The sequence below is a fragment of the Schistocerca americana genome, chromosome 1 (assembly GCF_021461395.2).
Source record: "Schistocerca americana isolate TAMUIC-IGC-003095 chromosome 1, iqSchAmer2.1, whole genome shotgun sequence".
Taxonomy (NCBI): Eukaryota; Metazoa; Arthropoda; class Insecta; order Orthoptera; family Acrididae; genus Schistocerca; species Schistocerca americana.
This window is the reverse complement of record NC_060119.1, coordinates 1143696071-1143768159: the sequence shown is the minus strand read 5'-3', so window position 1 is coordinate 1143768159 and position 72089 is coordinate 1143696071. Positions and strand designations below refer to the sequence as shown.

The following is a 72089-nucleotide window of genomic DNA, read 5'->3' as shown; positions in this document are numbered from 1 at the left end:
GAAAAAGTACCTTGATCACAGGGTCTGCAACATACTTACATGTGACAGCAAGTAAATCCGCGGGCGCGTAACTTCAATAACTGACCATAGCCGTCCTAGATTTTAAGAGCTCACCCTTGTTCGTACAAGAATTTTAAGAGTCCATCCACTACTCAGATGACTACGGCATAAAACAAGTCATATCGATGTGCAAGAGAGGGAATTAACGTGGCAAAAGGTGCACTGTATCCACATTAACCCAGCTGTCCTTGGAAGAGTCTGCTTTCGTGCACCAATTAATTGACATAGATAAGTGATTGAAATGTTCATCGGTAGATGAATGAAATGTTCATGGTGATAATCGAATCTCTCGCTCAGACTGGCAGTGTTTGAACTGTGTTATCGTTCAATGTGGCAAAGCTCGTAGCTTGATATAAGTAAAATTCTGAAATTATGCCGCATGCTGACCGAAGAAATGGTGCAATGTTTGTCACTGCAAAATGTCCATGCGGTCGTACTGTATCAGAAGTGTCCCGCGATTAACCAGTTGTAGACTGAGGTAACAGAACCGTGAAAATTTACTTCCAAAAACCTTTTCTTAAAGAATTTTCTTTATTTACTGGAGATTCATCAAGAACATTAACACATTAAATCACACTAGTTGAGCGTGGAAGTAGTTGCCAGGAAGTAACTGATGGAAAATAAAATTACTTTTAACAAATGTGAATTTTATTCCTAAAAGCTTTTTCAAAAACAGATTTAAAATTATAAGCGGAAACGCACCCTCGAAATATCAAGTTACAATATTATGTAGAGGCAGAAAGAACAATATTAACAGTAGAAGCGTTCGGACTGAGAAGCTTGCCTGCTCCCTTTCAACACGGCCGTAGTCATGACCGCTCAAAACAACCTCTGAAAGAGTACACTGGTGCAAATCTGCAACACACCAGATTACTTTAAACTAAAAAATTTTTAACAACTCACACAAACACGTAAACTATGCACCCCGCAAGAGGGATGGAAATAGTACAACACTCAAATTATTTGCCACCGAAAGTTCAATTTTTTAAGGACTCTTACGGTGGAAGGGTGGCAGCGTTATAACCTAAAATTACTATTTAAATAAAACCCATAAAATGCAGACTTACATAGAGTGTACAACATGCTCTACATTACACATATACCACCCGGGAAGGTGACAGGCAAGATAAAAACCTATTTCAAGAATTCGGCCTTTAAGCAATAAATTCGTTAACACCAAATCCAACAAACATGACAGAGCCAGCTATTAACGTATGGCAGATTGACAGACGGGGGGGGGGGGGGGGGGGGGTTACTAAACAACCTGAACCGCAGACTACTCTAAACTTCCCCAGTTCCACAAGGGAAAAACGAACCACCAAATTCACCAATTACCACCTTCCCGCGAGTGGACAAACGGAGAAGAATGGTGACCTCACCAAGAAAAGAAGTAGAATTTAACAAATAAATAAAACAACATATCTCCAGTCACTCAACTTCTAATAAACTGCGATGTCTGCCGAAGACCTGGCGCAGCACCCCCAACGCTCTCCCGAACAGTCCGCTGCCAGTCGCTTCAACGGGCGCAGGAAGGCCCGCCGATCTCCCGTCTCACGGCGTCGCAGCTCGCCCCGGCCAGCCCAATGTCATGGTTTCGCTCCTGTTGCTCTCGTGTGAACCACGAAGCCACTACCCTTTCTATAAGGCGGTGCCCACTGGAGTCACGTGGCGACCTCACATGCGCCGACGCTCAAGGCGGACAAGTCACCTCGTGTCTCAGTGCGTGACCGACCAACCGACCGATCCAACCGCCAGTGACCGTTGCCCGAGCAACTGGAGCAGACTGGCGGCCTACGCGCAGACTCAGATGCAGGAACTCAGCCCCAACCGGGCGACCACTTGCTGAGTTCTGTTACTGGTGGAGTGACAAGACTCTCATTTTTTTACTTTAAAGTTTGATCCAAACGACAAACATACTAGCACTCCGACGACAGACAGACACTAACTGCTGCACAAATGCAAACGAGAGACAGACCAGCAACTGGTGACGCGAGACTTACCTAGCCACATTCCGAATGACCAACTGACAAGACTCGCCGAGACTGACAGACTGAACTGCCGAGCTGATAGCGCCCCTTAAGTGCACGTGAACAGGCAACCTGTTCGCTTTCCCACCAGAGGGAGACACCAAAGCTGCGATTACCACAGCGGCGCCACCGCCAGATACGGAGGGCGACTGCTTCAGACAACGCGCTGCCGCGCGCTCTTAGAAACAGATATGCACTTATGCAGATGATGACAATATCGCGTACGCAATGAGTAAAACGGCAGTGCTTTGTCGCAGCTATCGTTTGTACCCAAGTGATATACCTGTAAAGGTTGCCGGCTTGTTTATGGCCGCTGGACTGGAATTAATGGAAACTTCCTGGCAGATTAAAACTGTGTGCCCGACCGAGACTCGAACTCGGGACCTTTGCCTTTCGCGGGCAAGTGCTCTACCAATGAGCTACCGAAGCACGACTCACGCCCGGTACTCACAGCTTTACTTCTGCCAGTACCTCGTCTCCTACCTTCCAAACTTTACAGAAGCTCTCCTGCGAACCTTGCAGAACTAGCACTCCTGAAAGAAAGGATATTGCTGAGACATGGTTTAGCCACAGCCTGGGGGATGTTTCCAGAATGAGATTTTCACTCTGCAGCGGAGTGTGCGCTGATATGAAACTTCCTGGCAGATTAAAACTGCGTGCCCGACCGAGACTCGAACTCGGGACCTTTGCCTAGGAGTGCTAGTTCTGCAAGGTTCGCAGGAGAGCTTCTGTAAAGTTTGGAAGGTAGGAGACGAGGTACTGGCAGAAGTAAAGCTGTGAGTACCGGGCGTGAGTCGTGCTTCGGTAGCTCAGTTGGTAGAGCACTTGCCCGCGAAAGGCAAAGGTCCCGAGTTCGAGTCTCGGTCGGGCACACAGTTTTAATCTGCCAGGAAGTTTCATATCAGCGCACACTCCGCTGCAGAGTGAAAATCTCATTCTGGAATTAATGGAATCTGAATGCGGATTGGTAGTTGTAACTAGACTCATGGAACATTCAATATTCCGAGATCCACGGTGCCAAGAGCGTACCGAGAATACCAAATTTCTGGCATTATCCCTCAGGACGGACAAAGCAATGGCCGACGGTCTTCACTTAATGGCTGAGAGCAGCGGCGGTGGCCTAGAGTAATCACTGCTAGCAAAGAGGCAACACTGCCTAAAATAACGCCACAAATCAATGTGGGACGTATCTGTTAACGACAATGCGGCGAAACCTGGCGTTAATGGTCTATGACAGCCGACAACCAAGTCGAATTCCTTTGTCAACAGCACGACATCGCCTGTGGCCTGGTCAGATGAGTCCCGGTTTCAGTTGGTAAGAGCTGATGGTAGGTTTCGAGTGTGCAGACCCCACGAACCCAAGGGCCCAAGTTGTCAACAAGGAAATGTACAAGCTGGTGGTGGCTCCATAATGGTGTGGCCTGTGATTACATGGAATGGACCCGACCCTATAGTCCAAGCGGATCCACCATTAATTGGAGTAGTCGGCTACTTGTTCCCAAACAACGATGGAATGGATATGGGTGACATTGCACCTTGTCACCAGGAGCGGACAATTCGAGATAAGGATTTGGCCATGCAGATCAGCAGACTTGAATCCCATCGAACATTTATGGGGAGAGGTCAGGCCGTACACAAAGTCCAGCACCAGCAACACTGTAGAAATTATGGGTTAATACAGAAGCAGCATAGCTCAATGTTTCCACAGGAGACTTCCAGCGACTTGTTGAAACCCCGCCACGTCGAGCTGCTGCGCTATGCTATGGAAAACCACTCCGACACTAGATTAGGACGTATCCCATGACTTCGATTTTGTGTGTCAACGTGCTTCATCCTCATTATACGTGAAACGGCCAAAACTTTTTTTCAAAACACTAAATGCTTGTGGAGAGGAAGCAGATAGAGTGTACATGCTTGAATTTGTCGACAGTAGTAGTGAGAGCCAGTAAACATTTATTTGGTCACGTCTGTGTATCTTTAACGTAACTCAATCTTTTGTTCTGTAGAAAATTAGTATACTGTGAGTTTTATAAAGTACACTACTGGCCATTAATATTGCTACACCAAGAAGAAATGCAGGTGATAAACGGGTATTCATTGAACAAATATATTATACTAGAACTGACACGGATGCGACCATCAAGATGCTGTAAACAGAACCTGGATTCATCAGAAAAAATGACGTTTTGCCATTTGGGCACCCAGGTTCGTCGTTGATGGCGCTCCTGTCTGTGATGCAGCGTCAAGGGTAACCGCAGCAGTGGTCTCCGAGCTGATAGTCCATGCTCTTGCAAACGTCTTCGAATTGTTCGTGCAGATGGTTTTTGTCTTGCAAACGTCCCCATCTGTTGACTCAGGAATCGAGACGTGGCTGCACGATCTGTTATAGCCATGCAGATAAGATGTCTGTCATCTCGACTGCTAGTGATACGAGGCCGTTGGGATCCAGCACGGCGTTCCGTATTACCCTCCTGAACCCACCGATTCCATATTTTGCCAACAGTCATTAGATCTCGACCAACGCGAGCAGCAATGTCGCGATACGATAATCCGCAATCGCGATAGGATAAAATACGACCTTTATCGAAGTCGGAAACGTGATGGTACGCAATTCTTCTCCTTACACGAGGCATCAGAACAACGTTTCACCAGACAACGCCGGTCAACTGCTATTGGTGTACGAGAAATCGGCTGGAGGTTTTCCTCATGTCAGCACGTTGTAGATGTCGCCACCGGCTCCAACCTTGTGTGAGCGCTCTGAAAAGCTAATCATTTGCATATCACAGCATCTTCTTCCTGTCGGTTAAATTTCGCGTCTGTAGCACGTCATCTTCGTGGTGTAGCAATTTTAATGGTCAGTAGTGAAAATTACTATTATTCCAATCTCGAACAGGACGCGGAAAAAACGAACGCCTTTGTCTTTCCGTAGGAACTCTGATCCCCTTATTTCATTACGATGATCGTTTCTTCCTAGGTAGATCGCCGTCAACAAAATGTTTTCACATACGGAGGAAAAAACTAGTGACTTAAATTTTGAGAAGATCCCGCCGCAACGAAAACCGCAGTTGTTTAATGGTGTCCACTCCAAATCCTGTACCGTGTCCGTGACACTCCCTTCCCTATTTCGCGATAATACAAAATGTGCCGGTCTTCTTTGAACTTTCTCGATGGACTCCGTTAATCCCATGTGGTAAGGATCCCAGACCGCGCAGTAGAGGACGGACAAGCGGAGTGTAGGCAGTGTCTTTAGTATTTCTGCTCAGTTTTGTAAGTCTTTGCCAAAAAGTGAAATCTTTGATTCTTCTTTCCCACAATACTTTCCACGTGTTCTTTCCAATTTAAGTCCTTAGTAATTGTTATGGCTAGGTTTTAATAGAATTTACGGCCTTTAGATTTGACTGATTTATGATGTAACCGAAGCCTAATGGATTCCTTTTAGCCCTCAGGTGGATGCCCTCACATTTTCATGATTTATAGTCAATTACCAATTTTCGCACAGTACAGATATCTTTTCTAAATCGTTTTAATTTTTTTTTATCTGTGATGGCTTTACTACAAGATAAACAACAGCATCATACGCAAACAACCTAAGACGGCTGCTCAGATTGTCTCCCATATAATTTATATCGATGAGGAACAGCACTACCCTGGGGATCGTCAAAAATGACATTTGTTTTACTCGATGACTTTCCATCAATTGCTACGAAGTGTGAACTGTCTGAGAGGAAATCACGAATCCAGTCACATAACTGAGACGATATTCCATAAGCACGCAATTTCACTACACACCGTATGTGTGGTACATTGTCAAAAACCCTGAGGAAATCTAGAATAAATTTGACAAGAGTGACATTTTCTAAAAGCGAGTTGACTGTATGTCAATACACCGATCACTTCGAAGTAGTTAGTAATGTACGAACACACTATATGTTCCAGAATCCTGCTGCATGTCGACGTTAATGATGTTTCTTGAATATTGGTGTTAGCTATGCAACTTTCCTGTCTTTGGGTACGGGTTTTAGTCGAGTGAGCCGTTGTATATGGCTGTTAACTATGAAGCTATAGCATCACCATACTCTGAAAGGAATCTTACTGGTATACAGTCTGGACTGGAAGACTTCGTTTTATGAAGTTGCTTCACTACTCCGTGGAAATCTATTTCTAAGTTACTCATGTTGGCAGCTGTTCTTGATTCTTCTTTGTATCAACGTGATCGGAATGCACTATTTCCTGCGGTTCCTGCAGTTCCCCATCATGTAAAGCTACTTTATGCCATTCGTCAGGAGCTTCGCGTGTTCCTTAAAACGAAGCAGAGATTTTACTTCTTCCATTTCATTAACACATACCCAACGAATCGTGTTACAATCATTCTGCTCACGAGCAGATAACTACTCAACTGCTGCCGCGAGGACTTCAGTTTGACTTGTTACCTTACATGCTACAACATGGCGTTGGCTTATGACCTTGAATGATTCGATACTTTCTGGCGGACATCGTGTAACATTTCATTATATTCTTTTCTGACTTCTTCCAGAGCTTTCTTCACAACGTCTGGACTTAATACAACATTATCCTCACTGGCTCCCTCATTACTTTTGATCACTGAAACTCGGTTCTCTAGATTTTCGACTACCTTCACATTGTGTTTCTTCATTTTGTCTCGGTACTGGTTTATCGCGTTTAATGCCAATTTAAAGCTTCCTGCCGAAGGTTTTCAATTATCCCCATACTGTCGGATATAAACGCTTCTAACCTCTGTTTGATGCTGTCTGTCGGATCTTCTATATTATTGGAATTTTCTTCTGTTTTTCAAAGTATGTTCTAGTTTTTTTCCAAATGTCATTTATTTGTCGAATTGTCTCCTCCTTTTTACGAAGCATCTTCTTCTTGGAAGGAGGGCTTGCAACTTATTCAGATCAAAGACAGTTGGTGGAAATCGTGCCCTGTCTGACCTATTCTCTTCCATTGTTGGTTCTTGGAAATGGGTTACAACCTGTCGCCATCCCACGGGCGGTAAGCAGTACTCTGGACCCTTGTTTCTTGCGTCTGTCTTCTGTGCGTCAGTTCGATGACTTACGCTGCCACTCTCATCACCTGCTCGTTCCAAACCTATCGGACTGGTTTCCGCCAGGGCCACGACCACGGCGCTTTCAGCTGGGCTCAAGTCCGGCCCGGTAGCTGAGTGGTCAGCGCGACAGACTGTCAATCCTAAGGGCCCGGGTTCGATTCCCGGCTGGGTCGGAAATTTTCTCCGCTCAGGGACTGGGTGTTGTGTTGTCCTAATCATCATCATTTCATCCCAATCGACACGCAGGTCGCCGAAGTGGCGTCAAATCGAAAGACCTGCACCAGGCGAACGGTCTACCCGACGGGAGGCCGTAGCCACACGACATTTCCATTTAGCTGGGCTCATCGGCTTCTTCAGAGACTGAGCCCACAAAACCTTTCATTCGCGATAGCGTGGCAGTATTTATAGTTAAACTTCATTGTTTGTCACCAAAACCCAATATGGCTCTCTTGAAATCAGCAAACGCTATCGACACCTAATTCAACCTCAGATTTACCTAAGCGACTTAAGTGCTGTTGTAATACAAAAAACATCTCAAACAAGGCAGTATACTCATCAACGGTGCGTCACAATGCTGAACAATTCAGAGACCTGGTAAAACAGAATTGCCTGATGCGTATTGAAAAGAGAAAATCACATATTACATAAATAAAGTTAAATCTATGTTATACCACCTCTCTGTTATGACTGTGGAAAACCGAGATGCCATGAAGTCCCACCCTCAGGCAGGGTCGCCATAAATGTAATCTATTTGTTGATTTATTACGACTTATGGTAGTACAAATTATTGGAGTTGTCTGGGGGTAATAAATGACAAAACTTGTGAGAGTCAATCTAAATGAAATTCCCCAACAGCCATGTAACGTAAGCTGTTATTTTATTTTATTTTGAAGACTGCCAGTTTCTGTATTTCACTATGCCATCTTCAGACCCCATATGCATCTCTCCAAATAAACGAAAATGTCATATAGCGCCATAAATCACTGGATGTCGTGAATTCGATCGTTCGGCTACTGCTCCATTCGAAGACTTGATAGCACCCGAGTCTTCGAAACAAGCAATAGCGAAACAATTCAATTCTTGACATTCCGGGACTTACGGCACTATGTGACATTTTTCGTTTATTTGGAGAGATGCATATGGGACCTGAAAATGGCAAAGTGAAATGCTGAAACTGGTAGCTTCCAAACCAAAATAAAATAACATCTTAAGTTAGAGGGCTGTTGGAGAAATTCATTGACACTGACAATTACTTAACTAGCGGACGTCCCCCTGTCCATGATGGACCAACAGAGAAACTTGTGAATAGTTAACAGCTGATCGTTTCTAGGCTATATTAGTACGTCAGCGTCTTCTCCAATCAAGCATCCCAAACTTTTCTGTAATAATTTCTAGTCGTTCTTCAGTCATAAGTGCAATAGCTTTACCAGGGTCTATTCACATAAGAGAGGGATCTTATTCAAGCCCTATACAAAGTAACCCTAAATCAGGGCAGCCTTAGGATGACGATTACTCGATCATTACATTTAATTGATATCTTTTTAATTTGTACCGCCGATTACAGCTACACGAGACGGGGAAACTAGTAAATTTTAAAGAAACATTGCAAACTACAACATTTCTTAATATTCTTTTGCCCAATCGACATGGAATTTGACTATCAAATAATGGCAATTTACTTCATCTAATTGTCCCGTATACATTCACAACTGCGTGGAAACTAAGTGGGAGGAAGATCAGAGAGGGATACGCTGTGTATTGAGGAAATGGATACTGTATTGGAGGCGATGTCAATCGTAAAACAAACACGAGTCATGCTCCATGAAAGGAACTCTGGTAAACAAAAGTAAACACTGAGAGTTTAACAAAGACAGCAATAGAGCATGTAGGACACAAACTGAGAGAGGCAAGTTAGAGCTCCGCTAATTAAAGTTTCGGTAGGCAGTAACAGGATGGACCACTGCGGAACAAAGTCTTTCTGAAAGAACATATCGGAAACTCACTTGAACTAAAATAACTATTCTAATTTGCCTCATTATTAACTATTCTTCAAAACAGGAAATAAAAATTAAATATAGATCAACTATTCCAGGACCCACAATACCTCGCTAGCCTTTCTTACAATTACATGTTTCTTACTATTTCGGCGTGCATGCTGGAACAGTTCCGTGCGGCAGCAACCTCTGCGGTCTTCCATCTCTTCCATCTGAGAAAACTCTGACTTCTGCAACGCCCAAAGTTGGTCTGAGGACCTCAGCACTGAACTTACTCCCAGTTGTTCGCAGCTGTTATCTGACGATGCCCAGCACCGAGATTATTCTTCGTAATCTGTATAATTTTCTAACACAATCTCACTGAACTTTATGCAATTACACGAATATCTCACTGCACTTGCAGCAACCTCAAAGCTGTCTCCACTGTACTCTTCGCTCCCCACAAGCTAACACAGCTATCCTCCTCGCCTTCCCAAAGCTATCAGACTTCTCTCCAGCTACCAATACGCCCATTACCCTCGTTTATAAGCAGTCGTCACTGACGAATCCTCTGTCACGTTTTTCTGCTCGATGGTACAGATCAGACTCCGAGCGCAGCATACAGAAAGAAATCATGTTTGGTGCCTTTCTATCGACAGAAAGCTACCACAACCTCGTAGAAGCTCCTCCCGGGACAATGAACACCCTGTTCGGAAAATATTAGAGGGACATCCGTTTCTACAACTACGCACGCCGACCGAGGCACGTAGCTCTCGCAGGAAAATGCCGACGGGCGCTCCTACCGATTTTCTCAGCTTGTCCATCACGCTATTGTGCCACGAAAACCAACGGAACCTCGCTGTGCTCCCTCACCAAGGCACAACATAAAACCCTCCTAAAACTCAGCTAAACTCACATCTTCATGCACTACAGTGAGCCGGAGTAGAGTTGAAATTTGATGATTAGGAAGGGGACACAAAAATTAAAACAAAACGCAGGTTACGCCGACACTGGGCATCGATTTTACTGCACCAAATTTGAAACAGGCATAACGTAATGTGATACCAAGTTAGATTAATCGAACGTACAGTCAGTGAAATAGGTACGGAAACAACTTACGTCTTGCACCTGCATTCCCCAAAAAGCTCTAAATTTGTATTCATACCTTTTCTAGCTACAGCGTGTATGGCTGTATTCGAAATCTTAGCTTTACTTCAGTCTGACAACTGACACTTTGATCAGTTGTCAGTGCCGACGGAATAAACACCCACGACTTTCGTCATCTGACCTCGCTTGTCATCCACACCTTCAGATAAGGTCTTGTCTGCTAAGTCCATGATCTTGTACTTTTACGCTATCTAGAGAATATTCTCAAATCTTAGCACAGAGATTTTTATCTGAGTAAACACTTGCAAATACCACTTCCTTATCATCAGAAGATGGAAACTTGAAACAAAAATTATCCGGCAGTCACCTCTAATAATAGAGCTTGACGTTACTTTGCGGTTGCTTGTGTCTGTGGTCACGATGAATTGTATGAAAACATTCTGGATGTCATTGCTTTAAAACATTAGAGGTTAAGCAAAACTTAACACCTCTGCGTCCTCCAGAGCTCAGTGTACTGTCGGACAAGCTGTTAATGCTTTGTATTTAACCAGTCTGACAGTAATAATAATAATACTGTGTACAACCTTATATGCTCAGTGCTGTGTCGTGCTGCAATTAATTCATTTATCTATTTCGAAGCGAGTAATGAAGCAATTTCTGGACGACTACAGATACTATCTACAACTTGGAGAAGACATTTCCTTGAGATATTTAGCATTTGTTACGTACATTTCTCACATTTATCGTGAGTAACGTACAGGAAAAAGCACAACATACGTGTGTAGTGGGTGGACTATGTGAGGAACCTCTAGCCTCCGACAGATTTATTCTGCTAATTGAGAATAAGTAATTATTGATAACTAGTACAATCAATGCAGATGCTCGCACGATAGTGGAATAATCACATTCATCACATTTGCCAATTCTCAAGTACAATGACGTGGGTCATGGTGTATCAACGCTCTTAAACGATCTTCTTCAAACCCAGAAGGTCTTCCAGGTCGTAGAGAGACTCTAATATTAAAACGACCCTCCTTAAAACGAAAAAAACAACAAAAAACATTTTCTTTCTTTGCTCTGTCCAGTGGCATTATCCCCATACACAATACAAATGTTTCTGGCTGCCTCTACTTCTGTCATTCCTCTACTAAACTCAAACAAAACAATATGTCGGAAACGTTCCGATTTCTCCACTTGGTAGTCCATTTTCCAGTGGCCACAGCTCCACCAAGTGACTCCAAGTGACGGAATGGCAGTATGTAACTTCAAATAGCAACAGTGAACAACAAATAAAAAATGACAATCGATAAATGAACCCATATCATACGGAATACTAACATATAAAACAAAAACGCTGCGAACTACTTGATAGTTCACTGACGGCTCCTGAGAAAATTCGAAAAGCGTTCTTCACTATTTTTTTCACCAAAGAAGTAGATATTCCGTAATTCGCACCAAGAACAACTGCGAACATTAGTAACTTAGTAGACATACTCAGCGTAGCAAAGCAGCTTAAAACACATTATATAGGCAAAACTTCCGGTCCAGAGTGTTTACAGTTAGGTTCCTTTCCAAGTATGCTGATATAATAGCCTAATATGTAGCAATCATGTATGTGGTGTCACCGCCAGACACCACACTTGCTAGGTGGTAGCTTAAATCGGCCGCGGTCCATTTAGTACATGTCGGACCCGCGTGTCGCCACTGTGTGATCGCAGACCGAGCGCCACCACAAGGCAGGTCTCGAGATACGGACTAGCACTCGCCCCAGTTGTACGACGACTTTGCTAGCGACTACACTGACGAAGCTTTCTCTCATTTGCCGAGAGACAGAATAGCCTTCAGCGAAGTCCATGGCTACGACCTAGCAAGGCGTCATAAGCCTTACATAGTTTGATAGTTATCGTATGAAATGTCTCATCAAGAACGTTGTAAACCAAAGGACTATATAAAAGTTAAGTATTCGAGGAGCTGCATACTTTTCTTGCTACCATTCACTACTTATCCTGTTCCAGAATTCACGCCCGTCTGCGTTAGATAGCGTGCATTTCGGCCTCCTCTATCTACAAGGTGTTGGCACATTTGCCAACACATCATTGGCGCCGAGTATTGGTGATGCGCCCACGTTGCAGTCATTTTGATAGTAACTTGCTCTGATTTATTTGTGTCATAGCTTCGCCACAATCTCCAGATGTACTGTCCGAATTTTATCGCTTGCAGAATCAGCAGACGCAGGCGTTATTGGATGCCCTTGGACAGCTCGTCCAGGGTCAACGTGCCATTCAAACCGATGCGGCAGCCGCTGCTTCACCGCTACCGCAGCCACAACTCGCAGTTGCACCGCCTTTTAGGCCCTACGACCCAGACGTGGAATCCTGGACTGAATGGTCACGCCAGTTTGGATTTCATCTCGCCGCCTACAGAATTCAAGGTAACGAGTGGCAGCCTCACTTATTGTCTTGTGTCGGCGTGAAAACGTACCGTGTGATGGTGAAATTGTTTCCCCGACGCGACGTAGCAACTCTGTCCTACGAAGAAATTTTGTCGGCATTGGACGCCTATTTCAAAGAAACAGTTAATGTAGTTGCAAAAAGGTATACTTTCTTTCGTACAAAACGTACGGCCGGTCAAACTAATAGGGAGTGGGTTGCAACTTTGCAAGGCCTTACAAGGGATTGTGCGTTTGAATGTGACTGTGGCCTTCCTTATTCAGATACTATGGTGCGGGATGCAATTGCACAGAACGTTTCTGATGTTCGCATACGGGAACAGATTTTGAAACTAGTTAATCCCTCCCTTCAGCAAGTGATAGACATATTGGATAGACAAGACACACTTGACTTTGCTCAGGAATCATTTGCAACTTCGCCAGCCGTGTGTAACAATAACCGGCCCACCGGGCGCGCTGCGCGGCACGGTAAACTGCCCTCGCACACGTCTGCACAGGTGCCGCCACGCTCTAAACCAGGTGTGCCGCGCCAGCACAGAAATGCAGTGAAATCAAGCCCGCGGTGTGCAACTCGACATTCGCGTGACAATTGCCCGTCACGCCAAGCTATTTGTTTTTACTGTAATAAGAAAGGACATGTTCAAAGTGTTTGCCAGAAAAAGCTCAGATCAGACAATCATAATCATTCCAGGCCTTTTGCTTCGCGCCAGAATCGAACCAAGGACACTCAGGCTCATGGACCTTCGCCCATGGACATTCATGTAGTTACTTCCACCCCGTCCAGTGCCACTTTTTCTAATAGTGACTGTGTTCGTCCCACAAAAAGTGTGCGTCGACGTCGCCGGAAATCACGTCAATTAGCAAGTGATGCTGTACCTGTATCGGTTCAAATTGCACGAGACGGTCGCTCTTGTCGCCAGCAGGACAATAAACTTTTTGTAGATTTGGACTTTAATGGCAAGGTCATACCATTCCAGCTCGATACCGGAGCTGCAGTTTCGTTGCTCAATCACGACACGTACAAACAACTGGGCAAACCTCCGTTGCGTGCCGCAAATGTTCAGTTAAAAAGTTATTCAGGACAGCTCATCCCTGTGTTAGGACAGTGCACTCTTCTTGCAACATACAAGGGACAAACAAAACTTGTGTAATTTTACGTTCTTCGTTTTTCTACTGCAGTGAACTTGTTTGGCTTAGATTTATTTCAGTTGTTTAACATGTCTATAGTAAATCAGGTCCGATCAGTGAATCAGACTGTGCCTTCAGACAGTGTATCTCGTCTGTGTGAAGAATTTGCAGACATTTTTGCACCGGGCCTTGGTTGCACTCAGAACTATGAAGCACATTTGGAACTGAAAGTAAACGCGCAACCGACATTTTTCCGAGCGCGCAATGTTCCTCACGCATTGTGTGATGAGGTCGCAAGAACATTAAACTGTTTAGAATCACAAGGTGTGAGTGAATGTGCGCAATGCCTCTTCCCTTTCAGCTCCACTTCATCGCTTACGCCGTACAGGTGTTCCGTTTCTCTGGACGACGGAATGCGAACGCGCCTTTCGCCAGTTGAAATCGGCGTTGCTTTCTAATACTTGCCTTACGCCATCCGATCCCCAGAAACCCCTTTTGTTGATGGTAGATGCATCGGATTTCGGGATCGGTGCTGTGCTTGCGCACAAAGTTGGCTCGCATGATCGCCCTATTGCCTTTGCGTCCAAATTGCTCTCGTCTGCACAACGAAATTATTCACAGATAGAGAAAGAAGCTTTGGCTCTCGTGTTTGGTGTTACTAAGTTCCATGATTTCTTGTATGGTCGTCACTTTACCATCATCACAGACCACAAACCTTTGACGTCGCTTTTTCATCCGAACAAGCCTGTACCTCCGCGTACAGCGCAGAAATTCATTCGCTGGTCTATTTTCCTCTCGCAGTAATGCTACGATATCTTGTATCGGTCCACTGCTAAGCACGGAAACGCCGATGCGTTGTCCCGTTTGCCTGTTGCTGAGGATAAAGCATTCGATTCTTCCGAACTTGCTTGCATGTTCATCGATGCGGCAACCGATGAAGTGGTCGAATCGTTTCCGATTGATTTTCGTCGTGTAGCTACAGCCACAGCTGCTGACCCTGTCCTTGCTACCGTTTTGCGTTTTGTTGCTACGCAATGGCCTTTGTCAAAGTCTCGGATCGAGGATCCGTTGGTTCGCCGATTTTTTGCTCACAAGGAGAGACTTTTTGTTCGACGTGGTGTTTTGTTGTTGCGTTCTGATAATGATCAGTCCAGAGTCGTGGTCCCACGTTCGTTACAGTCCTCTGTTTTACGGCTTCTTCACCAAGGACATTGGGGTATAGTGTGAACGAAACAACTTGCTCGTCAGCACTGTACTTGGTTCGGAATCGATGCTGCGATTACGAATATGTGTTCTTCTTGCATGGCGTGTGCCGAACAACAATCCGCATCGCCGCGGAAAGTCTTTGCATGGCCAACAGCCACTTCCCCTTGGCAACGCTTGCACATAGATTTTTCTGGTCCATTCTGGAATGCTCGATGGTTGGTTCTGGTTGATGCCTTCAGTAATTTTCCTTTTGTTGTCCGGATGTCTTCCACGACGTCCTCTGCCACCATCCACGCATTGTCTGCTATCTTTTGCATTGAAGGTCTTCCGCAGACTATTGTTTCCGACAATGGCCCACAATTCATGTCCGCAGAATTTCAGTCATTCTGCCAGGCCAATGGTATTCAACATCTGACATCCGCGCCGTTTTCGCCTCAGTCAAACGGTGCCGCTGAACGATTGGTCCGGACTTTCAAATCACAGATGTTGAAGTTGAAAGAGTCGCATTCTCGGGAGGACGCGTTGTTGCTCTTTTTGCCGTCGTATCGCTCTCACCCCGAGATGGTCGCTCGCCGGCTGAGTTGCTCCACGGTCGTCCTCGTCGAACCATGATGTCTTTGCTGCATCCGCCGCATCAGGTTCCTGTGCAGCGGCAGACTTCTGTTTTTGCTCCAGGCGACGTTGTATTTTATCGCAACTATCGAGGTTCACGGTGTTGGCTCGCAGGGCGCATTCTTTGCTGCCTCGGCCGCGCGATGTATTTGGTTTTGGGGGCCTGTGGTGAGGTGCGTCGGCATCTCAATCAGCTGCGCCTCTGTCGTCGCACGGGTTCTGCCGCTCCCCGTCTGCTTTCAGCGACGGTGCCGTCCGGTCAGCGGCCTGGGGACCCATCTACTGGCTCGCCTCATCCCCAGGTGTTACCGACGATGCCTTCCATTTTGCCCCATGGCGACGCGCCGCCGCAGCCGCCGCCGCCTGTTCTCCCGCCGGCGCCGCCCGCATTCGACGCTTCGCTGCAGCCGCCAAGCGCCTCCCTAGGTCACGCGCCGCCGATCGCTTCCCGTGACCAGCTGTCCTCCGCCATGGAACTCTTGCCCGCTCCGGACCACATGACGTCTTCGCGCGTCGGGTACCCCGACGCAATGGAGGTCGACCCTTCGGCCCCTCCTGTCTCTTTACGGGCGCATACACCGCATGTTGACGTGCACCCTGGACTAGGTTTTCAGGCGTTTCCTAGATCCCCTCGGACCGAATGGCCGGGTGCGGGTGGCACAGCCTCGCCTGTTGTTAGGCTCCCCACCTCATCGCATACGTCAACATGAGGTCCTCCCCACCGCGGGCGGAAGCCTTATCACACGACCGTTCGCCGATTTTCGGGGGAGGAATGTGGTGTCACCGCCAGACACCACACTTGCTAGGTGGTAGCTTAAATCGGCCGCGGTCCATTTAGTACATGTCGGACCCGCGTGTCGCCACTGTGTGATCGCAGACCGAGCGCCACCACAAGGCAGGTCTCGAGATACGGACTAGCACTCGCCCCAGTTGTACGACGACTTTGCTAGCGACTACACTGACGAAGCTTTCTCTCATTTGCCGAGAGACAGTTAGAATAGCCTTCAGCTAAGTCCATGGCTACGACCTAGCAAGGCGCCATTAGCCTTACATAGTTTGATAGTTATCGTATGAAATGTCTCATCAAGAACGTTGTAAACCAAAGGACTATATAAAAGTTAAGTATTCGAGGAGCTGCATACTTTTCTTGCTACCATTCACTACTTATCCTGTTCCAGAATTCACGCCCGTCTGCGTTAGATAGCGTGCATTTCGGCCTCCTCTATCTACAAGGTGTTGGCACATTTGCCAACACATCAATGTACAGCCAATAGCTCGTTGAAATATCCATACCTAAAATCTGGGAAGTCGCGCAAGTGACACCAATAGCCAAGAAAGCAAATAGGAGTAATCCGCAGAATTACAGACCCATATCGCTAACGTCTATCTGAAGAGGAATTTTGGAACATACACTGTTTTCGAACATTGTGGGTTATCTCGAAGAAAAAGATTTTTTGACAAACAGACAACACCGACTCAGAAAATAAAGTTCTTGTGAAACACAACTAACTTTTTATTCTCACGAAGTAATGAGTGCTATTGACAGGGGATGTAAGATTGATTATATATCAACCATGAACCACATATATGAACCATGGACCTTGCCGTTGGTGGGGAGGCTTGCGTGCCTCAACGATACAGATAGCCGTACCGTAGGTGCAACCACAACGGAGGGGTATCTGTTGAGAGGCCAGACAAACTTGTGGTTCCTGAAGAGGGGCAGAAGCCTTTTCAATAGTTGCAGGGGCAACAGTCTGGATGATTGACTGATCTGGCCTTGTAACATTAACCAAACGGCCTTGCTGTTGTGGTACTGCGAAAGGCTGAAAGCAAGGGGAAACTACAGCCGTAACTCTTCCCGAGGGCATGCAGCTTTACTGTATGGTTAAATGATGATGGCGTGCTCTTGGGTAAAATATTCCGGAGGTAAAATAGTCCCCCATTCGGATCTCCGGGCGGGGACTACTCAAGAGGATGTCGTTATCAGGAGAAAGAAAACCGGCATTCTACGGATCGGAGCGTGGAATGTTAGATCCCTTAATCGGGCAGGTAGGTTAGAAAATTTAAAAAGGGAAATGGATAGGTTAAAGTTAGATATAGTGGGAATTAGTGAAGTTCGGTGGCAGGTGAATAGAGGGTTATAAATACAAAATTAAATAGGGGTAATGCAGGAGTAGGTTTGGTAATGAATCAAAAAATAGGAGTGCGGGTAAGCTACTACAAACAGCTTGTTGTTGTTGTTGTTGTGGTCTTCAGTTCTGAGACTGGTTTGATGCAGCTCTCCATGCTACTCTATCCTGTGCAAGCTTTTTCATCTCCCAGTACCTACTGCAACCTACATCCTTCTGAATCTGCTTAGTGTATTCATCTCTTGGTCTCCCTCTACGATTTTTACCCTCCACGCTGCCCTCCAATACTAAATTGGTGATCCCTTGATGCCTCAGAACATGTCCTACCAACCGATCCCTTCTTCTGGTCAAGTTGTGCCACAAACTTCTCTTCTCCCCAATCCTATTCAATACTTCCTCATTAGTTATGTGATCTACCCATCTAATCTTCAGCATTCTTCTGTAGCACCACATTTCGAAAGCTTCTATTCTCTTCTTGTCCAAACTATTTATCGTCCATGTTTCACTTCCATACATGGCTACACTCCATACGAATACTTTCAGAAATGACTTCCTGACACTTAAATCTATACTGGATGTTAACAAATTTCTCTTCTTCAGAAACGCTTTCCTTGCCATTGCCAGCCTACATTTTATATCCTCTCTACTTCGACCATCATCAGTTATTTTGCTCCCCAAATAGCAAAACTCCTTTACTACTTTAAGTGCCTCATTTCCTAATCTAATTCCCTCAGCATCACCCGACTTAATTAGACTACATTCCATTATCCTTGTTTTGCTTTTGTTGATGTTCATCTTATATCCTCCTTTCAAGACACTGTCCATTCCATTCAACTGCTCTTCCAAGTCCTTTGCTGTCTCTGACAGAATTACAATGTCATCGGCGAACCTCAAAGTTTTTATTTCTTCTCCATGAATTTTAATACCTACTCCGAATTTTTCTTTTGTTTCCTTTACTGCTTGCTCAATATACAGATTGAATAACATCGGGGAGAGGCTACAACCCTGTCTTACTCCCTTCCCAACCACTGCTTCCCTTTCATGTCCCTCGACTCTTATAACTGCCATCTGGTTTCTGTACAAATTGTAAATAGCCTTTCGCTCCCTGTATTTTACTCCTGCCACCTTTAGAATTTGAAAGAGAGTATTCCAGTCAACATTGTCAAAAGCTTTCTCTAAGTCTACAAATGCTAGAAACGTAGGTTTGCCTTTCCTTAATCTTTCTTCTAAGATAAGTCGTAAGGTCAGTATTGCCTCACGTGTTCCAGTGTTTCTACGGAATCCAAACTGATCTTCCCCGAGGTTGGCTTCTACTAGTTTTTCCATTCGTCTGTAAAGAATTCGTGTTAGTATTTTGCAGCTGTGACTTATTAAGCTGATAGTTCGGTAATTTTCACATCTGTCAACACCTGCTTTCTTTGGGATTGGAATTATTATATTCTTCTTGAAGTCTGAGGGTATTTCGCCTGTTTCATACATCTTGCTCACCAGATGGTAGAGTTTTGTCAGGACTGGCTCTCCCACGGCCGTCAGTAGTTCCAATGGAATATTGTCTACTCCGGGAGCCTTGTTTCGACTCAGGTCTTTCAGTGCTCTGTCAAACTCTTCACGCAGTATCATATCTCCCATTTCATCTTCATCTACATCCTCTTCCATTTCCATAATATTTTCCTCAAGTACATCGCCCTTGTATAGACCCTCTATATACTCCTTCCACCTTTCTGCTTTCCCTTCTTTGCTTAGAACTGGGTTTCCATCTGAGCTCTTGATATTCATACAAGTCGTTCTCTTATCTCCAAAGGTCTCTTTAATTTTCCTGTAGGCGGTATCTATCTTACCCCTAGTGAGATAGGCCTCTACATCCTTACATTTGTCCTCTAGCCATCCCTGCTTAGCCATTTTGCACTTCCTGTCGATCTCATTTTTGAGACGTTTGTATTCCTTTTTGCCTGTTTCACTTACTGCATTTTTATATTTTCTCCTTTCATCAATTAAATTCAATATTTCTTCTGTTACCCAAGGATTTCTACTAGCCCTCGTCTTTTTACCTACTTGATCCTCTGCTGCCTTCACTACTTCATCCCTCAAAGCTACCCATTCTTCTTCTACTGTATTTATTTCCCCCATTCCTGTCAGTTGCTCCCTTATGCTCTCCCTGAATCTCTGTACAACCTCTGGTTCTTTTAGTTTATCCAGGTCCCATCTCCTTAAATTCCCACCTTTTTGCAGTTTCTTCAGTTTTAATCTACAGGTCATAACCAATAGATTGTGGTCAGAGTCCACATCTGCCCCTGGAAATGTCTTACAATTTAAAACCTGGTTCCTAAATCTCTGTCTTACCATTATATAATCTATCTGATACCTTTTAGTATCGCCAGGGTTCTTCCATGTATACAACCTTCTTTCATGATTCTTAAACCAAGTGTTAGTTATGATTATGTTGTGCTCTGTGCAAAATTCGACCAGGCGGCTTCCTCTTTCATTTCTGTCCCCCAATCCATATTCACCTACTATGTTTCCTTCTCTCCCTTTTCCTACACTCGAATTCCAGTCACCCATGACTATTAAATTTTCGTCTCCCTTCACAATCTGAATAATTTCTTTTATTTCATCATACATTTCTTCAATTTCTTCGTCATCTGCAGAGCTAGTTGGCATATAAACTTGTACTACTGTAGTAGGCGTGGGCTTCGTATCTATCTTGGCCACAATAATGCGTTCACTATGCTGTTTGTAGTAGCTTACCCGCATTCCTATTTTCCTATTCATTATTAAACCTACTCCTGCATTACCCCTATTTGATTTTGTGTTTATAACCCTGTAGTCACCTGACCAGAAGTCTTGTTCCTCCTGCCACCGAACTTCACTAATTCCCACTATGTCTAACTTCAACCTATCCATTTCCCTTTTTAAATTTTCTAACCTACCTGCCCGATTAAGGGATCTGACATTCCACGCTCCGATCCGTAGAACGCCAGTTTTCTTTCTCCTGATAACGACATCCTCTTGAGTAGTCCCCGCCCGGAGATCCGAATGGGGGACTATTTTACCTCCGGAATATTTTACCCAAGAGGACGCCATCATCATGTAATCATACAGTAAAGCTGCATAGTGAACGTATTATAGTGGCCAAGGCAGACACTAAGCCCATGCCCACTACAGTAGTACAAGTTTATATGCCAACTAGCTCTGCAGATGACGAAGAAATAGGAGAAATGTATGATGAGAGAAAAAAAAGTTATTCAGGTAGAGAAGGGAGACGAAAATTTAATAGTCATGGGTGACTGGAATTCGACAGTAGGAAAAGGGAGAGAAGGAAACGTAGTAGGTGAATATGGATTGGGGCTAAGAAATGAAAGAGGAAGCCGTCTGTTAGAATTTTGCACAGAGCATAACTTAATCATAGCTAACACTTGGTTCAAGAAACTTAAAAGAAGATTGTATACATGGAAGAATCCTGGAGATACTAAAAGGTATCACATAGATTATATAATGGTAAGACAGAGATTTAAGAACCAGGTTTTAAATTGTAGGACATTTCCAGGGGCAGATGTGGACTCTGACCACGATCGATTGGTTATGAACTGTAGATTAAAACTGAAGAAATTGCAAAAAGGTGGGGATTTAAGGAGATGGGACCTGGATAAACGACTAAACCAGAGGTTGTACAGAGTTTCAGGGAGATCATAAGGGAACAATTGACAGGAATTCGGGAAAGAAATACAGTAGATGACGAATGGGTAGCTCTGAGCGATGAAGTAGTGAAGGCAGCAGAGGATCAAGTAGGTAAAAATACGAGGGCTAGTAGAAATCCTTGGGTAACAGAAGAAACATTGAATTTAATTGATGAAAGGAGAAAATATAAAAATGCAGTAAATGAAGCAGGCAAAAAGGAATACAAACGTCTCAAAAATGAGATCGACAGGAAGTGCAAAATGGCTAAGCAGGCATGGCTAGAGGACAAATGTAAGGATGTAGAGGCTTATCTCACTAGGGGTAAGATAGATACAGCCTACAGGAAAATTAAAGAGACCTTTGGAGAAAAGAGAGCCACTTGTATGAATATCAAGAGCTCAGATGGAAACCCAGTTCTAAGCAAAGAGGGGAAAGCAGAAAGGTGGAAGGTGTATATAGAGGGTCTATAAAAGGGCGATGTACTTGAGGACAATATTATGGAAATGGAAGAGGATGTAGATGAAGATGAAATGGGAGATACGATACTGCATGAAGAGTTTGACAGAGCACTGAAAGACCTGAGTCGAAACAAGGCCCCGGGAGTAAACAACAATCCATTAGAACTACTGACGGCCTTGGGAGAGCCAGTCTTGACAAAACTCTACCATCTGGTGAGCAAGATGTACGAGACAGGCGAAATACCCTCAGACTTCAAGAAGAATATAATAATTCCAATCCCAAAGAAAGCAGGTGTTCACAGATGCGAAAATTACCGAACTATCAGTTTAATAAGTCAGAGCTGCAAAATACTAACACGAATTATCTACAGACGACTGGAAAAACTGGTAGAAGCCGACCTCGGGGAAGTTCAGTTTGGATTCCGTAGAAATGATGGAACACGTGGGGCAATATTGACCTTACGACTTATCTTAGAAGAAAGTTTAAGGAAAGGCAAACCTACGTTTCTAGCATTTGTAGACTTAGAGAAAGCTTTTGACAATGTTGACTGGAATACTCTCTTTCAAATTCTAAAGGTGGCAGGGGTAAAATACAGGGAGCGAAAGGCTATTTACAATTTGTACAGAAACCAGATGGCAGTTATAAGAGTCGAGGGGCATGAAAGGGAAGCAGTGGTTGGGAAGGGAGTTAGACAGGGTTATAGCCTATCCCCGATGTTATTCAATCTGTATATTGAGCAAGCACTAAAGGAAACAAAAGAAAAATTTGGTGTAGGTATTAAAATCCAGGGAGAAGAAATAAAAACTTTGAGGTTCGCCGATGACATTGTAATTCTGTCATAGACAGCAAAGGACTTGGAAGAGCAGTTGAATGGAATGGACAGTGTCTTGAAAGGAGGATATAAGCAAAACAAGGATAAGGGAATGTAGTCGAATTAAGTCGGGTGATGCTGAGGGAATTAGATTAGGAAATGAGACACTTAAAGTAGTAAAGGAGTTTTGCTATTTGGGGAGCAAAATAACTGATGATGGTCGAAGTAGAGAGGATATAAAATGTAGACTGGCAATGGCAAGGAAAGCGTTTCTGAAGAAGAGAAATTTGTTAACATCGAGTATAGATTTAAGTGTGATGAAGTCCTTTCTGAAAGTATTTGTATGGAGTGTAGCCATGTATGGAAGTGAAACATGGCCAATAAATAATTTGAACAAGAAGAGAATAGAAGCTTTCGAAATGTGGTGCTACAGAAGAATGTTGAAGATTAGGTGGGTAGATCACGTAACTAATGAGGAGGTATTGAATAGAATTGGGGAGAAGTGAAGTTTGTGGCACAACTTGACTAGGAGAAGGAATCGGTTGGTAGGACATGTCCTGAGGCATCAAGGGATCACAAATTTAGCATTGGAGGGCAGCGTGGAGGGTAAAAATCGTAGAGGGAGACCAAGAGATGAATACACTAAGCAGATTCAGAAGGATGTAGGTTGCAGTAGGTACTGGGAGATGAAGGAGCTTTCACAGGATAGATTAGCATGGAGAGCTGCATCAGACCAGTCTCAGGACTGAAGACCACAACAACAACAACATTTTTAGATTTCCAGAAGGCTTTTGACACTGTACTTCACAAGCGACTTATAATCAAAATACGAGTACGTGCCTGTGGCCTATCGTGTCAGTTGTGCGACTGGATTCGTAATTTACTGTCAAAGATCACAGATCGTACTAGATGATGGAAACTCATCGAGTAAAACAATAATAATATCCGGTGTTCCTATAGGAAGTGCTGTAGGTCCACTGCTTTTTCTGATCCATAAACGGTTTGCAGATGATGCTGTCATTTACCGTGTTATATTTAAAGTCATCAGATTATCAAAAGAAATTGTAGATCTATTTAGACAAGATATTTTTGCCAAAAGCGGCAATTGCTAAATAATGAAAAGCTGAAGTCATCCACATGAGTACCAAAAAGAATCCACTAAATTTCGGTTACACGATAAATCAGGTTAATCTACAGGCTATAAATTTAACTAAATACTCGGGCATTGCGTTTTTGAACAGCTTAAGTTGGAATGATGACCTACATAATTTCGTGGGTAAAGCAAGCAAAAGAGTACGATTTATTGGCAGAACACTGAGAAAGTGTAATAGGTCTACTAAAGATATTGTCTACACTATGCTTGTGCGTCCTCTTCTAGAATATTCCTGTCTGGTGTGCAATCTGCATCAGATAGGATCGCAGGACGACTTCCAAAAGGTCAAGGAAGGCAACTCGTTTGGCATTATCGTGAAGTAGAGGCGGATATGATGCTTGAATTGGGGTTGCAATCATTGAGACAATGGCGTTTTTCGTTGCAGCAGACCCTTTTCACTAAACTTCAATCATCAAGTTTCTCCTCAGAGTGTGAAAATATTTTGTTGGCGCCCATCTACTTAGGGATGAATGATCACCATCATAAAATAAGAGAAATCACAGTTCGCACAGAAAAGTTTAAGCTTTCGTTGTGTAGATGTAGGTGTACTTAATATTTCAGTTTAATTATTCTTTAGTTTATTAGTGGGAAAACAAAAATTATTTTTTGGCTGACAATTTAACGGGATCTTTCACCAAATAGGAACATACTTTTTTTGTAAAAATGACCTTAATTTAGAAATAAAAATCACATCTCTGTTCCATAAAACTTACCTGAAATTCTGATACATCAGAATATAACTTAGAAATGGCCCTTTGCTCAGACAGTCAGTCTTTCTGGCCAGAGAATTACGATATTTGTCCACTGTTTATAAAAGTTTCACCTTGATAGTTCTGTGTATATCATTAACTGCCTACACGTGTGCTATCAAATACCAAATTTACTACGCACTATGCCCCTACAGAACACGTAGTCCTGTCAAGGGAAAATCCACGGCCGGCAGAAGTGGCCGTGCGGTTCAAGGCGCTGCAGTCTGGAACCGCAAGACCGCTACGGTCGCAGGTTCGAATCCTGCCTCGGGCATGGATGTTTGTGATGTCCTTAGGTTAGTTAGGTTTAACTAGTTCTAAGTTCTAGGGGGGACTAATGACCTCAGCAGTTGAGTCCCATAGTGCTCAGAGCCATTTGAACCATTTGAAAATCCACGATAACACAATACACTGCTCCGTTTGTGTACTGATACTATATTTGTAACCAATTATGGTATTTAGATGCAGTATAATGTTACCCTGTGTGAGGATTTTTTCAGAATTGACCGTGAAATGCGTAAAGGGTTTTAGCTTATCGGGCATAAAACTGAAGTTACGTAAACACACTAAAAGTAACTGATCCTATTTAGAAATTGTTTTAATTAATCAAACTTGCTCAAATAAAATAGAATACGGGTGCCATCCTAATTGGGCATAGAAATGTGTAACATTTCTTTTATAGAAAAAGTAAACAGTTTTAGTGGAAAAACACAGCCTATACTTCTTTCGTACGAAAGTGCAGTGAACCAAATCACAAGGGAAAAAAAGCAAATTGTAAAGTGGATACTAACAGTTATTGTACAATATGCCTGTCCTCAGAAACACAAGAGATTGTTACACTCATCAATTTTAAATAACTACAAAATTCAGGCCAACTCTAAACTGGAAATTGGGCATGGGTGTAGTCTTATTTTGTCAGATATTTTCTACGCAGCACAAATTCAATTAAATTTCACTTGCATAACTATTCACACTTTTCTTTAAAAGCAAAGAAGTAAATGTATTCATGGATAATGTTATTCGTAGTAACTTTACCTTCAGTGAGAATAAAACAGTGAGTGGGTGCTTATAAACTGATATTACACTTTTTAGCACACAATGTTTCCGACTGACTCTCATGTCCACCTTTTTTCTCGCATCAACCGCAATTTGCGCGCGCTAAATAACTTCCGTTTTAGAGGGAAACCACTCTATCTTTTACCATAACGTGAACAAAGGGCCCTAAGTGTGGATCAGCAGTTACAAAGAAGCAAGTAAACATTTTTAAGCAAACATTGCTTAGTAGCTGTTGCGATTTCAGGAAATACGTAACCTTAAACTTGCTAAAGTGAATGAAAGGGCTTGTGCATGACTGGGTTAAGATTAACACTGGCTTGGCAGTGAACGTGTTCATCTCAAGGTTCAGAATACACCAAAGTTTTGCCATTATTTCCACGTCTCATTCAAAATTAAGACCTCTTCCCGATTCTTAGAATAATTACGTTGTATGCTGCATGGTGCGAGTTACAGTACGGTAGGTTGCTGCTCGGCTTTCCCACCGGCGATCTTCTGGAACATGTTCACAGGTAGGTGCAGGTAAAAGCACGAAAAGGAAACGAACCGCCGCACAGTGGCGGTGTTATGTACTACGAATTGTTTCCCGGGGTGTAAACATCACTGCAAACATTTAGTGTCAACAACAGGCGTCTTGCAGTTGCAGTCCAAGAACAACGATCAGGAGGACAGCGTCATATGAAGCTACTCGACGGTAACGCCTGCCCGATTTCCGCTAGAATGACAAGAAACACTACACACGATTTCGATTGGGAAGTCATTTCACACCCACCTTACCCAGCTCATCTTGTGCCATCATATTTTCATCTTTTCTACTCTCTATCGAACAACCTTCAAGCAACTTCCTTTCCCGATCTAAATGCTCTCCGAACATTGTTTGATGGGTTCTCTGCCCCAAAACCACGTGATTTGTGCGGTCGCGAAATCGAAAACTTACACCAGCGTTGGCAGACTGTTGTAAATAGTGAAGGAGGATACATTACTGATGAGGAAAGGCGCTATTATGTGTATCTGTTGCATTTATTAAATTTGTGGAGGAACCCTACGAACTTTTCAACTAACCCAACACGTGCTGCCTTTACGCGACCCCCAAGGAGAACCATAGACCACATTTCATGCAAAAAGAGCAATCAGATGTGCTCCAATTGCCTGACCTGAAGGAAGTGTGTAGCATTAAAACTGTGATGCTATACTGTAGCATACTTACAGTAAGACAATCCTTCTGTTGGATGTATGATCTCTAGCCCAAAGCTATCCAAAACACTTGGCTCCCGCTTATCGCAGGTTCGAATCCTGCCTCGGGCATGGATGTGTGTGATGTCCTTAAGTTAAGTTGGGCTTAAGTAGTTCTAAGTACTAGGGGACTGATGACCACAGCAGCTAAGTCCCATAGTCTCAGAGCCATTTGACTCCTGCTTACTGTCATCAATTGAACCGGAGGTATCAGCCCCGCGTGAATCCTGTTCCTACGCGTGACGTTTTGAGCATATTGGTAGTGCTTGCTGCAGCGTGCAAATCTATACGATTCTATGAAATGGAAATAAACTTTTTGAAACATTCTGTGTTTCAGGACGTGTTAGGGCTTTAGGCTGCAAAGCATAGCATTTCAGCTAAAACTGATGCACTCGCCATGTTTGGAGTTTACGAATGCATCAAATTATGTTACCCTAAGCAATAGACACGCTTTCCTCCTTGAATACAGGCTTCATGTGTCGCAGGGTGTGGGTTCCGAACGAGATGGAAGAGATTTTCCGCAGTTTCTGCTAATAGCCAATAAGTGATGCATGTGTTGTAAAACATCAGTGTGACAAAGCAACACTGTAGTAAGTACAAGCCTTGTGGCAGCTCTCTATCGTGTTCGTAGTATACTGGACACATTTCGAGTGTCTTGGCAAGGTGCTGTTTACAGTACACCCTTATCTGTTAGTTTCACAAAGAGCTTAATGATACCTCTGACATTTGGAGATACCAGTAAACCCCTGATTCTTCAAAGATTCGAACTCCCAAGCATAACAAGAGCTTCAGCCACCTGATTACTTCACAAATAAGTTAATGTATTAATTATTTGACTTCCAACACAAGTAATTGAGAAAATGTTTAGGAAAGAGTATGCTTCAAACTTGTTGGTGATTGCTAGGTGCTGTCAACATGAAACGCTGCATGAATATAACGAGCGTAATTTACGCTCCATTTTAAGCAAAAGCCAATTCTTCACGCATCTCAATATTTATGACGTCATATCTCTCGAACTTTTTGACTTGCGCGGGTATACCAAGTGAGGTACGTAGGTACAATAAGCGAAATGTATTGCGAGCTGAGTTAGAGGTAAAGAACTAATAAAATCCCATTCCTGATGCCAAACTTCGACTGCATTTGACTGCGGGAACAGCAAAAGTATAATAACCGATAATTTTTTCTTCCGTCGTTTTGTGTGGGGTTGAGAGGTGTCAACGATAAAAGTTTCTCAAAGGCCTGAAATTACGTTTAAACTTTGCTGGAAGTAGCTAAACTCTCTCATAGTCAAATACTGGGTGCGTGAATTCCTTGTATTTGCGTGACGTCAGTGAACTTGCCTCAAGCCCAATACATGCTTTCTATCTGAGATATTTGTCGTTTAGCTTTTAACAAAAGATTACACCTGTTAAGGAGTATATTACGACAGCATTTTAATTTCTTTTAATTCTGCCAATAATTACAGGATATACTGGAAATCGGTGTTTTGTTGAGCCTGTACTGCAACTGGTACCAGGTTCCGGGTTCCAGGTTCTGGTAACTGGGATAGCGTGATAGTGTTACAGAAGATCTGAAACTAATTCTTCAACAGTGGTAACTTTACTGCTTCTTTATACTTCGGTCGAGAGAAATAAACTTATAATGAAACGATCGCAAGGGATAAAGTCAACATCTTGGAGGATTCTTTACCGATCGTTTGCTCGGTGTAACGTGCTAAAGAGCATTTGGACAGCTGCAGTGACATCTGGGGAACAGTCATGGTAGGGGAATGCTGCTTGATGGACTGTTACCTGCTTTCGTGCAAACATATCGAAGTGGTGAGTGAAAATTTGTACCAAGGAATCGAACGAGCGTCTCCTGCATACTAGGCAGGTGCGTTAGCCACTAAGCCACCTTGTCACAGCAATTCACACAACTGTTAGGACTACCTTGGCACCTCTCCTCCTCCATCCAAATTATATATCTCTATCAGACATGTAAAGTCTGTGAAATTGTGTAATTTAATTTGTGTAAGTACCTGCGGCTGGGTTTGAGTCTGCATCCCCCACCTACGTTCCTTGCTGAGGTGCCATTCCCGAATTCCAGAACATGGAGAGCTACGGCAATTCCGTTCGTGTATCAGGGAGGGGGGATTTAACATATACTGGGCCGGTAGTGAGAATTTGAACCGCTGTGCCAAGGTAGCTTAGTTGATAAAGCACCTGCCTCGTCAGCAGGGGACCCGACTTCGATGGCACAAATTTTCACGAGCCACTTCTGTCTGTATACATGAAATCATATCTGTATGAGACCAGTGAAGACTCTGATATTGCGGCATTTCATTTGTATTGTCTCTTTGTTACTATGTAAGTAATCGTGATACTGTTAAAATACCTAAAGCAGAACCTGAACACACATACTAATGGCCCAGCAACCACAATCGCCTTTTTATGCCACGTAAACCATGTAGATAACACGCTTGCTCGTTTTTCACACGATGATCTGCCCTCTTATTCCTGTATAACCACGTAAATAAAGGCGTCACATCAAACTAAATTGCTTCGTATTGTATAGCTTTTGCGGTTAATCTGTGTGGAGGCGAAACATGTACTGATAACGCTGTGCGACGGTCAGCATTACGCGGCAGTTCCTGTGCAGTAGTAAGTTGTTACGGAGAGAGCCAGACTCAGCTCGCCGTTTGCTGAGTTTCTGCACGTCATCGTGTTATCGCACCAACCGCTCGCAATAAAGTCACGCGGAGCTCTTCACAAAAGCTAGTGATTCGCGAATACTCCAGCCTGGCACAACAGAGAGCAGCATACTCTCCTGCAAACAGCGGGCTCCCTGTGTTGTCTTCTGACGCGACCATCACACAAGACCAAAACAAGCAGTCATGACGGAGGCGCGGAAGATCGTCATCGCCAAGAGTTTCGAGGGAGAGCCGAAAGTAACCGACTTCAGGGTCGAGACGGAACGACTGCCAGCTCTGCAGGATGGACAGATGTTGTGTGAGACGAGGTATATCAGCGTGGACCCCTACCAGCGGGTAGCCGCGATACGGCTACCCGTTGGAAGCACCATGGTCGGTTCGCAGGTACCAAGCAGAACTCACTCTAAACAATTTACTTCGAGTAACGGATCTGTCTCTCTCACAAAATGCCTTACTTATTTGCGACAAAAAATATATGTACACCCTTATAGGCTAAATACGTAAGGCATTTTTGATATATATATACATATATAGGTTAAACAACTTAGTCTATTTATATATACATATATATACGCAATTATGTATATATATATTATATAGACTAAGTATTGATGATGATAAAGACGACACAACAACACCCAGTCATCTCGGGGCACGTGAAAATCCCTGACTCCACCGGGAATCGAACCGGGACCCCATGCTCGTGAAGCGAGAATGCTACCGCGAGACCACGAGCTGCGGACATTATATATATAATACACATAGGCTAATTATCTAAAGCAATATACATCCCTATGAACATATACAGTAATCATTTTATATATATATATATATATATATATATATATATATATATATATATATATATATATATATATATATAGGCTAAATAAGTAAGGCAATATATATCTATATGAATATATACTGTAAGGTTGTTACAAAAAGGTATGGCCAAACTTTCAGGAAACATTCCTCACACACAAATAAAGAAAGTATGTTATGTGGACATCTGTCCGGAAACGGTTAATTTCCATGTTAGAGCTCATTTTAGTTTCGTCAGTATGTACTGTACTTCCTCGATTCACCACCAGTTGGCCCAATTGAAGGAAGGTAATGTTGACTTCGGTGCTTGTGTTGACATGCGACTCATTGCTCTACAGTACTAGCATCAAGCACATCAGTACGTAGCATCAACAGGTTAGTGTTCATCACGAACGTGGTTTTGCAGTCAGTGCAATGTTTACAAATGCGGAGTTGGCAGATGCCCATTTGATATATGGGTTAGCACAGGGCAATAGCCGTTTGTATCGAGACAGATTTCCAGAACGAAGGTGTCCCGACAGGAAGACGTTCGAAGAAATTGATCGGCGGCTTAGGGAGCACGGAACATTCCACCCTATGACTCGCGACTGGGGAAGACCTAGAACGACGAGGACACCTGCAATGGACGAGGCAATTCTTCGTGCAGTTGACGATAACCCTAATGTCAGCGTCAGAGAAGTTACTGCTGTACAAGATAACGTTGACCACGTCACTGTATGGAGAGTTCTACGGGAGAACCACTTGTTTCCGTACCATGTACAGCGTGTGCAGGCACTATCAGCACCTGATTGGCCTCCACAGGTACACTTCTGCGAATGGTTCATCCAACAATCACTTGGTGACGTGGCCTCTCTGAGTCAGGTATTCTTCCACCTCTTCCAATCTTGAGCTTACGGTTGCCAGTTTACTTCAGTAGTATTCTTTTAAGTCTTTGTACCATCTGACTGGTGGTCTCCCCTTGGCCTGTTTTTGGTAAATTGTGCTCCAGTCTAGTACTTATTTTGACCACCTGCAATCTTTCCCTCCAGCGACATGACCAGCTCACTGCATTTTCAAGTTATTCATTCTTTCCCTTACGTCACTGACCTTTTTTATCTGTTCGCTATCAACTGCTTTCTTTTCTGTCTCTCTCTTTGTGTTGCCCAACATCGATCTTTCCATTAGTTTTCTGACAATTGACTCATTTAATGCCCGCATGTCACATCCAAAGTTATTACTGCAATAAAAATTGGTCAAAAGCTGTTTTCTTCGGTCCAGTCGACGTCTTGGACTTCATAAATGAGAACTATCTTCCATAAGCTTGCCAAACTAATTTAATACCTCGAAATATTTCTGGTTACGCTGTCCCAGGAGAGGAATTTGTGGCGGGTCGCATTAAAGCAGTTAGAAAACTGATGATCAACAAAGAAAAAAAGAGTCCTCTGCAACATTATGCTCCGCACACTATAACAACTGGACCACCAAAACGATCATGATCGACAATGTCTCAGGGTGCAATACTTGTTTCCATCTCTCGCTGAATGAGGGTTCGTGCGGAATCACTACTCGCAGGGACTTTGGTCTCATCCGACGAGATCACACGACTCCGTTCCCGGCTGGTACAGTTCCTATGCTGTTGGTACTATTGTAAGCCGCGCTGGCAATGTGTCAGTGGAACCCAATGTACTAACCATCGATCAAAGAAACCATTCGTCATGCAGTCGCCGGCCAGTGTGGAGCGTTGAGATTGCGTGCCATGCAGTCCTATTAAATATGGTTGCAACTGCACTCGCAGTATGACGTTCGTCCATTGTTGCCCGTGGCACAATGAAGTAGTCACCTGCTGTTGTAGTTGACCCTGATCGACCACATCCTCTCTCTCGGCCAGCAGTGCCTGTGATCCTGAACGCTCCCGATGCACACAAAACAACGCTGTGGGCAGTACCGAGCTCCTGGACCAAACTGGTCACATTTCATTCTTCTTTCAATTTTCCGGTGATTCTTCCTCGTGGGACGTCGTCCATAAGTTATCTGCAGGCCATATTGCAATAAATAAGACCATCTGAGCGTACCGAAACTGTTCGGTGATCCACATACACTGCCCATGAGCGTCAGTCCTGATGTTAAGTTTGTCGCTGCCATCAATTCTTTTCCCGTTCTTTCAACAGCCTCGTGACGTCACGTTGACCTCACGCCAACTTTCTGCGCTCTGTTTGGGGATCGCTTTCAACAGCCCGGTCCCGCAATTTCATTGGTTTCCACTAAGTGGTTAATGTGTTACTTTATCTAGTTCATCACTAAGTTGTTCACAGCAGTGTATACCTTCTGTAGATGCAGACAGGTTACCGATTCTTAACATTTTATTCGCGCCGCACCTTCGTAGTAAACTTTGCGCATAATAAAAATGTTGGAACGATGAATACCATTAACACGTATGAAAACAGGTCCGCCACGAATTCCTCTCCTGTGCCAACCTCTTCATCTCAGAGTAGCGCTTGCTCAATTATTTACTGGATGTATTCCAGTCTCTGTCTCCCTACACAATTTTTGTCCCTTACGCTTCCCTCTAATACCATGGAAGTGATCCCCTGATGACTTAACAGATGTCCTATCATTCTGTCCCTTCTTCTTGTCACTGTTTTCCGCATATTCCTTTCCTCTTCGATTCTGCACAGAAAGTCCTCATTCCTTACCTGATCAGTCCATCTAATTTTCAACATTCGTCTGTAGCACCACATCTCTAATGCTTCGATTGTCTTCTATTCCAGTTTTCCCACAGCCTATGTTTCACTAGCAAACAATGCTTTGCTCCAAACGTATATTCTCAGAAATTTCTTCTTCAAATTAATGCCTATGTTTGATACTAGCAGACATCTCTTGGCCAGTAATGCCCTTTTTCCAATGCTAGTCTGCTTTTCGTTTCCTCCTTGCTCCGTCCGTCATCGGTTATTTTGCAGCCTAGGAAGTAGAATTCCTTAACTTTATCCACACCATAAGCGTCAGTCCTGATGTTCAGTTTGTCACTGTTATCATTTCTGCTACTTCTCATCACTTTCATCTTTCTTCGATTTACTCTCAATCCGTATTCTGTACTCGTTGGACTGTTCAGTCCACTCAGGATGGGGATGTGATCGGCGAATCGTGTCATTGATATTCTTTTATGTTGAATTTTTATTCCACTTCTGAATTTTTCTTTTATTCCCATCACTATTTCTCCGATGTACACATTGAACAGTATGGGCGACAGACTACATCCCTGTCTTACACCCTGTTTAATCCGAGCACTTCGTTCTTGGTCGACCACTCTTATAATTTCCTCTTGGCTCTTGTACATAGTGTACATTTCCCATCTCTCCCCATAGCTTCCCCCTATTCTTCTCAGAATTTCGCACATCACGCACCATTTTACATTGTCGAACGCTTTTTCTAGGTTGACCAATCCTATGAACGTGTTTTGATTTTTCTTTGGTCTTGCTTCCATTGTCAACTGCAACGTCAGAATTGTCTTTCTGGTGCCCTTACCTTTTCTAAACGCAAACCGAACGTCATCTACCACATCTTCAATTTTCTTTTCCATTCTTCTGTGTATTATTCTTGTCCGCAACTTGAATACATGAGCTTTTAAGCTGATTGTGCGACAGTTCTCACACTTGTCAGCTCTAGCAGCCTTCAGAATCGTGTATTTTTCCGAAAATCACAAGGTATGTCGCCAGACTCATACATTCTACACACCAACGTACATAGTCGTTTTGTCGCCACTTTCTCAATGATTTTAGAAATTCTGATGGAATTTTTCTATCCCCTCCTCCTCGAAAACTCTCCTACATTCTGTTTCTAATAATTGAGCCCCTATCCTTACTGCTCTAATTACGATCAAGTAGTTACTCAACTTAAAATGCACTCTAAGACAAATAAAGGAAAATGATGCAACACGAAGGAATTATCCGAATGGGATGGAAACCGGTAGATAAGACGTAGACGTGCAGACTAATAAATCATCACAGTTTCAGAACAACAGGATGATTTATTGAAGAGGAAGAGCTTCACAAATTGAGCAAGTCAGTACTGCGTTGGTCCACCTCTGACCCTTATGCAAGTAGTTATTGTGCTTGGTTTTGTTTGGCATGGTTATTGTTTGTTCTCCTGAGGTATATCGTGCCAAATTCGGCCCAAATGGCGTGTTAGATCATCGACATCCCAAGATGCCTGCGGGGGTTTACCCATAATGCTCCAAACATTAACAATTGGGGAGAGATTGGACAGTCTCTCTGGCCAAGGTAGGCCTTGGAAAGCACGTGGTATTGGGGCAATATTTATAATGTTAGTATTGGGACACGGCCGGCACCATTCCAAAATACCGAATGTATCCGGTACGTGTTGCCTCTCTAGTCTCTATGTCGACATAGAGAGAGAGTTAGCGCCATCTCCTCCCCCAGCGCTGTCGCAACCGTTTGGCTGCGCCGCCCGTCCGCCGTCGCCACAGCCTGGCCCTTCAAACCGGCTGTCACCCCCTCCTCCTCTAGAAACAGCAGCTCGCCTCCCACGCAAGGTATGCCTTTCGAGACGTATGCCTCTCCCCGCAAATGATGATGATTACGATCACCCATCACCAGTCCATTCATCTATCGGGTGGACTCCTAGTTGTAGCAACAGTAATAATAGTAATTTCCTTATGGCTAACGGTAGTTCTCTCCCCCGTCATATCGATAACGAATTCGATCAGAATAACGGCGTAATGACTCCCTTAGAATACTCAGCAGTTGCTAGAGCGTTTGAGGGGCGAATCTCTTTCACCAGAATTGAGAATCCATGCGGGAGGTATCGCGATCCTGTAAGGTTTTTGGAGGCGTGCCTTCCCGTCTTGGAGACCGAGCTCCTCAAACTCTTAGAAGATCCGGAATTTAACGCCTTTAAATGCAGTGCGGTATTATGCAGTGAACTGAGTCACCCCCCTAAACATCAAGGTGACGCGGAGACGGCTACTCTGCATTATATATGGGGTGAAAATGGTGCTATTTCTCGGAGCACATCGATTGCTGAGTTGTACCGAGAATCCACCTTGAGCGCTATTATGGCCCGATTTTCCGAGATGGAAGTACGTGGATCCGCTAAAGCGCTCAGCAGTATACCACACCTCGACATCCATATACATGTCTATGATCCAATGAATGGAGGGTCCAGTTATATTAAACTCCCTATAGATATTGAGAAAAAGCAGGCGTGCATTAATGTTCAAAATAAGTATGATAATGCGTGTTTTGCATGGTCAGTCCTGGCTTGCGAGAGAAATTTCAATTACAATTACAAACATCATCCCGAGCGTCCCGGCAGTTACAAAGTCAAAGATATTAAGAGACAGTACAACTTTGATGGAATAGAGTTCCCTTTAAGAATCCAGGACATACCTAAGTTTTAAGCTCAGAATACCGCAATATCGGTCCACGTTTGTGGCCTGGAGAGGAAAAGCAAGTCAGATGAGCAGAACAAGCATACAGTAGTAGACCCCCTCCATTTCTCAAAATTTGCATGTGAGCGAGAGTTGCATGTCAACATGCTGCTCTTCTCCGAACGTGATAATTATCACTACGTCTGGATCAAAGACATGTCCCGACTCATTTCCTCCCAGTTAAGTAAAAATGAACATAAACAACATATTTGTATAAGGTGTTTGAATTATTTTTCATCTCAAGAGTTATTAGCGACACATCTATTAGATTGTGCATGCATGGACCCGGTACGTGTTGTTATGCCCACTGAGGAAAATAACTTCATTAAATTTAAAAATGCTCACCACCAGCAGCGTTGTCCTTTTGTTGTGTACGCCGATTTTGATGCTTGCTGGCTCCTATTACTCGTTGTGAAGGGAACCCCTTAGCCTCACACACAACCTTCACACAAAAAACACTTACCTTATGCGACTGCGTTCCAAGTTGTATGCGCATATGATTGTAAACTTAATAGCTATCAGTCTTATATAGGGGGTGATCCGGCGGTTTGGCTTCTCACTGAGCTTGGAAAACTTTCATGGCAAGTTCACAAGCTCTACAGCATCAATATTCCCATGACCAAATCAATGAAAAGGCTGTTAATTGTCATATTTGCGGGCTGGCCTTAGATAGAAAAGCTGAGACTCCTCGTAGAGACCATTGTCATCTTACGGGTAAGTTGCGCAGTGCAGCCCACAAAGCATGCAACTTGAAGAAACAATCCGAAGTGACGCGATAATAGAGGACAAACATTATCCGCCACAGGAACGTAGGTGGAACCAGGGTAATAATAACTGGAAACCAACCAATAAAAATGGAAGGGATCAACCAGTGCAGAACGCGGTGCAGCCCACAAAGCATGCAACTTGAAGAAACAATCCGAAGTGACGCGATAATAGAGGACAAACATTATCCGCCACAGGAACGTAGGTGGAACCAGGGTAATAATAACTGGAAACCAACCAATAAAAATGGAAGGGATCAACCAGTGCAGAACTGGAGAGCGAGTGAAGACCGCAATCCAGAACCTACACAAATAATCAAAATACGTCCGGCGAACCCTGGCCGTACGCAAACTGCGCAAAACAGACAAGAATGACTAGGGCGGCACACTCGGCAGCGGAAGAACGCGGCCGGGAACAAAGTAGTGTATAATTAGATTAGATTTTTGTGATTTGTTGGCGATGTTTATTTGTATTAGTATAGGCACTGTTTTATTTGTGTTTTGTGATTATTTGTTTTATGTTGTGTATATTTATTTTCCTATGTTCATGTGCTTGTCTTATTTTGGCATGGATTGTGTGTATATTATGTGTTTGATGTTAAATTTTGTTGTATGGGGACCACTGGGTCGCTTAGTATAGAAAATTTGCTTCAGCTATGACACAAACAATATTTAGAAGTATTAGATTAATTATAGAAGGGGTTATCTTATGTAGATAACTTCCTATACAAAATTATATGGCAAGGCTATTGGACAGGAGAGCTTTCAGGATAAAATCTGGCTCTGTGGTGGATGGATTTGGGCTGTGTTGAGCGTGTTGTGATGTGGTAGGTGGATATTGCGTCCCACCGAATGTGTTGCGTTTCTTGAGACGAGTGCAGGGTATGACGTCCGATGCGGTGGTGTTCAGGACCCACCCGTTGCGTTATCGGCGTATGGCGATTGTGGGTGTTTCGGGTGATAATTATGAGGTGGTCTGTCCGACGCAGTAGTGTTCGAGACGTACCTGTTATCTCAATTGTGTTGATAGTGTGAGTACGGTGATCAAAACGACTATCCGGTGGCCAGTCAATCGAAATTAGGCGATAGGGACGCATCAAACATGGATAATTCGTAATCGGTGCGATGAGGATGTTGTGTGAAAAGACGAGTTTTGAGCCGTCATAGAAAGACGTAAATCAGGTGGCTGGTCGCACGCAATAGCGTGATCGACAGAGCTTATTGATGATTTGGGCCGTAGGAGTGTTGTAGAGACGTATTAGCGACGCTAGCCGAGTCTAGGCTTAACTATTTGAGTTAAGCAGAGACGCTAAAACAACACGCCAGTCAGTTTAAAGGATGATAATGAAGGTCACCACAAAAGATAGATGCTCTCAAGTCCAGCCATGAACCTTGACTACTATCACTGATTTTTACATGTTGTAGCGTGTAAAACTAACTCTTGTTTTGTTCAACAGATAAGCATGACGTTGAATTGAGCCTGCCGTTACAGACAGAAGCAGACTAGGAGCGGAAGACCAATGCCATAATCAGTCAAACTAGCGTCGTCTTCAAAATTAGACTAACTGTTCTAAAACATATTAATCTTTAACACCATCAGTGGTTGAATTCGTTGTGTGGTGAGCAGATCGAGCGTCTTCATCACACAAGTTGCTGAGTGGGACGGAGAGCACGTAAGAATGGCGTCATCAGCTGAGCTGTATGGGAGCCAAACGAAATCAAATTGAATGATGGATGAGTCTGCGAAACGTAATCCGAGTGGTCCTATACTTTCGGTTCCTCTGAGAAGGTAAATATGCGGTTAATTTCTTCCTTGATTACAACACCGAACAGTTGGTGAAGAGAGTCTTATTGCACTCCAAGTAATAGTATTACAGGGAGGGAGATATTGCTGCTGTCATGGAGATCAGTCAGTGGCATCAAAGTTATAGTGTAAATTGAGGATATATGGATAGGTACGAGGCTGGACATTACTGAAATAGACTGAACAAGGCTGTTGGCAGTTTAAGTACAATACATTCTATCTCTGTATTGATACCTTTGGCCGCAACAGTGACAGTGTATCATTTACTCACTGTGGATGCTATGATGAATTTAGCAACTGTAGAGGCAACACACTGCGTATTTCTAAAGCATCAAACACACATGCACCTCTGTGGTATACTCTGTTGTAAGGGACTCGTCTTGTATAAGATGGTGGATACTAGGAGAGAGTTTATATACGAGGATTGGAAATTTAACAGTGGAAAAACTATTTACTTACAGCTCGTACAAAATAAATATGTCTTTCAAAGTTTTATTGACCTTCAAAGTAGTCTCCAGCATAGTGTATAACCCTTGCCAGTGATGCTCTTAGCAGTGTCACATGTGTCGACAGTTCGAGTGGCGCGGTCTGTTAATCGATGAGTTGCAGCAGTCGTCAAGCAAATGCCGTGAAGTGTTTCCTTCAGTCAGAAATCGAGTTGAACTCACGAGGACTTACGTCAGGGGACCGCAGTAGGTGGTACAGCACTCAGCAGTCCCATCAGTCAAACAAATCAGTAACAGTTTGCACTCTACGTGCTTGAGCATTGTTCTGCAAAATGATGGTCAGGTCCCGCAGAAAGTGTCATCACTTCTGTCTCTAAGCTGCTCGTAGGTTGTGTTCCAAAATATGTAGTGCTTTTAGTCGATATTTATTATTTCACAGAGAAATATTACATCGTCGTCATCGTCATCATTGTCATCTTTTCCATACCCCTCCTCCGGAAGTAAGTACCATCTTGGCAGTGATGGTAGTGGTGACGGCGATGCGGAGCTATCGGGGATAGCTTCTGAAACTAAAATCAATAAATAAATAAATAACATCAAAACAAAATGAAATTAGTTTTGTGCATCACATAGACAAAGAATCAGTTATGCACCGAATTTTCTGTGTATTAGCATACCCTGTCATAGATACCTGGCTATTTCGAGTCAGACAGTATCGCTTTTGTAATGAACCGCTTTTGTAATGAACCTCGCTTGTAGTTACCGGTACTCATAACTGCGACGAGCACTAAACAATACTACTTGTAAGCCGTATATTTAGGAATGAAGCACCATCGACATTAATGGAAAACGAAGATGATGTATAATTTGACCGATATTTCACGGCTGTAAGCTGTAGGGAATAGAATAATCGAATCAAGCACGTTTAATAGATTGAATCGAGGCCTCGTAAGCTATTAGCCGGCTGCCGAAATATTAATGCGTGAAGCACGTAACTGCCACCGTCACAACTTAGCAAAAGATTTGGCAGGGAGCCGAGAACTTTCAGGCCGTGTGTAAAATCGGTAAGCGAGTCTAAGGATTCCAATCAGTTCCTTGTTGACCAGTCTGGTGCGGCAGTTGAAGATAGCAAAAGCCGAACCTAAGTTTAAAATTTCACGTTTAAGACATCGTTCAAGCATGAAAACCGTACAAACATGCAGTCTCTTGACCTTCGGACGGACCCCCGTATGGAAGATGTGTAACTGACATAAGGAAGTACCGTCAAGATTTGAAAAACAGACAAATCATCTGGTCCGGATGGCATTCCTGTTAGATTTTAGAAGGAGTACTCCAGGGAATTGGTCCATCACCCCGCCTCTCTCTCTCTCCCTCTCTCTTTCTTTCTCGTCCAATACGAAGATCGAAACGAATGGTATAAAGGAAAGAAAGAAAGCGCGGGTCACTCCAGTATACAAGAAAGATGAAGGAACAGACCACAAAATTACAGACCAATATTCCTAACTTCGGACTGCTCCCGAATCTTTGTACGTATTCTCAGTTCGAATATAATAAACATTCTTGAGGCTAAGCTGTTTATGTTGATGAATCAGCCTGATTTTAGAAAGCATCATTCGTTCAAAACTCGGCATGTCTTTATTTCACATGATATATCTAGAACTATAAAGGAAGGTAACAGGTGGATTACATATTCTAGATTTCAGGAAGGTATATGACACGATCTCCCATCGCAGCCCGTTAACGAAGGCACGAGCATATTTAACAGGCTCAGAGATAAGAGAGTGGCTATATCCAATATGCAGCCCAGTGCAATTGGATAGCTGCTGTTATCTTTATACTTAAATGATTTGGCGGGTCAATAGTCTGCCGACGATGCAGCGGTCTACGATAAGTCATCAAAGCTGAGTGACTGTAGGAGGACACAAGACGATTTAGACAAAATTTCCATTTGGTGTGATGAATGGTCGCTAGCCTTAAATGCGGAAAAAATGCAAGTTAATGCTGATGAGTAGGAATAATAAACCAGTAACTTTCAGGTGAAGTATTACTATCGTCCTGCTTACTTCACTGGTGGGATTGATCCGTTCCAAGTCATGTTGAAGAATTTCGGCGAATGGCTTCTAGATTTGTTACCTGTAAGTGCCATGGAGCTGCTTTCAGAACTCAACAGAAGTCCTTGGAGGACGGTGTTCTTTCCTAGGAACTGTAAACACTAAATTTAGAGACCCTCATTTCAAGGTAACTACCAAACGACTCTACTGCAGCTAACATTAATTGCGCATAAGGACCACGAAGACCAAATACGAAAAAAGTAGACCTCATATGGAAGCGTCCAGACAGCAGTTCTACCATCACTCTATTTAAGATTAATTGTACATGGGGCCCATTGAACTTAAAGAATTCGAAACATGCAATGCCGTAGACGTATACAAAGAAAAAAAAAACTCTGATAATAACTTCTCTGTAATGCAGTAGAAACACGCATACATGAAAAGCAGGAAATACACCCGTCTCAAAGTTAGCTAATATCGACTCTGGCAGCTTGTAGGTGTAGGGTAGAGTTTCGATGTTTCTGTCGCTGGTTTCGAGTGGTTCTGCGAATTTTTTTCTTGGCAGGATAACACCAGTTGTATGGTATCGTCAGTTTCCGCGGCGTATTGCGATTTTATGCCGTCCTTCTGTAGTGCTTTGCATATAGTTGTGTAATTAGGACCTATCTTTGTGATTAATTACGCAATTAGGATCGATCTTTGCGTCAGTTTCTCGACCAAAATAAATAAAGTACACTAACCTAACCTTCCTCTCCCGCATCTAGACAGGTTTCATGTGTTGGGGGTGCACTTGAGCATTCCGTCCAGGAGCACCAGGGTTCGAGTCCCAGAAAGGGCTCCGGCATTTTTAATTTCCCATAAATTCCATGTGTGTCTGGTGGTTTAATTGTGTTAGGTGGGAGCACTTGGCCTTTCCACCCAGGAGGAGCAGGGTTCGAGTTCCAGAAAGGGTTTCTCTCTCTATGTCACAACCCCGCGCCGGTAATAACGACTAGAGAGTCAACACTTGCCGGATACACTGCGTGCGACCTTGTTGCTGTCTACTAACGATGCTTAGGAAAGGACTCTCTCTATGTCGCAACCCGCTACGGTAATAACGACTAGAGAGGCAACACGTACCGGATACATTCGGTATTTTGGAATGGTGCCGACCGTGTCCCAATACTAATGTTTTTGTTTGGGATTCTTTTCTTTCTTCCAAAAAAAAATATTCGTTTCTTGAAGTGAATTGCTTTTTCTTGTGCTGTACCGTTTTTATATACACTCCTGGAAATTGAAATAAGAACACCGTGAATTCATTGTCCCAGGAAGGGGAAACTTTAATGACACGTTCCTGGGGTCAGATACATCACATGATCACACTGACAGAACCACAGACACATAGACACAGGCAACAGAGCATGCACAATGTCGGCACTAGTACAGTGTATATCCACCTTTCGCAGCAATGCAGGCTGCTATTCTCCCATGGAGACGATGCAGTCCTGTGGAACGGCTTGCCATGCCATTTCCACCTGGCGCCTCAGTTGGACCAGCGTTCGTGCTGGACATGCAGACCGCGTGAGACGACGCTTCATCCAGTCCCAAACATGCTCAATGGGGGACAGATCCGATGATCTTGCTGGCCAGGGTAGTTGACTTACACCTTCTAGAGCACGTTGGGTGGCACGGGATACATGCGGACGTGCATTGTCCTGTTGGAACAGCAAGTTCCCTTGCCGGTCTAGGAATGGTAGAACGATGGGTTCGATGACGGTTTGGATGTACCGTGAACTATTCAGTGTCCCCTCGACGATCACCAGTGGTGTACGGCCAGTGTAGGAGATCGCTCCCCACACCATGATGCCGGGTGTTGGCCCTGTGTGCCTCGGTCGTATGCAGTCCTGATTGTGGCGCTCACCTGCACGGCGCCAAACACGCATACGACCATCATTGGCACCAAGGCAGAAGCGACTCTCATCGCTGAAGACGACACGTCTCCATTCGTCCCTCCATTCACGCCTGTCGCGACACCACTGGAGGCGGGCTGCACGATGTTTGGGCGTGAGCGGAAGACGGCCTAACGGTGTGCGGGACCGTAGCCCAGCTTCATGGAGACGGTTGCGAATGGTCCTCGCCGAAACCCCAGGAGCAACAGTGTCCCTAATTTGCTGGGAAGTGGCGGTGCGGTCCCCTACGGCACTGCGTAGGATCCTACGGTCTTGGCGTGCATCCGTGCGTCGCTGCGGTCCGGTCCCAGGTCGACGGGCACGTGCACCTTCCGCCGACCACTGGCGACAACATCGATGTACTGTGGAGACCTCACGCCCCACGTGTTGAGCAATTCGGCGGTACGTCCACCCGGCCTCCCGCATGCCCACTATACGCCCTCGCTCAAAGTCCGTCAACTGCACATACGGTTCACGTCCACGCTGTCGCGGCATGCTACCAGTGTTAAAGACTGCGATGGAGCTCCGTATGCCACGGCAAACTGGCTGACACTGACGGCGGCGGTGCACAAATGCTGCGCAGCTAGCGCCATTCGACGGCCAACACCGCGGTTCCTGGTGTGTCCGCTGTGCCGTGCGTGTGATCGTTGCTTGTACAGCCCTCTCGCAGTGTCCGGAGCAAGTATGGTGGGTCTGACACACCGGTGTCAATGTGTTCTTTTTTCCATTTCCAGGAGTGTATTTATAAAAACATCCCTTTGTTTGACTATCAGATCAACAAATTTCGAATAGATCCTGCATTAAACATCGACAATTTCAATTTTACTATAAATACTGTTTACTTTTATGTCACATACGGGGAAGACTATGGAGAAAAAAAAAAGTCCCACTGGTTTCATGGTCTAACACTACTGGCTATTAAAATTGCTACACCACGAAGATGACGTGCTACAGACGCGAAATTTAACCGACAGGAAGAAGGTGCTGTGATATCCAAGTGATTAGCTTTTCAGAGCATTCACACAAGGTTGGCGACAGTGGTGACAGCTACAACGTGCTGACATGAGGAAATTTTCCAACCCATTTCTCATACACAAACAGCAGTTGACGGCGTTGCCTGGTGGAACGTTGTTGTGATGCCTCGTGTAAGGAGGAGAAATGCGCACCGTCACGTTTCCGACTTTGATAAACCGTATTTGCCTATAGTAGTTGGTGCATCTCTTTAGAAACAGTGGTAGTTCCAAGGAAACAGTAGTGACAGCTTAGAATTAAATTGCGGTTTTGTGTAACTAACGCCAAGTAATAATTACCACTGACCATCTTAGAGCACGACGAATTAAAACATTGACTAGTTTATAACGCGACAAATTGAAACCTATTTTAGTTAACTAAAGAGCCTGACTCCAAAGAATAACACACAGGTACAAGCCTCACTGTCAAGTGGCTTTTAACGAAACAACAGCCTTCAAGGCGGCCTTCACAATGGGTTAACACAAAAGAATATTTGTTTAGAAACATAGATTTGTTACCACAAGCAACCACCGTAACTAAAACATGAGGAATGGCACTTAGGCATTGTTTACGTGCAACAGCTACTGGTTTGAATGTTAAACACGACCGACTTGAGGTCACAGCGCTGTTCAAACGCTGACATGAGCATAAACATAACTCGGCTATCTGATGTAATCAGAGTCCGGGAACAGTGCAGGTAGTACAAAAATTCTCGCCGCTTTCTGGAGGACTCGGCAAAAGAAAACCGTCAACACGTAACTTAGCTCTCTAGCCTAGCTAACAATAACATGGTGGTGATAGGATACCAAAGTAAGAGTACTTGACAGTGTCAGCAATTCACTGCAGGCTACACAAGAGTTCGCTCCGAAGAATTCCAAAATAGCACACAGCTTCCTGATCTGTTGTTCATTATGCTAGTAGAGCACTTAGAGATACTTTCGTCTATCAGTGGCAAGCCGGGCCACGCCACTACACAGGCAACAGCCGCCTTCTAGACACGCTACAGCCACTACCCCAGCGCCTGTTGTCGACGTCCGAGTCATTCGCGGCACCTCGCTGTGATCCACCATATACCCCAAAGCGCTGCTCCCGAAGCAATGCTCACGAGCCCAAAGAATCTCACACTTGCTTCTCAAGAAACCCCATGACAGGGAAAGTTTCGACAGAACTATTGAATCATGCAAGAGCCTAGAAAGCGCAGAAATACCATTGCAAATGAATTTCATGAAAGCAAGCCAGACGGCTCACAAGTCAAGCGATGCTGAGGAAGTTAGATGAGGAAATCAAACACTAAAAGTAATGGATAAGTTCTTCTCCGTGCGCAGCCAAATATCTGACGATGGCTGAAGTACAGAATATCTTAAATATAGACTGACAATACTAAGAATTGTGTTTTCGAAAAATAAATAAATAAATAGTATTTGTTAAAAACAGTCTTGGTTGCAATTTTATTTTTTTATTTTTCAACTACGCGTTTCGCCTAATTTAGGCATCTTTAGGTTATCTACATCGAAAACAGAACAAATACATTTATTTAAGAATCTCGATCGCATTGTGCAGACCTGGATAACCTAAAAGTATGTATAAACAGATCAAATACTGAAAGAGCTAATACCTTAATTTGGTATGCCACATATAAATTGGAAGAATAAATAAATAAATGTTTTTTTAATACTGCATATAAATTTAAGTGTTCAGAAGTCCTTTCTAAAATTAATTCATGTGTAATTTTGAATGAAAGAAAAATGTGGACGATACACTCATCAGAGTGAGTACAACTTTTGAAATACGGATGCACAGTAGATTGGTATATCGGATAAGAAATCAAATCGGAGTCAGTAAAACAAGGAAAAAATAAATTTATGACACTACTTAACTAAAAGAAGATATCGATTGATTGGACACTATCTGAAGTATGAAAGAATTACCTGCTTCATAATGGTTGGAAGTTGTGAGGAAGGGTTAAAAATTGTGAAGGGAGACCTAGATGGTTCTAATAATATACAGAAGTGGTGAGCAAGAGTTAAAAATTAACGGAGACCACGATGGTTCAAATGGTTGTAGATTGCAGCAAATATGCATCGATTGCACTGGATAGATTAACGTGGAGAGAAGCATGAAAACATATGAAGACTTGAACAAACACAGCATTATTTCTCTGTAAATTATATGATCTCTCACAGTCCCCACCCCCTCTCCCCCCCTGCAACCAACCTGCGCATAAAACATTAGGTGGTCTAACAATACCACCACTTGCAATCAGATTAATAATGTTACTCACGCAGCATATTTTCGCTTTATTGGGCAAAAACAAAGTTATTGACGGTGGATGGTATCGTCAGAATGGCAATAATGAAGTCACTGTAAGAAAGTCATTAATTTTAGCACTTATCTTGAATGGATTCCCACGTAGATTTCGTCGAAGTTGTTATGGCTCATCTTGTTGATTCTATGGTGTTTCCACTTTGACTGCTAGAAGGTCCAGATCTGTATTTTAGCAATATTTGAAGACCTAACAAATGAGTTTTTCAGGAAATTCTTAATGATCAAACAATCCCAGATCAGAACAATGGTATGGTAGAAATAATTTTTGTCTTGGTGTTCACGATCCTCATTTTTATTAAACTTCTTGTAAATTCACATATACTTCTTCTTAATTGCCACATCATCAAGAAATTGGTTTTGTATCAATCTTCATATATTTAATTTCCACTTTAATCAAACACAAGACCTGACCGTTCTTTTACAAAGCGAAATAACAACTTAACTTCTGCAAAGTGAGACAAAGACTGCTCTGTGCGCATTCGCGCCAAAACGGTTACAAGTTAGTCAAAGATTATGACAGTCTCACATAAATGAATACACACAAGAACAATATCACTGTAATATGTCGATACATCGGAGTACCTATACATTAATAAAACCAAATGTGAATATTGTCACAAAAATATGTCTGTTACTTCGCAGAAAAGTAGTACGATATTACTGGTATCGAGAACTGGGGTTGGAGTGCCGTAATGGTCACGTAAATAAAGAACCATTGCAGTGGGAACCCCATTGTCACATTTCCATCTCCCTTGCATTGTACTGACAAACACACTCTCGATTACGCGACTCTACAACGATCATATGCGTTATAAAGAAAAGTTCTATTGTCGCAAGTACTGATTATTTGTTGATTGTATGCTCAAAAACGCAGCATCCAAATTAACAATGAAGGTTCGTACCTTATCTTGAATCACACTATCACAAAATTCTTGCTATACAGTAGGGAAGAAGGAAATATAGGCCGCTGTTGTCAGAAATAGCTGCCTAAAACATTTTCCGGTAGAAATAGGCATGCACTGTATTAAATAATTATTTTTGACCCTTTATTTCGTCACAATTAACTAGCGATATTCATGCTCACGCTCAGGAAACAGAGAGAAAAAAATGAATACAAGTAGGAACAACGGAAAAATGTCAATAATGACTCAATAAATGCTTTTTATGACCAATGCTTGAATGACGTAAATTTTGCAAGTAAAGCCCCTGGATGAAAATGGCATTTGTGGAAAATGGCATCTGTTGATAACAGGAAAATATGATATACCTGAGTGTGTGTTACTTAGGAAGAAAATATCTTCGGACTTCCAAAACGTAATAATTGGAAAGTAACGTCTGAGTGTCAAACACAACATTTACGTTGGTAGTATGATGGTGGAAGTACCACTCGTATAAGGGTCAGTCGGCTCCCAGCCGTGTTTTGAAGCGGACGTGCGCGGGGCTCTGTACGGCTCTCATCCAGCGGGTCGTTGTTTATGCGCGCAGGTAGTGGTATTGCAGTGTAAATATATCACCTCGAACGACGATGGCGCTTTCTTATAGAAAGGTCACGATTAAATAACGCTCAATTCTCAGGACGTACGACATAAGGCATACGAAGTAGAGAGTTTCCTGCATGAAGTATTGTACGTCGATCCACAGAAACTTATCGATATACATTTTTCGATCGTCTCCAGCACACTTTACCTGAAACTTGTCGGCGAAAGTGCGTGTGAACGACTTCTTCGCCGTTCCACCGATGGATATCGTTTCCACCACTCGGATGGAAACGTGGATGGAGTAACTGTCTACCATGCAGGACTCGGCGTTCGGAACATACGAATCTTCAAGCTGCCGTTTGAAGATCCACGCTTGTCGTAAACGCGCTACGGCCTTACAGGGAAGTACTAAGGGAAGCAGCGACCACGTCTGCACCCCAGCCGTGTAAGGAAGGAGAGCATCAGCAAATCGGTTAGAGTTCGGACACGGAGATGCGGGAGGTGCCTACTGTTTGCAGTGATCCACAGGACGCGGTCATGTGTTCCCGCAAGCAGAAGTCGCCCAAGCGACTAAAGAAGAGATGGCTGTCTGCAGGAAATGATTCGTGATATGATGACAAGTTGCAGGAGGCTGAGGAAAATCCATCTGCTGCCAGGGCTGTGGACCTCACACCGACGGTTCCTAGTTGGCTGCTGGAAACGTCCGCACAAGGACAAAGCCAAGTTGACGACGCTCACCTCACCGACGCGCCCTCTGGTGATTTTGTCGCCAAGACATCGGATGAAGTCATGCGTCGCCTAACGTGCCACACCTCCAGCTTGGTGATTGGGCGTCCGAGGTGGAGATGGGAAGAATGAAATCAGACTCGAGCGACAACCAGATGACGCGGCCGGCCGTCAGGCCTTCATCTGCGCCGTGACTCTGCCAAGGAAGTGGCGACAAAATGACTATTCACGTTAGAGCGTAGAATGTATGAGTCTGGCGACATACCATCTGACCTTCGGAAAAGCATCATCCACACAATTCCGAAGACGGCAAGAGCTGACAAGTGCGAGAATTGTCGTACAATCAACTTAACAGCTCGTGCATCCAAGTTGCTGAGAAGAATAATACACAGAAGAATGGAAGAGAAATCTGAAGATGCACTAGGTAACGATCAGTTTGGCTTTAGGAAAAGTAAAGGCACGAAAGAGGTAATTCTGACGATGCGGTTGATGATGGAAGCAAGACTAAAGAAAAATCAACACACGTTCATAGGATTTGTCGAGCTGGAAAAAGCGTTCGACAATGTAATATGGTGCAGGATGTTCGAAATTCTGAGAAACGTAAGGGTAAGCTATAGGGAGAGGCGGGTCATATACAATACGTACAACAGTCAAGAGGGAGTAATAAGAACGGAAGCAAGAGGTGCTCGTATTAACAAGGGTGTAACACAAGGATGTAGCCTTTCTCCCCTACTGTTCAATCTGTACATCTAGGAAGCAATGATGGAAATAAAAGAAAAGTTCAGGAATGGAATTAAATTCAAGGTGAAGGGATATCAATGACACGATTCGATGATGACATTGCTATTATGTGTGAAAGTGAAGAAGAATTACATGATCGGCTGGACGGAATGAACAGTCTAATGAGTACAAAGTATGGATTGAGAGGAAATCGAAGAAAGATGAAGATAATGAGAAGTAGTAGAAATGAGAACTGCGACAAACTTAAAATCAGGATGAAGTTAAGGAATTCTGCTACCTAGGCAGTAACATAACCAAATGACGGACGGAGCAAGAAGGACATCAAAAGCAGACTAGCTATGGCGGATAAGGCGTTCCTGGCCAAGGGAAGTTTACTAATATCAAATATCGGCCTTAATTTGAGGAAGACATTTCTGAGAATGTACATCTGGAGTACAGCATTGTATGGTAGTGAAACATGGACTGTAGAAAAACCGCAACAGAGGAGAATCGAAGCATTTCAGATGTGGTACTACAGACGAAAGTTGAAAATTAGGTGGACTGATTAGGTAAGGAGTGAGGAAGTTCTACGCAGAATCGGAGAGGAAAGGAAATTGTGGAACACACGGATAAGGAGAGTGGACAGGATGGTAGTACATCTGTTAATTCATGAGCGAATGACTTCCATGGTACTAATGGGAGCTGTAGAGGACAAAAACTGAAGAGGAAGACAGAGACTGGAACACATGCAGCAAATAATTGAGGGCTTAGGTTGCAAGTAGTACTCGGAGATGAAAAGGTTAGCACAGGAGAGGAATTCGTAGCGGGCCGCATCAAACCAGCCAGAAGACTGATGACAAAAAAAAGTTTGATGGTTGAATAATCCCTTGATGTTTTTTGTATCTCTATTGTAACACTATCATATCAGGAAAAGCTGGGGATACAGATATAGTTATCTCGATTTATATTTGCAGATACTCATTCCGCAACGAATGCTTACAAAGCATTTGATAACAGTATTCTCACTGCTCGTTTCAATGTGTGTCGTCATCGTAAGGAAGTTATTCAAAAGTGTCGTCATTTGCTAGTCTGCCAGGATAGCTTTCAGAAACTATCAGACGCTCCTATGAATTACTGAGTTACCTTAGATTATTCCTGTCTCAATGGTGACACAATTGGCGCTATGTATAAGCTCTTATACGTTTTCAATTTTATCGCCCATACTTTCTTACATTATTTAACTTGCGGATACTTGATGCTTCAGTATGCACCCAGTTAACCGATGTCTCGTTTTAGTCTAGTTGGACCATAAATGTACTTTCTCAGGGTTGGATACAGTATCTTCTTATTACCTATAGGTTTCTTCTATTAACTGAACAGTTCATCGTCGTTTTCATTTGTTTACAAGATTATACTCCAGATGAACACTTCCAGAAAAGACATCATAATACAGATTCACATTCCATGCCACTCCCATTCAGAAACTCTTTAAGTGTTATTAGCAGTCTACTTTGTATATTCTCTCCACTTCGGCCACCGTCAGTAATTTTGGTGAGCAAGCAGAAGACCCCATATTTTAATTTTAGTACCTCACATCCCAGTCTGATTCACCCACTGGTCCTGCTTTACTTACGCTAGTTTCTGCTAGTCTTAAGCCGGATTATCCTAGAAATAGGAATTTTTCTCTGAGTTTTGCGTGGTTTTACATTGCACACTTGTGGTTTCTTAGAAGATGAAATCAGAAGCGCATTGCCTATTTAATTCACACGTGGTGTCTAGGAAGAGGTTTCAAAAGAAGTGTTATTGTTCAAATCAAATGGCTCTGAGCACTATGGGACTCAACTTCTGAGGTCATAAGTCCCCTAGAACTTAGAACTACTTAAACCTAACTAACCTAATTACATCACACACATCCATGCCCCAGGCAGGATTCGAACCTGCGACCGTAGCGAATGTGTTATGGCTTTAACCAAAGTGTTAACGTACTGTACAGTATTGATGGATGGTCTGGAAATAAAAGAAAGTCCTGGGTTTTCTGATGGGTAAGCATACAATGGATGATGGAAAAGTGGATTCCTCCAGAGTTAGGCAAGGCAAAGAGAAAGATCAATAATATGTTGCTGACAAAGTGTAACTTTACAGTTCATGTTCCTAGGCACCGAGACGTCCTTATAGCTTTCTCGTGTGCTTTGTAATCATCCTGCCCACGAACTGAACCTGACTTGTAGCAAATGCTTTACTAGAAAGCATTAGATTTGTCCAGAACCAGTCGGCCTGTCACTCCTGAAGCGTATTGCGCTCTGTGAGGAAACAGTTTCACTATTTTCAGCAGTGAAGGGGGAAGACGCACTCTGCTTGGCGCATTGTGTGCTGAGCTGAGGAAAATTCTTGCATCTAGGAAAACTCGGCTTTAGCTGCTCGTGCAGCACAACGCGCAGCGCGCTAGCCTGCAATTCAGGGAGGTGGTCCAGACCACAACAGAATTCGCGAGGGGGTTAACGACTATGGCTGGCCACTCAGTGTGTGGTGTTTGGGTTGTTTCTCACGCTCATTTAGGCATCTTCTGGACTGATACCCAACTTCCGCCTCAGAGAATGCGATGCACAAACAGTTGAAATACGGCCGCACGCAGAACAAAGTTTGAACAATTCAGAGACAGGGGGCACAACCGACTTTCCTCCTTCCTGACGGCTGTGTCGACAGGAAGAGTGTTAGTCCGCTAAGTTAAATACACTATTAGACAAAAGAAAGACACTCCACCAACCAATTATCCGAATGGGACGGAAATCGGTTGGTGTGATGTACATGTGAGATCACCGAAGTTAAGCGGTGTCGAGCGTGGTCGGCGCTTGGATGGGTGACCATCCGGGCCGCCATGCGCTGTTGCCACTTTTCGGGGTGCACTCAGCCTCGTGATGCCAATTGAGGAGCTACTCGACCGAATAGTAGCGGCTTCGGTCAAGAATACCATCATAACAACCAGGAGAGCACTGTGCTGATCCCACGCCCCTCCTATCTGCATCCTCCACTGAGGATGACGCGGCGGTCGGATGGTCCCGGTAGGCCACTCGTGGCCTGAAGACGGAGGGAGTGTGATGTACATGTACTGGCAAACAAATTAAAATCTCACAAAAATTGTATTAGCTGTTCAAGACAAAAAACTTCACAAACTGAACTGGTCCACTTGTGGCCCTATTCCAACCAGTTATTCGGCTTATCACTCACTGACAGAGTTGCTGGATGTCCTCCTGAGACACATCATGCCAGATTCTATCCAACTGGCGCGTAAGATCGTCTAAATCCCGAGTAGTTTGGAGAGTCGTGCCCATAATGATCCCAACGTTTTCAGCTGGGGGAGAGATACGGTGAACTTACTAGCCAAGGCAGTGTTCGGCAAGCAGAAAGACAAACAACAGAGACGTGTGCGGTCTGGTACTATCACGTTGAAATGTAAGCCCCGCATAGCTTCCCATGAAGGTCAGATAAACGGGGTGTAGAATATTATCGACCCAACGGTGCGCTGTAAGTTTGCTATGCATGACAACCAAAGGGGTCTTGGAGTGAAACGGAATGGCACCCCAGGCCATGACTCCTGTTTGTCGCACCTTATGGCGGGTGAGAGTCAGGTTCATATAACACTGCTGTCTGGGGCGTCTCCAGATACTTCTTCGCTGGTCGTCGGGTCATTTGGAAACGGGACTCATTACTGGAGACAGTCCCATACCAGTCAAAGAAATTCCAGGCAGAAAATTCCCGACACCACTGCAAATGGGCTAGCTAGTGGACAGAGATCATTGGTGAGCTTAGCCACTTTTCTGTGAACCACCAGCATCAGTTGCACGGCAGATCGATGATAGTGATGAATCCAGCGCTATGAGAGCCTCTCTGACGATTGCTCGGTCCCCACGTTCTGTTATGTCCCTAGGACGACAGCTTCCCTTTTGACATTATGTGCACACGTGGTTCACCCATTTCTGTCAACATCGTCGAAAAGTGGCATCGCTCCCATTCAAATGTCGAGCTTTAATCCATGCGACTATTCTGAGTCCAGCTACACGTCCCCTCTCGAATGCTGACATTTTTTGTTTTTATTTTTATTTTACAGCTCTGGTTCCGTAGGACCAAGTTGAGGAGCAAGTCTCCAAGGTCATCTACATACATTGTTCACGCACCTGTCTGCGATACATGGTTACTGTCTAACTACGTACACGGAACAAACTCGCTAATACGTTATGCTCTGGTAGAGTGTTACCGTCTTCAGACCATTTACACCAAGATAGTAGGTGGCTGTGGTCAATGGAACAGGTGTTGTGACTCTACGAACGTCAGCAGTTCCGTTCACCGCCACCGCCTACTATGACCAAAAGCGCTAGCCATGGCAAATAAATATGTTGCTGATGTGCATTTTTGAAGTAGTTTATCCAAACTACTGATTTTCTTCACGAGAAATGTCTTTAAAAATTACTGAAGAACTATCCATCAGTACACCTAGATAATTGGTATCCGTGGACCATGGGACCCAGACGTCAGCAACAGTGATGTTATGGTGGAGGTTTTGGCGACATTGAAGGGAATCAGTGTGCTCGGGTTAATTTAACCAAATGTGACTGCGAGTCTGTTAACTTATTTTCTCTTTTCAAGGCACTCCCCACACCATTCGACTGCTCTTCCAAGTTATTTTCCACCTCTAAGAAAATCACAATGTCATCGGCGAACTTCAAAGTGTTAAATTCTTCTACATGAATTTTAATTCCCTTGCCTTATTTTAATGATATGACAGTTATTTCATGCCGCGGTTAGAGGCGACATGTCACGCATCGCGCGGCCCCTCCCGCCGGAGGTTCGAGTCCTGCCGCGGGCATGGGTGTGTGTTTTGTTGTCCTTAGCGTAAGTTAATTGAAATTAGTTTATGTAGTGTGTAAGTCGAAGGACCGATCACCTCAGCAGTTTGGTCCCTTAGGAATCCACACACTCACTCACACACACACACACACACACACACACACACACACACACACACAGAGTTATTTCATCATTGTAGGTGAATGCGATAGCAAAATCAGAGAAAATGAAACACATATCACAGGTAAGGGTGCCCGAACAGTCGCATCAGTGCACAGTGTCTCCAGCCCGTGGCAACGCATTCGTCTGTTCTCGAATGCAAACGATCGTAAATGCACCGAATGACATACTGCGATAGGCTACCACGAGGATCTTGCACCTTATTTGCAGTTCGGCAATTGTTCGTGCCGGCTTTGGAAAATGAGTCAGTTCCTCTTTCACCGTATCCCATATGTTTTCAATTGGCAAGAGATGTGATTTTGCTGCACACCTGAGGACCTGTATTGTACTGCTGTAAAAGCACATCAGCTTCCTTTCCAAGCAATTGTAATGGCACAGAGATAACAGCCTGTGATGTAATTTTTGTTTACTGCACGTTGAAGGTGTGGCAGTGGAACTTGTAGTCCTACCACCCTCTGACGGTGGAAGTTCAAGGTTGCTGAGAAGATGGGACACAACTGCATAGCTACTCGCAACAGGGACTTCATGAAATGAGTGGCCCTTTTGAAACACGCATAATTGTGACTGTACCAGGCCTACCGTTAAACATGGTCCGTAACTGAGTCCTTGAGGATGGTAAGAGCGACAGGGTGGCTGTGCCAGTGCTGGGCAGTCATTCTACCAATGTGTTGCAATCCATTGACTGTATCGTGTAGGGTATCCACTTCGTTGTAGAGAAGCCTCACTTCCTCTCGAACGGACGTCTGGTCTCCTCGTGTAGAGTAACAATCTTCATGAGTGGAGCGGCATGTAGGCTCCACCAAAGCACCTTATTCTGCAGGCGCTGGAGAGGCCTGCAGAGGAGCCATAGGTGAGGAAAGGGGGACAACCTGGACAACCATCTGGTACAGTCGGAGATTGGCTCCTCGAGTCAGCTCCCTGCTGCTGAAGAGCGGGTACAATGCTTTTATCAGCTTCTGCCAAATTTGGGTGACGTATTCTGCATGTCGATGGGAGAGCAGTTTTCTATCCTTCAGGACACCTAGATAATTGGTATCCGTGGACCATGGGACCCAGACGTCAGCAAAAGTGATGTTATGGTGGAGGTTTTGGCGACACTGAAGGGAACCAGTGTGCTCAGGTTAATTTAACCAAATATGACTGCGAGTCTTATATGATATCGTCCCACTCCATGAAACCTGGGGGCGGAACTTGTGTGTCGTGGGGGAATGCACTCAAGAGCAAGGCATGCACCAGGTAAACGCCGTACAGGTTTACATCTGATTCACGTATAGACAGAAACTCGTCACTGACAATGGAGCACCATTCCACCCCCCCCCCCCCCCCCGCCCCCAGCCGGCTCTTTGAAGAGGCCAGGGTACCCATGCTTGGCGTGTCATGAAGTCAGTAGTAGCCTCACCAGAGTGCAGGTGATTGTTAGTGCTGCTGCCAGTAGGTAGTTCCCCAGGCAACATGTCACCAGAATTTTTCCCTGCTTGGTTCTTGGTCAGCCTGTGCTACCGTCGCAATACGAAGAACTTGTAGTGCGCCTGTACTAGACAGACATTCAGAAGATGACCGACATATTTGGGAACATCCCACAGACAACTGCTGGAAGCTGCGACAGACATTCGATACAATGTGCCCAACATGTACAGCAACCCTTTGATAAGCCTGTCCATCATCCTGCGTGGCCACAGTGCGGTCCCTTTCAGATGGCTCATTTTGTCCAACAGGACTATATGTACTCATCAGGAGTACACAGTAGTATCCTAGAATGGATTCTGAAAATACTGACCTGCCGGGGTGGCCGAGCGCTACAGCTGGAATCCTGCCTCAGGCATGGATGTATGCGATGTCCTTAGGTTAGTTAAGTTTAATTAGTTCTAGGTTCTAGGGGACTGATGACCTCAGCAGTTAAGTCCCATAGTGCTCAGAGCCATTTGAACCATTTTGAAAACACTGTTCACCTCTAAACACAGCATAGTTGCTACTTGCTCTGTCGAAGCAGATCTCCTGGCGCCATCTGATGGCCAATGACCATGACAAACGAATCAGTAACACTACAAGCCCTCATTATGCATCTTTGATACCCTCATCTCTCTAAAGACAGTTGTTGATGGTGATGAATCTTTTTTTTTTCTGGCAGTCTGTCATCTACTATTTTAAAAGCCTACAGTCTTCTTAATCCACACATATTATAGAATATTGATCTATCTCTGTGTGTTTTTTCCTCCTCAACCACTTGACCGACTACAGCCAAACTTTATACACATATCCCTTACTGTCAATAGCTGCGAGAGTAATAGGCACCTACCAATCATAGATCAGGAGATATGACGTCAGTAACAACGAAATGTAAAAAACTGCTGCATCATGTATGACGTCTAAATTTATTACTTTTGTATTCGCGGTACATTTCTCAGACTGCAGCCACAGCTGCCGCTAAATTCACATACATAATTATGTCATCGTACCACACAAACCTGAGGAAATACGACATTATAAACACTGTTGTGCATGATAAACTGCACATTGTATATGATGTATAAATTTATTACTTCTTTGCTACTGACTCTATTCGAAACACATTTTGCAGACCTACCCACTTATGCTGCCGAATGTAACTACGAATGTGTATCATTACATGACACATATATCGTGAGATACGACGTCATGAACACTGAGAGGCGTGAAAATGTCGTACCGCATATGAAGTTTTAACACAGTTATTCTTCACTACTAAGAATGTCCTAGAGTCAAGTCACCTTAAGAAAATCCCAGACACCAGGCAGCCTCTGTCAGAATCCAACTGCGATGCACGAACGGCTGTCTGTAGAGCTATGTAAAGGCCTTGACATAGAGACGTTTACAGAATCATATGATAAACAAACAAAGCAATTCCGGCAGTCATACAGAAAGCCTATTGTTTCCTAACTTAGTTACTGCACTTATACAGGGTGAAAAGTATTTAAACCGACAAACTCTGGGAGGTTGTAGGGGACATCAAAAGAAATATTTATCCCGATTGTCATTTTCTCCTATGAGGAGTATTTAAGCCCGCAGAGGAAGATTTCTCTGGCGGCAAATTAATTAAACCAATAAATACTTTTCCATTTTCTTATGACCAAGAGACAACACATTACCACAACCCAATTTCAGTTACAGCAGATTTTCAAAAATGCCTCCATTGACACGTAAACAAAGGTTACACCGTCGGATCATGTTCTGTCTAACAAGGGCAAAAACCCCAGGAGTATCCTGAATTGTTCCTGCTGCTGCTACTATCTGGGCAACTAGATACTCTTCTGATACAACAGGAGTTGCGTAAACAAGGTTGCACATCTCTCCCCACAAAAAAAGGTCCAGAGGGGACGTATCTGGGGATCGAGCAAGCCATGGTAGAGGACCACCTCTCCAAATCCACGTTTCTAGGAACCGTCGGTCCAGGAATCGACGCACACGATGACTGAAATGTGCAGGCGCCCCGTCATCTTGGAACCACATGCGTTGTCTTGTAGGGAGCGGGACGTCTTCCAGCAATTCTGGAAACGCTCTGGCGAGAAAATTGTAATAATGCCTGCCACTTAATGGCCTAGGTAGCAGATACGGCCCAAGTAAACAGTCCCCATCAACTTCGACCCACACACTAACGAAGAACCGCACTTGATGAGCGCTAGTAACTGTGGCATGTGGGTTATCCTCACTCCAAACAGGCGCATTGTGCATGTTGAAGACTCCATCACACCCGAACATTGCTTCATCGGTAAACAACACAGTGGATGGAAATGTAGGATGCATTTCACACTGTTCCAGGTACCACTGCGAAAACTGTGCTCTGGGTGGATAATCAACTGGTTCCAGGTTGTGGACACGCTGTAAGTGAAATGGACGTAACAATTGCTCCCAAAGGACTGTTCTTACATTCGCCTGATTCGTCCCCATGTTACGTGCAATTGCACGAGTGCTGATTGTAGGATCCCGCTCCACATGCTGCAAGACAGCTTCCTCACATTGCAGCGTTCTTACCGTGCGACGGCTTCCCTGTTCAGGTAATCTGCTAAATTACCCGGTCTCATGCAGACGTTGGTACACAGCAGCAAAGGTCGTATGATGTGGGATACGGCGATTAGGATATTGCTGTTGATAAACCCGCTGTGGAACTCGTCCGTTGTGATGCACTACTTAGTACGCACCAACCATATCAGTGTAATCACGCCAGGTGTATAGTTCCATAAGTAAACAGAGATAATGCACTACTACACTGGTGGACAGCAGTTGCCTACAACTGAAGAGCGTAATACTCCCTCTAACAACTGAAGAGCGTAATACGGCCTCCACCTGTTTAAATAATCCTCATAGGAAAAAATTACATTAGGGAAAAATATTTGTTTTGATGTCCCATACAACCTCCCAGAGATTGTCGGTTTAAATACTTTTCACCCTGTATATTTGTACACTATGCATATTTTTGAACGATTGTCTCATAGTTTCAAAGGCGGTTTCACGAATTCACGGAAAGATTTATTTTTTTTACTGCACTAAAAAGTAAGTTAACCTCTTGTTTCATTTCTAATAGAAAATTGGGGAATTGGCCACCTGCGCGATGTTATTAACGTGATAGCAGCTAGATGATTTAGTTGTTATTATTAGTTGTTACTGCAACTATATCATCTAGTTGTTATTACATTATATTGCTATCGAAGCCATTACAATTTATAACAGACATTACAAACTGCTGTGTCGTCCTCAGATGACAGTTTTGGGTCTCACGAGTGACAAAATTTCAGCTCACACGCATCGTGGAGAGCCGCGCACCAGGGTACGCGGCAGGACAATATGTGGTCGGCTTCTGGGGCTGGCGCGACCGCACGGTGGTTACCTTGGCAGACACCGGCAGCGACATCCTGCCGCCGATGCTGGTGCCGGACTACGGGGACCTACCCATGTCGCTATCGCTGGGGGTGTTTGGCATGCCAGGAGCCACCGCCTACTTCGGACTGCTCGACATCTGCGACCCTAAGCCTGGAGAGACCCTGGTCGTCAGTGGCGCAGCAGGCGCTGTAGGGTCCATAGTCGGGCAGATAGCTCGCATCAAGGGCTGCAGGGTCATCGGCATCGCTGGCTCCGACGCAAAGGTAAACCCGCAACTACCCACGCTCACTCGTCCACTGTCTCTTCCTGCCTCAAGGGCGTTTCACGATGAGGGGATTAGAAATTAGATTAGATTAGTACTTGTTCCATAGATCATGGATGCAACACTTCGTAATGATGTGGCACGTGTCAGGTTAATAAAAGGTGTCTATACAAGATATTACATTACACAAAATATTACATGACACTCAATATATTTTTTTTTGGTTGTGGTTGGGAAATTACCCGCTTACCATATCTAAAAACTCATCTAATAAGTAGAAGGAGTTGCCATTAAGAAATTCTTTTAATTTCCTTTTAAATGCTATATGGCTGTCTGTTAGACTTTTGATGCTATTAGGTAAGTGACCAAAGACTTTTACAGCATCATAATTTACCCCCTTCTGAGCCAAAGTTACATTTAACCTTGAATAGCGAAGATCATCCTTTCACCTAGTGTTGTAGCCATGTACACTGCTATTACTCTTGAATTCGTTCGGATTGTTAATTAAAAATTCCATAAGTGAATATATATATTGTGACGTTACAGTGAAGATCTTTAGCTCTTTAAATAAGTGTCTGCAGGATGATCTTGGATGAGCTCCAGCAATTATTCTGATTACACGCTGTTGTGCAATGAACACTCATTTACTCAATGATGAGCTACCCCAGAAAATGATGCCATACGAAAGGCGTGGTAAGCTAATTTACCCAGATGTATATCGCCAAAATTTGCAATGACCCTAATAACATAAGTAGCTGAACTGAAGCTGGCCACGGTGCCCGTGCGGTTCTGGTGCTGCAGTCCGGAACCGCGGGACTGCTACGGTCGCAGGTTCGAATCCTGCCTCGGGCTTGGGCGTGTGTGATGTCCTTAGGTTAGTTAGATTTAAGTAGTTCTAAGTTCTAGGGGTCTTATGACCTAAGATGTTGAGTCCCATAATGCTCAGAGCCATTTGAACCATTTTTTGAGCTGAACTCAAACGTTTCAGCAAATCCTCAGTGTGTTTTTTCCAGTTCAACCCCTCATCAATGCATAACCTAGAAATTTTGAATTTTCTACCTTAGCTACCGATTTCTGGTCGAAGTCTATATTTATTAATGGTGTCATTCCATTTACAGTGTGGAACTGTATATACTGTGTTTTGTCAAAGTTTAATGAGAGCCCATTTGCAGAGAACCAATTAATGATTTTCTGAAAAACATCGTTTACAATTTCACCAGTTAATTTTTGTCTGTTGGGTGTGATAGCTGTACTTGTATCATTGGCAAAAAGTACCAGCTTTGCATCTTTGTGGATATAGAATGGCAAGTCATTAATATATATTAAGAACAGCAGAGGATCCAAGACCGAACCTTGTGCACCGCATTCTTGATTGTTCCCCAGTTTGAGAAATCACCAGGTTTTTGCATATCATGTGAACTGTTTATTTGAAAATTCTGCACTCTTCCAGCTAGGTATGATTTCAACCATTTGAGCACTGTCCCATTCATACCACACTACTTGACCTTATCTAGAAGTATTCCATGATTTACACTATCAAAAGGTTGATAGATCACTCAGAGCATTTAATATTTCATTAGTAAAAGTATATATAGCATTTTCCGTTGAAAACCCTTTCTGGAAACCAAACTGACATTTTGTTAAACTTTATTTTTGCAAAAGTGTGAAGCTACTCTACAATACATTACTTTTTCAAGAATTTGGTTTATATTTTTTACTGTTTTGATTGTTGTTTGCCGCCGTTCACAAGTGGCATGCCATCTAATTACTAAGCCATGTTGCGTTTTCACAACATGAAATTGTACATACTCAGAACATTATGCTTATTTGATTCATCTTTATTTTAATAAAGTTAAGCCATCTTGCAGCTCTAAAAACTTGTAAACTTAAAACCAATTGGTGTTGTTTTGGTCTCCAGTCCAGAGACTGGTTTGATGCAGGTCTCCATTCTACTCTATCCTCTGCAAGCTTCTTCATCCCCCAGTACCTACTACAACCTACATCCTTCTGAAACTGCTTAGTGTATTCATCTCTTGGTCTTCCTCTACGATTTTTTACCCTCCACGCTGCCATCCAATACTAAATTGGTGATCCCTTGATGACTCAGAACATCTCCTACCAACGGATCCCTTCTTCTAGTCAAGTTGTGCCACAAATTTCTCTTCTCTCCAATTCGATTCAATACCTCCTCGTTAGTTATGTGATTTACCCATCTAATCTTCAGCACTCATCTGTAGCACCACATTTCGAAAGCTTCTATTCTCTTCTTGTCTAAACTAATTATCGTCCATGTTTCACTTCCATACATGGCTACACTCCATACAAATACTTTCAGAAACCACTTCCTGACACTTAAATCTATACTCGATGTTAACAAATGTCCCTTCTTCATAAATTCTCGTTTTGCTTTTGTTGATGTCCATCTTATATCCTCCTTTCGAGACACTGTCCATTCCGTTCAGATGCTCTTCCAGGTCCTTTGCTGTCTCTGACAGAATTACAATGTCAGCGGCGAACCTCAAAGTTTTTATTTCTTCTCCACGGATTTTAATTCCAACTCCGAATTTTTCTTTTGTTTCCTTTACTGCTTGCTCAATATACAGATGGAATAACATTGGGGATAGACTACAAACATGTCTCACTCCCTTCTCAACCACTGATTCCTTTCGCTACCTGTATTTGAACCCTCCCACCTTCAGAATTTGAAAGAGAGTATTCCAGTCAACATTGTCAATAGCTTTCGATAAGGCTACAAATGCTATAAACGTAAGTTTGCCTTTTCTTAATCTATCTTCTATGACAAGTCGTAGGGTCAGTATTGCCTCGCGTGTTCCAACATTTCTACGGAATCCAAACTGATCTCCTCCGAGGTCGGCTTCTACCAGTTTTTCCGTTCCGCCAATTAAGGTATGGAATACTTAAAATTAAAAAGATGGAAAATAGAACATTAGAAATATGAAAATGTGTTTAGAACGCACTACTGGTGGTGTCCTGCTGGGAGTGTTTCAGAAAGTCATTGAGTCCCTCATTCCTGGACGGCCACCAACTTATCTACAACAGCACGCCATCTTAACTTGAACATCTGAGCAATACTTTGAGCCACACGGTGTGAGTCAGCATCTACTTTAGGATACGTTACAAGACAGCCTGTGCTGTCATCTATTTCTGCGTTTTTCTCACAATCAAGTAGTAACGTCTTATAACACGTTATATGGACCGATAACCTAAGAACTATAGAGGAAAACAGAAATTGGAATATACCTAGCAAATAAAGTAGGACATAGGTTGCAAGGCTGCTAGGCCTACTCTCTTAAGGGATGCTCTGGATACTTTCCTAGATCATGTTACTTATCTGCATCCCAGTATTAAGTTTATGAAGGATATTGCCCGCATCTCGTGGTCGTGCGGTAGCGTTCTCGCTTCCCACGCCCGGGTTCCCGGGTTCGATTCCCGGCGGGGTCAGGGCTTTTCTCTACCTCGTGATGGCTGGGTGTTGTGTGCTGTCCTTAGGTTAGTTAGGTTTAAGTAGTTCTAAGTTCTAGGGGACTTATGACCACAGCAGTTGAGTCCCATAGTGCTCAGAGCCATTTGAACCATTTTTTTTTATGAAGGAAATTGAAAAGGACGGAAAACTTCTATTTCTACATGTATTGGTCTAGAGGGGGGTTATGGGACATTAGGACACAGTGTTTATCGTAATCCCAATCGTATGGACCGATATCTTCGTGCTTCAAGTTGTCATCCACCAAGCCAACACAAAGGGGTTCTACGTATATTGATAAGAAGAGCTTATGCCATCTCAGTTGTAGTTTGGCTCAAGAACTGGATTATTTAAAAACAGTGCTCGAGCAGAATGTCTATAAAGAGAGATATATCCGTCATGCTCGACGGATTGGACCTCCGTGAGAACCAACATAAGATACAAGCAAATCGGTGGCGTTCCTACCTTTCACGGATAGCATATATTCAAAAATAGAAACAATTTTAAAAAGGTTCGATGTTACAAGTGTATTCCGTCCTTCAGTTAAGCCTAGAGCTCTGGTGGGTTCAGTAAAGGACGATCCGGGTTTGAGGAATCTCGGTGTCTACAAAATTTCCTGCCATTGCGAGAATGTGTGTATTGGACAAAAGACTGACGCGTGAAGCACCATCACCACATACGTTTATTTCAGCCAGAAAAATATGCGGTTGTGGAAAATTGGCTTATTGGAGAACATAAAATGTTGTGTGATGAGACACAAGTGGTTGCCCTGAGTCGCGTTACCGAAGCTATTGAAATCTGGCTATCTGACAATGTTATACACAAAGATAAGAAGTATCCTTTAAGAAATTTTTGGCACCCTCTTTTGTTTGATATTTAAAAAGAACGGTCTTTGTTTTCATCATCAGAGGATGTCAGCAGAGTTCGATATCGATTTATTGTTTCCGCGAGTTTTCACCACCGGTGCCCTGCTTGCGCTAAAGGGCAGTTACGTTCGCGCACGTGCGGTGGACCTACCAGTGGTGTATAAAACAGCCGGCGCTGCTGTTTCGTTTCAATTTCAGCGAGTTAGCGCGAAGGCTTCCTTAACTCAAGATAGCGGCATGGTGCCCGCTAAAAAATATTGTGTTGAGATGTCGTCGTCTTCCGTCTGGAGACCAGATATGAATATCATCAATGCAGCCTTGCAGAATGTTAATAATTATAAAACAAACATGTCACTTGATGGATGACATATCTGCTAGAATTAAATACATATATAAGATACACTACTGGCCATTAAAATTGCTACACCACGAAGATGACGTGCTACAGACGCGAAATTTAAACGACAGGAAGAAGATGCTGTGATATGCAAATGATTAGCTTTTCAGAGCATTCACACAAGGTGACGACACCTACAATGTGCTGACATGAGCTAAGTTTCCAAATGATTTCTCATACACAAAGAGCCGTTGCCCGGCGTTGCCTGGTGAAACGTTGTTGTGATGCCTCGTGTAAGGAGGAGAAATGCGTACCATCACGTTTCCGACTTTGATAAAGGTCGGATTGTAGCCTATCGCGATTGAGGTTTATCGTATCGCGACGTTGCTGCTCGCGTTGGTCGAGACCCCACGACTGTTAGCAGAATATAGAATTGGTGGGTTCAGGAGGGTAATACGGAACGCCGTGCTGGATCCCTACGGCCTCGTATCACTATCAGTCGAGATGACAGGCATCTTATCCGCATGGCTGTAACGGATCGTGTAGCCACGTCTCGATCCCTGAGTCAACAGATGGGGACATTTCCAAGACAACAACCATCTGCACGAACAGTTCTACGACGTATGCAGCAGCATGGACTATAATGGTGCATCACAGACAGGAGCGCCTACGATGGTGTATTCAACGACAAACCTGGGTGCATGAATGGTGAAACGTCATTTTCTCGGATGAATCCAGTTTCTGTTTACAGCACCGTGATGGTCGCTTCCGTGTTTGGCGACATCGCGGTGAACGCACATTGGAAGCGTGTATTCGTCATCCCCATACTGGCGTATCACCCGGCCTGATGGTAAGGGGTGCCACTGGTTACACGTCTCGGTCACCTCTTGTTCGCATTGACGGCACTTTGAACAGTGGACGTTACATTTCAGATGTGTTACGACCCGTGGCTCTACCCTTCAAATGGTTCAAATGGCTCTGAGCACTACGGGACTCAACTGCTGTGGTCATCAGTCCCCTAGAACCTAGATCTACTTAAAACTAACTAACCTAAGGACATCACACATATCCATGCCCGAGGCAGGATTCGAACCTGCGACCGTAGCAGTCGCACGGTTCCGGACTGCGCGCCTGGAACCGCGAGACCACTGCGGCCGTCCTCTACCCTTCATTCGATCCCTGCAAAACCCTACATTTCAGCAAGATAATGCACGACCGCATGTTGTAGGTCCTGCACGGGCCTTTATGGATACAGAAAATGTTCGACTGCCGCCCTGGCTAGCACATGCTCCAGATCTCTCACCAACTGAAAACGTCTGGTCAATGGTGGCCGAGCAACTGGCTCGTCACAACACGCCAGTCACTACTCTTGATGAACTGTGGTATCGTATTGAAGCTGCATGGGCAGTTGTACTTGCACACGCCATCCAAACTGTTTTTGAATCTATCCGTAGGCGTATCAAGGCCGTTAGTACGGCCAGAGGTGGTTGTTCTGAGTATTGATTTCTCAGGATCTACGCACCCAAATTGTGTGAAAATGTAATCACATGTCAGTTCTAGTATATTTGTCCAATGAATACCCATTTATCATCTGCGTTTCCTCGTGGTGTAGCAATTTTAATGGCCAGTAGTGTAAATATGATCATGAGGACGGCTGTAGGCGTTTCATTCTGTTATAGTAGTGAACGGCCTTGGGGACCCTAGAGCTCCAGTGAGAAGAGTGGACATACAGAATGTTTGTGAATTGAGTTGTACCGTATACTGCGTTTCTGGTCACAGGTGAATTGGCTGAAGGAGGAGCTGGGTTTCGACGAGGCGATCAACTACAAGACGTCGGACGTGGAGAAGGCGGTAGCGGCGGCAGCGCCCTCCGGCGTCGACGCTTACTTCGACAACGTGGGCGGCGCCCTGAGCCAAGCCGTGCTGAGCAACGTGCGGCCCCGAGGCCGGGTCTGCCTCTGCGGCAGCATCTCGACGTACAACCAGGAGAGCGTCCCCACGGCGCCCGTAGCCGTGTCGCAGGTGCAGGACCGCCAGCTCAGGATGGAGTGGATCAAGATGAGCTCCCGGTGGGGACGCCGGGACGGCGCCTTCGCGGAGATGGCACAGTGGATCAGGGAGGGCAAGCTCAAGTACAGGGAGACGGTGACCGACGGGTTCGAGAAGACGCAGCAGGCCTTCGTCGGTCTGATGAAGGGGGAGAACTTTGGCAAGGCGGTCGTTAAAGTGTGACACGGAGCCGCTTCCCCGAATGTGAGCTACCTCAGCTCGCTCTGTGCCAACAGCTTAGTGACCGTGAACATTACGAGACACGAAACTTCCTGTAAGATTAAAACTGTGTGCCGAACCGAGACTCGAACTCGGGACCTTTGCCTTTCGCGGGCTAGTGCTCTACCAACTGAGCTACCCAAGCACGACTCACGCCCCGTCGCCACAGGGAGGTAGGAGACGACGTACTGGCAGAAGTAAAGCTGTGAGAACGGTTCGTGAGTCGTGCTTGGGTAGCTCAGTTCGTAGAGCACTTACCCGCGCAAGGCAAAGGTCCTGAGTTCGAGTCTCGGTCCGGCACACTTTTTTAATCTGCCAGGAAGTTTCATATAGCGCACACTCCGCTGCAGAGTGAAAATCTCTTCCTGGAAACATCCCCCAGGCTGTGGCTAAGCCATGTCACCGCAATATCCTCTCTTTCAGGAGCGCTAGTTCTGCAAGGTTCGCAGGAGAGCTTCTGTAAAGTTTGGAAGGTAGGAGACGAGGTACTGGGAGAAGTAAAGCTGTGAGGACGGAGCGTGAGTCGTGCTTGGGTAGCTCAGTTGGTAGAGCACTTACCCGCGAGAGGCAAAGGTCCTGAGTTCGAGTCTCGGTCCGGCACGCAGTTTTAATCTGCCAGGAAGTTTCATATAAGTGCACACTCCTGTGCAGAGTGAAAATCTCATTCTGATTACGAGACACGTTTGGTGCATCGAAAGTGCACTGATCGGAAAAACTACGTCTGACAAATGAAAGCTGGGACTTTTCTCTGACGTACCACAAGGCATGATGAATATACAGTACCACTGTCGCTGATACGCGGTAGGGAGCTGATGTTGAGCGGAAAGATACCGAGCCATAATAAATTTATTAACGGTTCTAAAAACTCTAATGAACTAATTTTCAAAGCAAAAATCCAAGAATAGAATTGACCGAGAAGACTAAATTCCAATAACTGACTGATGGAAAACACCTCACAAGGGCAGCAGTATAAAAATCACTGAAACCTGGTAATCAAGGGAAGGTAGGATTCGGTTACGATTGTGTACGGGGCAGTAGTCAGTTACTATTAGTTGCCTTTTACAGTTACACACATTACACAGATTTCTCTTTAAAACAGTAACTCCAGACTCAACAATAAATAAAAAGTTCCACATGTTATTGATAAAGGAATAAACAACTGTGTAAATAATATTGTTTTCAGTGCATTGCAATGTAGCAAATCACCAGAAAATACAGATACAAATAATGTTTAAAATTTTATTGCCAAGAATGGCAATAAAATTAAGGCTTTTTAAGAACTCGCTGCAATTACAACTTACAGGTATTGAAATATTAAAAAGTAAGTGGCCTCAAACACAGCAGAAGTTATCAGACGCCAGGAATGGCAGTAAATAAGGTTTTAAGGCTTTCTGCTAAAATACAAACATCGATTTATTTTTTTAAAGCAAATAACCACAATCACGACCAAAGGCCCTACACACCAGGAACTGCAATTATATAAAAAATTTAGAAACCCGCCGTAAAACAGCAATTACAAGCAAAGTTTAATTAAAAGGAACAAGCAACTGACCACCAAACAGGTAAAATAAGATGATCGTAACCTTGTAACACAATCCTTACACTGCTTTATTTATTCCATACGGCGACCGGAACTATTAACTAGACGTGTATACCTTTTATGTAGGCATTACAAGGTATGGTAATAAATAATACAATAACAAATCTCAAGGACCAGTCACAGACGTTGCTCCAGGAGTCAACCTCTGAGACGTCTGGCAACAAACACTTTCGCGAGCGATGAGATAGGCAGCAAAGAGTTACATTGACTTCGCAAGATGCCTAGTGGCAATCTAACGAATGATAATCTGGCCGCAGCTACCTGACGTCCAATAAACCAAATGCAAGAATGGAACAACCCACCAAAGCTGGAACAGGCGGACTGCACTTCGCCCTCCAGAATACTGTTCTTAGAGCGCCTGGAACGAGAAAGGAATCACTACCACCGGAGTAGAAGAGTCATAAACGTCCTACAATCAAGAAAGCTGACAGAACTACACGTCATACCGGACAGCAGTGGCAAGGCGAGGAAATGTACACTGCCGTTACATACACGGCAGGTAAATGGGGCATTAGCGGCCACCGGGCAGGAAAAATACCGCTGGTTGAACTTAACAATTTGTAACAAGCTGAACGCAGTAAATAGCAATAAGAAGTCGAGGAAACCTAATCAGATCCGCCTTCCCCAAGCACTCCAGTCGCAGCTCTTCGTCTTGGCAAAACGACGAGCAGCAACACGAAACCAAGTAACTGGAGAATCGCAAGATGTCACAATGGTGGAGGTTTCTCTACTTGAACTGAAATGCACTCATCTTAAAGCCTGCAGAATCTGGTTTACGACGAGGTCGTACACCCCCGTGACCACAGCCCTTCCATCCAGCAGTCCATGCGTGCCGCCAGCGGCAACCGAACTGGTCCACTCACACGACCCGGGAAAACAACGACGCCGCCCCAAAAACAGGGCAACAGTTACCACATATCGGTAACCCCTGCTGCTGCCACTAGCGGACAGGCAACGCTTGCGAAACGACTGGCGCCAGTCAACACGAGGAGAAGTCAAACAACCGCAACCAGGCGAACTACACGATACGGTCTGGCCTGTAACAGAGGGCAGAAACCTACAAACAGCACCAACGCGAGCCGCAGCACGGCTAAATCAATTCCTTTTTTTACAGATTATTAAAAAAATACCTTTACATTACAAACAGCAAAACATATGATCAAATGGTTATGTCACAAATATCAAACACCGACTATTATCAAAAGGAGTATCGAAAGTCGTTGAAATTTATTGTGACAGAGCCTGGCAGAGACGATGGCAGTAGCAATAATTCCTTCTTCTCTACCAAACTTGGACGGCGGTTGCCGCTACCACAGTACTAGAGACTTACATTACCAATTTCAATCATAGTTCTCAGGCATATTTAACAATCTCACATTTAACAAGAGATACGATCACTTATCTTGTAATCTATAGACAACGTGTTAATTATTTAGTAAAGATTAACACACTGCAAATTCCTCTTTAGTCCTTTTTTTCTATATGGACGCAATTTAGTAAACAGCTCGAGCTCGTGATACCAACCAACAGGTAACTATAGACACGCTTCAGAAGTAAGGTAGCTAGATTCAACAATTTTCTCTGAGTACAAATTACAATTCTTAAATCAGAAGAATTACATCTGTATTATATACTCTTAGATTCTAAAATGATTTTGGGTTAGCAACAGCCACAACCCCAAACACATTGACAGAGCTGGACTTTCGTAGTACCAGGCAAAATCCTCATATATAACACATTGATCTACATAACAACGGACAACCACGATACAGAGTTAAAATAGCCACCACACAACAGCAAGAGACGTGCACACTAACCGGATGCTCACCGTGATTTCTCGTAAAACCTAGCGCCCCTTGGAAAACGCTTGTTCAGAGAGCGCCGAGAGAAGGACGTAGCGAAGGTTACTCGTAGTACCAGGGGTATCATCCAGCAGACGCCACCAAAGGTCACATCGGTCTCCAACCCAGCACCACAATGGACACAAACTACTTGCAACTACAATTGCAGAGGACACGTCAAATACTGAGTGTCCTGCCGAAGTAGCTTTTAACGAGCCATGTTCCCTGTTGCAGCCAACACTCGGCCCCGCCAAACCCGCAGCCAGCAAAGGCACAACTTTCGCCGCCGGTCCACTGCAGACGCTTGGCCGCACCAACACTCCGCCTCACTTGCGCTTCTCATCGCCCGTATCATACTCCTTTTTTCTAGGGCGTCGCAGCCCTTAACTACCTTCTCCACCGACCTGCCCTCTACTGGCGACAGTAACGCTCCGTGCTCTCTTGCGGCCAGAGGGATTCCAGATTCACGGGAATTACGCGAAACTAAACGCGGGCGCACGGCACAGTAGCCCTGTCCAACTTCCTGACAAAGACAGAGTTATAAAATAAAAGATAGTTCCATAAAGTTTCTGGCGTACAGCCGCATACACAGAGTGAGAAGAGGTGACTGCCGCTCCAGAACTTGCTACGTCCTTTTAAACGTGCGGACCGCGCTACTGCGGATTCGGCCAAGCATACACAAGCCGCCATAGACTTCGATCAGTAGCTAACAGGTACCACAAATGCATGAAATTAGATCTATGGCTGCACGGTCGATTTACACGGTGATATAGATGTGTATCACTGCGAGCTGCACTGTCGCAACGTATTTGAGAGCTTGTCACAAGAAGTCCCGGTTTACATGATTTGTCCAAGCTGAAGCCGCTACATCAGTATTAAATTCATCGCCAACCGAACATCAGTTGCTTCTTTCACTTCTGAGTCCCAGAAAGATGAAGTAGAAGCTAAAGTTTCGACGTTATCGTAAACCGTAGAGTGCCCAGTGGCAATAACGTGATCTGCCGTCGCCGACTTATTACACTACTGGCCATTAAAATTACCACAAAGAAGAAATGCAGATGATAAACGGGTATTCATTGGACAAATATATTATACTAGAACAGACATGTGATTACATTTTCACACAATTTGGGTGCGTAGATCCTGAGAAATCAGTACCCAGAACAACCACCTCTGGCCGTAATAATGGCCTTGATACGCCTGGGCATTGAGTCAAACACAGCTGCCCATGCAGCTTCAATACAATATCACAGTTCAACGACAGTAGTGACTGGCGTATTGTAACGAGCCAGCTGCTCAGCCACCATTAACCAGACGTTTTCAGTTGGTGAGAGATCTGGAGAATGCGCTGGCCAGGGCAGCAGTCGAACATTTTCTGTACCCAAAAAGGCCCTTACTGGACCTGCAACATGCGGTCGTGCATTATACTGCTGAAATGTAGGATTTCGCAGGGACTGAATGAAGGGTAGAGCCAAGGGTTGTAACACATCTGAAATGTAACGTCCACTGTTCAAAGTGCCGTCAATGCGAACAAGAGGTGACCGAGACGTGTAACCAATGGTACCCCATACCATCAAGCCGGCTGATACGCCAGTATGGCGATGACGAATAGATGCTTCCAATGTGCGTTCAACACGGTGTCGCCAAACACGGATGCGACCGTCATGAGACTGTAAATAGAATCTGGATTCATCCGAAAAAATGACGTTTTGCCATTCGTGCACACAGGTTCGTCGTTCAGTACACCATCGCAGGCGCTCCTGTGCGTGATGCAGCGTCAAGGGTAACCGCAGTCATTGTCTCCGAGTTGATAGCCCATGCTCCTGCAAACGTCGTCGAACTGTTCGTGCAAATGTCCCCATCTGTTGACTCAGGGATCGAGACGTGGCTGCAGGATCCGGTACAGCCATGCGGATAAGATGCCTGTCATCTCGACTGCTAGTGGTACGAGGCTGTTGGGATCCAGCACGGCGTTCCGTATTACCCTCCTGAACCCACCGATTCCATATTCCGCTAACAGTCATTGGATATCGAGCAACGCGAACAGCAATGTCGCGATACGATAAACCGCAATCGCGATAGGCTACAATCCGACCTTTATCGAAGTCAGAAATGTGATGGTACGCATTTCTCCTTCTTACACGAGGCATCAAAACAATGTTTAGCAGGCAACGCCGGTCAACTGCTTTTTGTGCATGAGAAATCAGTTGGAAGCTTTCCTCATGTCAGAGCGTTGTATGTGTCGCCACAAGTGCCAACCATGTGTGAATGTACTGAAAAGCTAATCATTTGTATATCACAGCATCTTCTTCCTGTCGCTTAAATTTCGCGTCTGTAGCACGTCATCTTCGTGGTGTAGCAATTTTAATGGCCAGTAGTGCAATGTATCACTGCGGACTGCACCGTCGCGACGTCTTTGTGAACTTATCACAGAAAGTTCTGGATTCCATGATTTGTCCAAGCTGAAGCCGCTACCT

The 72089-nt window shown here is 44.1% G+C and overlaps 1 protein-coding gene across 1 annotated transcript; it reads left to right on the top strand.

The window, feature by feature from the left end:
• The first annotated feature begins 29764 nt into the window (after window positions 1–29764).
• On the top strand, window positions 29765–66135 carry LOC124597326 (prostaglandin reductase 1-like). Its single transcript, XM_047135931.1, has 4 exons — window positions 29765–29917; window positions 48263–48457; window positions 58873–59220; window positions 65683–66135. The coding sequence occupies exons 1-4, from the start codon at window positions 29765–29767 to the stop codon at window positions 66133–66135; spliced, it is 1149 nt and encodes a 382-aa protein (XP_046991887.1).
• Window positions 66136–72089: the final 5954 nt, after the last annotated feature.

Coding starts and splice junctions, on each gene's coding strand:
- LOC124597326 (XM_047135931.1), top strand. CDS start 29,765: ATGACGGAGGCGCGGAAGATCGTCATCGCCAAGAGTTTCGAGGGAGAG. Junction 29,918..48,262: donor GCGTGGACCCCTACCAGCGG/GTAGCCGCGATA, acceptor GACAAGTTGCAG/GAGGCTGAGGAAAATCCATC. Junction 48,458..58,872: donor CGTGCCACACCTCCAGCTTG/GTGATTGGGCGT, acceptor ACAAAATTTCAG/CTCACACGCATCGTGGAGAG.